Source organism: Triticum aestivum, chromosome 2D (genome assembly GCF_018294505.1).
Source record: "Triticum aestivum cultivar Chinese Spring chromosome 2D, IWGSC CS RefSeq v2.1, whole genome shotgun sequence".
Lineage (NCBI taxonomy): Eukaryota > Viridiplantae > Streptophyta > Magnoliopsida > Poales > Poaceae > Triticum > Triticum aestivum.
The window spans coordinates 154,471,084-154,543,172 of record NC_057799.1 but is presented as its reverse complement, the minus strand read 5'-3'; the positions used below and the strand labels follow the sequence as shown (position 1 = coordinate 154,543,172).

Genomic DNA, 72,089 nt, shown 5'->3' with positions numbered 1-72,089 from the left:
TCAACACCATAGCCTCTCCGATGATGTGTGAGTAGTTTACCTCAGACCTTTGGGTCCATAGTTATTAGCTAGATGGCTTCTTCTCTCTTTTTGGATCTCAATACAATGTTCTCCCCCTCTCTCGTGGAGATCTATTCGATGTAATCTTCTTTTGCGGTGTGTTTGTTGAGACCGATGAATTGTGGGTTTATGATCAAGTTTATCTATGAACAATATTTGAATCTTCTCTGAATTCTTTTATGTATGATTGGTTATCTTTGCAAGTCTCTTCGAATTATCAGTTTGGTTTGGCCTACTAGATTGATCTTTTTTGCAATGGGATAAGTGCTTAGCTTTGGGTTCAATCTTGTGGTGTCCTTTCCCAGTGACAGGAGGGGCAGCAAGGCACGTATTGTATTGTTGCCATCGAGGATAACAAGATGGGGTTTATATCATATTGCATGAATTTATCCCTCTACATCATGTCATCTTACTTAAAGCGTTACTCTGTTCTTATGAACTTAATACTCTAGATGCATGCCGGATAGCGGTCGATGTGTGGAGTAATAGTAGTAGATGCAGGCAGGAGTCGGTCTACTTGTCTCGGACGTGATGCCTATATACATGATCATACCTAGATATTCTCATAACTATGCTCAATTCTGTCAATTGCTCAACAGTAATTTTTTCACCCACTGTAATACTTATGCTCTTGAGAGAAGCCACTAGTGAAACCTATGGCCCCCGGGTCTATTTTCCATCATATTAATCTCCCATCAACAAGTTATTTCTAGCGTCATCTTTATTTTGCTTTCTTTACTTTGCATCTTTATCATAAAAATCCCAAAAATATTATCTTATCATATCTTTCAGATCTCACTCTCGTAAGTGACCGTTAAGGGATTGACAACCCCTTTATTCCGTTGGTTGTGAGGATTTATTTGTTTGTGTAGGTGCGAGGGACTCGTGCGTGGCCTCCTACTGGATTGATACCTTGGTTCTCAAAAAGTGAGGGAAATACTTACGCTACTTTGCTGCATCACCCTTTCCTCTTCAAGGGAAAACCAACGCAGTGCTCAAGAGGTAGCAGTACCGCTCTAAAGAGCGGTAGTACCGCTCCTGTAGCTAGCCGGTGTTTGAGGGCGGTATTTTCGCACCAGAAGCAGCGGTAGTACCGCTACCAGATACTGGTACTACCGGCCAATGGTACGGGTACAAGCAAGCGCGGTAGAACCGCTCGTGCAAGACCGGAAGTACCGCTGGGACTACACAACCTAGTGGAAGAGCGGTAGAACCGTTCTGACCACCGGTTGTACTGCCAAGATGCATCAGCCCATGCACAAAGAGATCAAACTTGTGTACATTTGGAAAAGATGGCTTGGGATGAGAAGGCTTAGGATGGAAGCAAGACACTGTATTATGATGACGAAGCCCCCAAGAGTGCAAGAAGCAAACAATAAAAGCCACTCCTTGGAGAATTCAAGCATCTAGGAGAACCGAAGGAGCAAGGCAAAAGGAAACACACAACAAAGAAAACACCCTTGCGCAAGGGCTGTGGCCGGAGCCACCTATGTTTGAGTCAAATGGTATGGCGCCGCGAAGAATTATCCTTGGGCCCATGACCAAAACTCGTCTCTGAAGCACAAGTACCATCAACAATGGCTAATGTGAAAGAGTTGATCAATTTATGCATAATGGGGGAGGGAGAGTTCATTGAGAGAACAGCACTCCCCCTATGTCCATGCCTACACCTAAACAAGACATCAAGATGAGTATGGTGGGGTGTGCAAGGGTTCAAGCTACATTGCTCGAATCAATGATATTTAGCTCATGCCTTAACTCGCGAAATCTTGCTTCATCCAAGGGCTTCGTGAAGATATCTGCAAGGTTATCATGAGTGTTGACATAGTTGAGCTCGATCTCCCCTCGCCTAATATGATCCCGGATGAAGTGATATCGAATCTCAATATGCTTTGTCTTGAAGTGTTGCACCAGATTGAGAGAAATCTTGATGGCACTTTCATTGTCACACCAAAGAGGCACTTTGTCACAAATGACACCGTAATCCTTTAAAGTTTGCCTCATCCATAGAAGTTGTGCACAACAACTACTGACACAACTTTGCTTCTTAGAAGACCAACTCACCAAAGAGCAACCAATGAATTGGCACCCTCCGGAAGTTGACTTCCTATCCACTTTGGCTCTCGCCCAATCGGCGTCCAAATAGCCTACAAGGTTGAAGTTTTCTCCTCTTGGGTACCATAAGCCAAAGTTTGGGGTATGAGCCAAATATCGAAAGATTCGCTTGACCGCCACAAAGTGGCTTTCCTTAGGTGTGGCTTGAAACCGTGCACAAATTCCCACACTCAACATGATATCCGGTCTAGATGCACAAAGGTAAAGCAAGGAGCCAATCATGGAGCGATATACCTTTTGATCCACCACTTTACCATTGGGATCTATGTCAAGTTGGCATTTGACGGGCATTGGAGTGGAAGTCGGCTTGACATCACTTAGCTTGAATCTCTTGAGCATGTCTTGAGTGTATTTGGCTTCGTTGATGAAGGTTCCTTCTCTTCGTTGCTTGACTTCGAACCCGAGAAAGAACTTCAACTCTCCCATCATGGAAATCTTGAACTTTGAGGTCATGAGAGCGGCAAATTCCTCATTGAGAGCTTTGTTAGGAGAACCAAAGATAATATCATCAACATATATTTGGCACACAAACAACTCCCCTTTGACCTTCTTAGTAAAAAGAGTGGGGTCGATTTTCCAAATTTCAAACCCATGATCTTGCAACAACTCGGTAAGGTGGTCATACCACGCACGTGGGGCTTGTTTAAGGCCATAGAGTGCCTTATCGAGTTGGTACACATGATCGGGAAAATAGGGATCCTCGAACCCGGGGGGTTATTTGACATACACCAACTCATTAATAGGACCATTAAGAAAAGCACTCTTCACATCCATTTGTTGCAACTTGAAATTATGATGAGAAGCATAAGCAATCAACAAACAAATAGATTCAAGGTGAGCAACGGGAGCAAAGGTTTCACCGTAGTCAATACCCTTGACTTGGGAGTAGCCTTGTGCTACCAAGCGAGCCTTGTTGCGGACAATAATTCCATGAGCATCTTGCTTGTTCTTGAATATCCACTTGGTTCCAATGACATTATGGTTCCCCGTTGGCCTTGGCACCAATCTCCACACCTTGTTGTGCTCGAAGTTGTTGAGTTCTTCATGCATGGCATTAAGCCAATCCGGGTCTTCGAGCGCCTCATAGACCTGTTGGGGTTCAACACAAGAGACAAACGCGTGATGTTCCCAATAGTTTGCCAATTGTCTACAAGTGCTTACCCCCTTTCATTTGCTTCCAAGCACATTCGTCATGAGATGACCCTTGGTAGAGAGCTTGGGTGCAATCTTGGCAGCACGACGCTCCAATTCCTCCTCAGGAGTGAGTTGAGGAGCGGTTACTTTATCATCTTGAGCGTCGTCTTGAGCTTGTTCTTGAGCTTGAGCTTGCTCTTGATCTTGAACTTGCTCGGAGGAGAGAACTTGACCTTGGGCATCACTTGGTGGTTCAACACCATCTCGAGGTTGATCTTGTCCTTGGTCTTGTTTCATGAGGTGGAGGGCCTTCACTTTGTTCTTCGGAAGCGTGTGGGCCTTGGGTTGGTGATGGTTCCACTTGAGTGGAACATTGTCCTTCTCCTTCAGCCACAAGGGGTTCCTCAATGGGTAAGATAAAACCAACACCCATTCTTCTTATGGCTTGGGGAGGAATTTCATCACCTATATCACAAGTGCCACTTTGCTCCACTTGGGAGCCGTTATTCTCATCAAACTCCACGTTACACGTCTCCTCAATAAGTCCCGTGGACTTATTGAGGACACGGTAAGCATGAGAGCTTGTAGCATAACCAACAAAAATGCCTTCTTGAGATCTAGCCTCAAATTTAGACAAACGAACACCTTTCTTGAGAATGAAACACTTACACCCGAACACCCGAAAGTACTTGAGATTGGGCTTGTTACCGGTGAGTATCTCACATGGAGTTTTGTTCAAGACTTTGCGGAGATAGAGCCGATTGGATGCATGACACGCGGTGTTGATGGCTTCGGCCCAAAAGTTGTATGGAGACTTGAACTCCGCCATCATGGTCCTTGCCACATCCATCAACGTCCGGTTCTTCCACTCCGCTACACCATTTTGTTGAGGGGTGTATGGTGCGGAATATTGATGCTTGATCCCCTCTAAGAAACTCATCCAAGGTGTAGTTCTTCAACTCGGTGCCATTGTCACTTCTTATCTTCAAGATCTTTGCATTGTGTTGGCGTTGAGCTTCATTTGCAAAATCAATGATGGTTTGTTGGGTCTCACTTTTCCTCTTGAAGAAGTATAACCAAGTGTATCCTGAATAATCATCCACAATCACCAAGCAATACTTTCTACCCCCAAGACTATCAAAAGATGGAGGCCCAAAGAGATACAAGTGAAGGAGCTCCAAAGGCCTCTTCGAGTAAATGATAGTCGTGGGAGGGTGAGCCTTCTCATGTAGTGTAGCGACCCGACCTCAGACGGTCAAGTCTCTGTGCTTAAGTGTCATCCCTGGATCGGTATGCTGACACACACAATACTCGAGGATTTATAACAGAGGTAAATCACATGTATGAAATAACGTAAATACTATTACCTCAATCCAAATAGCGGAAGTAACAAGGTTGTGGATTCCCATCAACACCAACGGCAAAGTTGAGTGTAGAAATCGTAACCCTAACGTATCACTTACTCGTCGTAAGAATCCTGCAACATGAGACGTTGCAGCCACAAAGGGTCAGTACATTGAATGTACTGGCGAATTCACACCATAGGACAATTATGAATAATAGGTATCACTACATGCATATATGGCTGGTGGAAAAGCTCTATGGTTATAATGTTTTTTGCGAAAAGCCAATTTTCCCTACTGCAAAGGAATATATTTTATTTAACTACAAAGTTGGTTGAAAACATTGAGAATGGTAAACCCCATCTCAATCCCAATTAAAAGTAATTAACAACCCGACAAATTAATTATATAGAGTGATGAGATCAACATGATAATCCAAGAACCAGATACTCAAGATGTCCATAACCGGGGACACGACTAACCATGATTAGTTTGTACACTCTGCAGAGGTTTGCGCACTTTTCCCCACAAGACTCGATCTCCTCCGTTGGATTTCTCGCACTACATGGTGTTTGAGAAACGGATGACCAAGACACAGTCTTTCAGAAGTGTTAGCACCTTTCGATGGGTAGACAGTACCACCTACATCCCCTACATCTGCTAGTCTACCACTATAAGAGGTCACACAACTTAATCAACTATGCTAGAGCCCATAATAGCTTGTGGCTGCACACGGAAGTTTCTAGCATGAATAATCTTATGATCCCTTTGAGCCTGGGTGGCAGTCCATAGGAGAATCACACGGTACCCGGGGATTTCCAAAAAATACAGGCAATCACTGGATACCCTAGGTGCCTCAATCAACCCAGATGTGTATTAAAGTTGCCACCTTAAGTTGAACCATTAATTAACAGTCTCACATCTGTCATGGATACACTCAAACCCAATCCACGTCTACGAGCATAGCATGGCAATATAAGCATAACGTAATAGTAACTCCCAAGGTTTGAATGCAGGGCAATAGGTTCCTACCTCATCAACTACTTCCCAATACCCACATGTTATCAATCCTACTCATTCAATGTTTGAGGGTGAAACTAATGCATAAAAACTGGGTATGAAAGGGATATGATCAAAGTGTGAACTTGACTGTACTGTTGATGAAGATGATTCGCACTCATAAATCTTGATAGTTATATTCGTCACACTCCAGTCAATCTATCGTAAGCAAGCAATAGTAACCACACATAAGCAATCACTCAAAAGATCGAAAAGAACGAAGAAGACAATTCGGAAAACATCAAAACCAAATAACTCTTGCAACATAAAACAATTTCTAACAGTACCAAAATTATGTGAATTTGGCCTTATCAGAAAGTTTAGGTCAAGAGCTTTAATTTGCAAAAAGAATCAACTCGAACGGAGTTATAAAACTCAAGTTATGAACATAAGAAGTTTGAATACAAATCTATTTGAAATCAAATTTTTAAAACTTTCAAAAACATGTTTAAGTTGATTTACTGGATAGAGGGGAACAAGACGAAGAAGTAGGCGTTGGTTTCGTTGGATTTGGACAAACGGTGTAAAAGTTGTGACCGTTTGAAAACCATGGACTAAACTGTAAAAGAAATAACTACTAACACGTCCCTGACTGAAAATAAAAGAAAAAGAAAAAAATCTATCCAGCGAACGCTCACTAACAGAACCTAACGAATGAAAATCGTTCGCTACCGATCTAAACGAACGAATGTTCGCTATTTAATAAAACCTAAAAAAAACAGATCTAGTCTAGGTTTTAAAAAAAACTTTAAAAGAAACAAACCGGATCGGACCGGGGTCGGGTTTATACCGGTCGACAGCAGTTTTCGTCGAAGAAACGGCGACGGCGGTCACTCCGGCGAGGCCGGGCGGCGGCGCATGCAGGCAGAGGCGAGGGCGGCGTGGGCTGCGCGGCGACGACGCGAAGCAGCGGCGTTGGGGGCGGCGCGAAGGCGACGGCTGCGGCGCAGGGAGGCGAGGAGACGGCGGCGGCAGCGGTGACGCGATGCGGCTCGAGGCAGCGGCAAAAACGGAATCCAGGGGATCCCGGGGCACGCTTTATAGGAGGGCGGGGCGGCTCCGAGGCGTGGAGGAGGGGGCAAGGCGCGAGGTGGCGAGGTCGGGCACGGCGGCGGCGGTGCGTGCTCGCTCGGGACTCCGTCCCGAGCTGGAAGACGAGCGAGGCGCGGCGTCGGGCCGGCTGGGCCGTGGCCTGGCGATTTGCTGGGCCGGCCCAGTTCGGTCCAAAAGGAGTCTTTTTTAAAACATTTTGTTTTTTCTTTAACAGACAACAACCATAAAATAAAACAACAAATATTTAAAATGATATATAGCATATTATATATCAAAATTTCCAGAGAAAGATCCTCTAGAACATGAACATTTTTATAAAATCCAATAAAATCCACAAAAATTTAAATAAAGCAAATAGTGCTACTGCTCTAATAAAATTCAATAAAAATCATTTTAAAAAATACCAAAATTAATTCAAATTTATTTCTCTCCAATTTTCTGATGTAGGGAATCATTTTACCCTAATTTCCATATATTTTATTTTTGGAGAAAAATAATTTGAATAAAATCCAAATAACTCCAAATTGAAAATAATTTCAAAATAACTTTGAATTTAATTCTTTTAAAACTTCCAACTCATATTTCATATATTTTGAAGAAGTCATATTATCTTCTCTCGTGAAAATCATTGAGTTGCTTAAAGTTTCTGAATTTGAAATATTTTCAAATGAAATTCAAATGTTTTCAAAAACCCTTGTCATTTAAATAAATGGAAGAAGTCATGCCATCTTCTCTCCATGGTTTTGTGATGAAAAGTATTTGAATTCATGGAGAGCATAAATGCAAAACATGAAAGTTTGGGAAAGTCCTTTTATTCCCTCTCATTTAACTTTCAAAAAGTTTCAAATTTCACTCACTTTCAGTCAATCAATCACAGAACAACCAAACAAGCAATAAAATCTATCTATTTAATATAACATTCCAAAATTTAGAATTTTGGGATGTTACAAACCTACCACCCTTAAAATGAATCTCATCCTCGAGATTCGGAGAGGCTAGCAAGAAATAGGTTAGGTTTGGGGTCTTCTCAAAATCCATCGATCATCACAGGGGGGGGGGTCTGGGTGCTACCACCCTTAGAAACATGGTTACTGTTCCATCAAAACTCATATACTCCATCCTTATCTTTGACAGTGTCAGTCTTCCCAAATCTCGGGAAATTCCATCTCTGGGCTCTTCCGATAGTGCCATAACCTTTACCGCAATTCTTTTGTCCCTTTTCTTGGTAAGGTTCTTCCATGATTGGGTCTTCTTAGCTAACGGGTCTGGCGCCCATACTAAACAACTACCGATATCTCATGGTGGTCAACAATTATGGTTTCTCCTGCAGGAAATGGGTCTAGGTTGAACCTCACCGTATAATCTACGGTTGGCAGCTGCTGTCGTGTACAAGGGGAAGAAAAAAATACCTATACCATTCTAAGGTTTAAACAAGGTTTTGATCGTCATCTCTCTACCATAGGCAAGTCACTCAGATTTACCATCCCATATAGCAAGGCGAATAATAAGAGTAAGTCAGTATGGTGATCAATCCATCTGCACCCAAATCATTACCCTGTATATGGTTTAGCGAATCTCGCATTCTAACACTCGGTCATCCTCACAAGCATTGCAGAATTTCTCTTGTCGACGAACCAAGTTCGGATAATCCATTGATTCTGCAAGCCAGACAAAACATCTACCGTTCCTTCACAACTCTCAGGTTTTGCGTAAACTCCTATAAAATCATCTATCGATAAAATCGTAACTTCTTCCAGGGTTTTCCTTCAGCAAGCTTATGCTTGCTTCTTGGTAGGTCCTGGGGCCTGTGGGTTATGGCCCATCTCATCACTTGCAAACCTTGAACTCATCATCGGGGCAACTGATCATTATTCCAACATCCAGCTTCCTAGCATGCTTAAATCCATCCAATTGTACGGTCCTTCTTCCTTCTATTGGTTCCAAACTAAGGCGTGATTACTCAGACTCATCATGGAGTTATAATCGTTCCATAATACCAACATCATATGTCCTTTATATCCAATAGTATTTCATCCCTTCATATTCCTGGGGTATCCAACATATCGAGATAAAACTCATACTTATGAAGTCCACCCCGTGGAACATCATTATCCTTTCCAGGGGTCAAGTGTCCTCACAGTTACTACCACCCTTAAAATGCACAAACTCACCCATAGACCATATTTCTCATTCCTCGAAAATGGTCAAAATCTTTCTTCATAGAGTAACAACTCATAAAATCTAATCAATACTAACGATGCTAACTTTATTGATCCTCAAATTACTACAATCTCCTGCATATCCATTACATGCCTCAACTCATCATCTCAATACTGAAAACGAAATGTTCCCACTACTACTATACTCCTTTTTCGTCACAACTATTTAGCATGAGTCTCTTTCTCATTGGGACAATCTCTGGCAAAGTGCCCTGCTTTATTACAGCTGAAACATATTACTTCTGACAAGTCTCGTGGTTTCCTTATGTCTACATAGCCTCTTTGGGTCCTCGGCTTCCTTTTTGGGTAACTGCTGAGGTAGTGCCCTGACTCCTTGCATCTATAACAGGTGATATGACTCAGATCCTTCCTGGAATCCAATCTACTTCTCTTTCTGGACTTTTCCGTTCCAATCAGGGCTTCTATTTCCTGTGGGTCATACTCTACTTCCTCTGTCGGGAATTCTACTAGATCCCCATTCAAACAATTCTGGGAGATGTGTCCTTCTTCTCCACATGAATAGCAGACTTGGTGCAGGGTTTAATTGGTTCTTCTTTGGGTGTGTCCTCCACCTCTTCCTTCATCACAGGTTCTTCTAAAATTTCCATGAGGGCTCCTTTCATTGCTTCTTTCTTCTGCTGGATGGTTCTTTGTACCATGGGGTAAATGTGACACTGAGCAGGGTAGTGGGTAGTCCCTTCACACAAGAAACATGTTATCTGCTTAGTTGGGCATTCTTCAGCTAGGTGACTTCCTTCACAATTAGGGCATTCATCCTTGTGTTCCTTATGGTTGTGTCCTATTTCTCCACAAAGCTTGCATGCACAGGGTTTCTTCATATCCTTTCCATAAGGCTTCAATTTCTGGGACACAAACCGAGACTTTTGCAGAGTCAACTTAAATTCTTTCCAAGTGGTTACTCCTTGCCATCCATTGATGGTTTGGTACATCCTCCACCAAGTAGCAGCACCTCTTTCAAAACACTTAAGAGCATGCTGGGTCATATCCTTTCCAGCTATAGGGTTATTCTCCATGTGATCCTCCATGTTCTAAATCCATCAGTCTGTCTCCAATTGACTTATCGGTCCAGAAAATACAAGCTCATCTCCATTCATCCTCTAATGGGTCCATGGGTTTGGGGTGAGATAAGAGAGATAGAGAGAGATACACACAAGGCAAACAATGGTTTTTGAAAAGACAGATTTTATTTTGTGGCTGTCGGGAAAACAGCAAACAAATGACAGCTCACAAACGTCGCATCTAACGTAAGTGTATAACAGGGGTTTGGTCTTCTAAAGGTCAATAAATCTTCAATGTCGCCAAACTCTTCAAGTATTGTTCATGCCTCCAGTGGCTTCTTCTGATCGTGCTTGACCTTCTCAAGTTCTTTTGCCAGATCATCTCTGTTGTCGCAAAGTCTATCGTGACGTCCTTTAATATTTCTGGAGTTGCGTTCCAGACTTCTGGGTTTCATCAACCTCGACATGAACCATGATCCTACTGTCCTTCAGTTCCTGACGAATCTTTGATGTCTCAAGGTTTTGCTCCTCTAGCTTGGCTACTTTCAGCTTATGGGTCCTGAGTTCTTCACGAAACGCTTCCTTATCAAATACTACTTCTTGTAGGTCCATCTTAACTTCTTGATGTAACACTCCAGATCCTGGTGATACACCGGCTAAGATTAAAACTTCATCTTGCTGATAGGTGCTCCATCAGCCTTTTACCATCCCATCCTTCCATCCATATGCATGCTTAACTCAGCACGGTGACAATAGCATAAGCGGGCGATAACATCATGGATAGCCGTGTTTCTGCTCTTGTCATTTCCATGAGCTATCTCTCCATAGTTGATATCTCCTGCCTTAGGGTTTTCCTTGACAGAACTTTGAGTTTTTAACTCTCCATGCTCCGGTCTTTCTCCGATACACCTTGATCTCGAGTATTGACAACTTCCATAGTCTGCCAAGTTCCATAAGGGTAGCCTTCCTAGGTCATAAAAATCTGGGAATTCTTCAGAGCCTTCAAATTCTCCTAGTCTTCGGAGTCTTCAACCGTTGTAGTTTCCATTATTTAGATGCACGGTAAAATCTCCTTCATTCCGAAGTGGTCGTGGTTGTCTGATATCTTGTACTTCTTGGAGTGGTCTCATCAGTCGAATCTTCGTGTGGTCAAAAAGGGGAAAGGGGGTATGGTCTCACTAAAAGGGAATATTTGAATAAGAATAGAAGAGAGGTAAAAGATCTTTTTGAAAGAGAAAGTTCTAGAGAAAATCTTTCCTATGGGCTTGCCAGTTTCTAGGGTCACGTCCTACAGTCAACATGTGCTCTGATACCATCTTGTAGCGACCCGACCTCAGACGGTCAAGTCTCTGTGCTTAAGTGTCATCCCTGGATCGGTATGCTGACACACACAGTACTCGAGGATTTATAACAGAGGTAAATCACATGTATAAAGTAACGTAAATACTATTACCTCAATCCAAATAGCGGAAGTAACAACAAGGTTGTGGATTCCCATCAACACCAACGGCAAAGTTGAGTGTAGAAATCGTAACCCTAACGTATCACTTACTCGTCGTAAGAATCCTGCAACATGAGACGTTGCAGCCACAAAGGGTCAGTACATTGAATGTACTGGCAAATTCACACCATAGGATAATGATGAATAATAGCTATCACTACATGCATATATGGCTGGTGGAAAAGCTCTATGGTTATAATGTTTTTGCGAAAAGCCAATTTTTCCCTACTGCAAAGGAATATATTTTATTTAACTACAAAGTTTGTTGAAAACATTGAGAATGGTAAACCCCATCTCAATCCCAATTAAAAGTAATTAACAACCCAACAAATTAATTATATAGAGTGATGAGATCAACATGATAATCCAAGAACCAGATACTCAAGATGTCCATAACCGGGGACACGGCTAATCATGATTAGTTTGTACACTCTGCAGAGGTTTGCGCACTTTTCCCCACAAGACTCGATCTCCTCCGTTGGATTTCTCGCACTACATGGTGTTTGAGAAACGGATGACCGAGACACAGTCTTTCAGAAGCGTTAGCACCTTACGATGGGTAGACAGTACCCCTACACCCTACATCTGCTAGTCTACCACTGTAAGAGTTCACACGACTTAATCAACTATGCTAGAGCCCATAATAGCTTGTGGCTGCACACGGAAGTTTCTAGCATGAATAATCTCATGATCCCTTTGAGCCTGGGTGGCAGTCCATAGGAGAATCACACGGTACCCCGGGATTTCCAAAAAATACAGGCAATCACTGGATACCCCAGGTGCCTCAATCCACCCAGATGTGTATTAAAGTTGCCACCTTAAGTTGAACCATTAATTAACAATCTCACATCTGTCATGGATACACTCAAACCCAATCCACGTCTACGAGCATAGCATGGCAATATAAGCATAACGTAATAGTAACTCCCAAGGTTTGAATGCAGGGCAATAGGTTCCTACCTCATCAACTACTTCCCAATACCCACATGTTATCAATCCTACTCATGCAATGTTTGAGGGTGAAACTAATGCATAAAACTGGGTATGAAAGGGATATGATCAAAGTGTGAACTTGCCTGTACTGTTGATGAAGATGATTCGCACTCAAAACTCTTGATAGTTCTACTCGTCACACTCCGGTCAATCTATCGTAAGCAAGCAATAGTAACCACACATAAGCAATCACTCAAAAGATCGAAAGAACGAAGAAGACAATTCGGAAAACATCAAAACCAAAATAACTCTTGCAACATAAAACAATTTCTAACAGTACCAAAATTATGTGAATTTGGCCTTATCAGAAAGTTTAGGTCAAGAGCTTTAATTTGCAAAAAGAATCAACTCGAACGGAGTTATAAAACTCAAGTTATGAACAGAAGAAGTTTGAATACAAATCTGTTTGAAATCAAATTTTAAAACTTTCAAAAACATGTTTAAGTTGTTTTACTGGATAGAGGGGATCAAGACGAAGAAGTAGGCGTTGGTTTCGTTGGATTTGGACAAACGGTGTAAAAGTTGTGACCATTTGAAAACCAAGGACTAAACTGTAAAAGAAATAACTATTAACAGGTCCCTGACTGAAAATAAAAGAAAAGGAAAAGAAAATCTATCGAGCGAACGCTCGCTAACAGAACCTAATGAACGAAAATCGTTCGCTACCGATCTAAACGAACGAATGTTTGCTATTTAATAAAACCTAGAAAAAAACAGATCTAGTCTAGGTTTTTTTTTTAAACCAAACTTTAAAAGAAAAAAACCGAATCGGACCGGGGTCGGGTTTATACCGGTCGGCAGCAGTTTTCTCGAAGAACCGGCGACGGCGGTCACTCCGGCGAGGCCGGGCGGCGGCGCGTGCAGGCAGAGGCGAGGGCGGCGTGGGCGGTGCGGCGACGGCGCGAAGCAGCGGCGTTGGGGGCGGCGCGAAGGCGACGGCTGCGGCGCGGGGAGGCGAGGAGACGACGGCGGCGGCGGATCTCATCGGGGCGGCGGCGGTGATGCGATGCGGCTCGAGGCGGCAGCAAAAACGGAATTCAGGGGGTCCCGGGGCGCGCTTTATAGGAGGGCGGGGCGGCTCCGAGGCGTGGAGGAGGGGGCAAGGCGCGAGGTGGCGAGGTCGGGCACGGCGGCGGCGATGCGCAGTCGCTCCGGACTCCGTCCCGAGCTGGAAGACGAGCGAGGCGCGGCGTCGGGCCAGCTGGGCCGTGGCCTGGTGATTTGCTGGGCCGACCCAGTTCGGTCCAAAAGGAGTTTTTTTAAAACATTTTTTTTAACAGACAACAACCATAAAATAAAACAACAAATATTTAAAATGATATATAGCATATTATATATCAAAAATTTCAGAAAAAGATCCTCTACAACATGAACATTTTTATAAAATCCAATAAAATCCACAAAAATTTAAATAAAGCAAATAGTGCTACTGCTCTAATAAAATTCAATAAAAATCATTTTAAAAAATACCAAAATTAATTCAAATTTATTTCTCTCCAATTTTCTGATGTAGGGAATCATTTTACCCTAATTTCCATATATTTTATTTTTGGAGAAAAATATTTTGAATAAAATCCAAATAACTCCAAATTGAAAATAATTTCAAAATAACTTTGAATTTAATTCTTTTAAAACTTCCAACTCATATTTCATATATTTTGAAGAAGTCATATTATCTTCTCTCGTGAAAATCATTGAGTTGCTTAAAGTTTCTGAATTTGGAATATTTTCAAATGAAATTCAAATGTTTTCAAAAACCCTTGTCATTTAAATAAATGGAAGAAGTCATGTCATCTTCTCTCCAGGGTTTTGTGATGAAAAGTATTTGAATTCATGGAGAGCATAAATGCAAAAAATGAAAGTTTGGGAAAGTCCTTTTATTCCCTCTCATTTAACTTTCAAAAAGTTTCAAATTTCACTCACTTCCGGTCAATCAATCACACAACAACCAAACAAGCAATCAAATCTATCTATTTAATATAACATTCCAAAATTTAGAATTTTGGGATGTTACATGTAGCTTTGTTTGATACAAGCACTGCAAGCACGATCTTTGGCTAAACTAACATTTGTTAGTCCATGGACATGGTCCACCTTGAGAAGATTTTGCAAAGATCTCATATTGACATGGGCTAAACGGCGATGCCAAAGCCATCCCACGTCAACTTTAGCCATTAGGCATGTCGCAGTCTTAGTGGGTCGCTCCGAAAAGTTAATCACATAAAGACCGTTCTTTACATGCCCAACAAAGGCTACTTTAAGAGTCTTGCTCCACAAGAGGGCCACAGTATCAATATCAAAGAAAGTAGCAAAGCCCATGAGTGCAAGTTGATGAACAGAAAGTAAATTGTATGCAAGGGACTCAACAAGCATGACTTTCTCGATCGTGAGATCACGAGAAATGACTACCTTGCCAAGACCCAATACCTTAGAAGATGAGGCATCACACCACTCGACATTGGTGGGCATAGATGGAATCTTGTGCACGTCCACCACCAAGCCCTTGCTTCCGGTCATATGATTAGTGGCTCCACTATCAAGCAACCATGATCCCCCACCGGAAGCAAACACCTACAAGAGATCAATGCTTGGTTTTAGGTACCCATTTTGTAATGGGTCCTTTGATGTTAGTAACAAGGGTCTTAGGAACCCAAATAAACCATTCATTGTACTCATAAGGAGAACCAACAAATTTGGCATAGACATGCCCATCACTAGCACGGCACAACACATAAGAAGGGTTAAAGTCGTCGGCTTTGTTGGAATAAGTGGCATTGCCCTTCTTGACACCACCACCCTTCACATTGTTCTTATTCTCCTTGGAAGCACCCTCTCCCTCCTTCACAAAAGTTTGCTTGAGAGGAGGAGGTCGTTTGGCCTTGTCATTCTTCTTCTTGTTCTTGGACATGGGTGCGAACCCAATTCCCTCCTTGGCCACGACTTCCTTTTGATTGCTTATGAGAGTGAGATCTGATAGAGATGATAAGATAATATTTTTGGTATTTTTATGTTAAAGACTAAAAGTAAAGAAAGCAAGGTAAATGGTAGTAGAAATAGCTTGTTGACTGGAGATTAATATGATGGAAAATAGACCCAGGGGCCATAGGTTTCACTAGTGGCTTCTCTCAAGATAGCATAAGTATTACGGTGGGTAAACGAATTACTGTCGAGCAATTGATAGAATTGAGCATAGTTATGAGAATATCTAGGTATGATCATGTATATAGGCATCACGTCCGTGACAAGTAGACCGACTCCTGCCTGCATCTACTACTATTACTCCACACATCGACCGCTATCCAGCATGCATCTAGAGTATTAAGTTCATAAGAACAGAGTAACGCTTTAAGCAAGATGACATGATGTAGAGGGATAAACTCATGCAATATGATATAAACCCCATCTTTTTATCCTCGATGACAACAATACTATACGTGCCTTGCTGCCCCTGCTGTCACTGAGAAAGGACACCGCAAGATTGGACCCAAAGCTAAGCACTTCTCCCATTGCAAGAAAGATCAATCTAGTAGGCCAAACCAAACTGATAATTCGAAGAGACTTGCAAAGATAACCAATCATACATAAAAGAATTCAGAGGAGATTCAAATATTGTTTATAGATAATCTTGATCATAAACCCACAATTCATCGGATCTCGACAAACACACCGCAAAAGAAGAGTTACATCAAATAGATCTCCAAGAGAATCGAGGAGAACTTTGTATTGAGATCCAAAGAGAGAGAAGAAGCCATCTAGCTAATAACTATGGACCCGAAGGTCTGAGGCAAACTACTCACACATCATCGGAGAGGCTATGGTGTTGATGTAGAAGCCCTCCGTGATCAATGCCCCCTCCGGCGGAGCGCCGGAAAAGGCCCCAAGATGGGATCTCATGGGTACAGAAGGTTGCAGCGGTGGAAATAGGGTTTTGGCTCCTTGTCTGATGGTTTGGGGCACGTAGGTATATATAGGAGGAAGAAGTATGTCGGTGGAGCTATGAGGGGCCCACGAGGGTGGAGGGCGCACCCCCTGCCTCGTGGCCTCCTCGTTCGTTTCTTGACGTCCACTCCAAGTCCTCTGGATCATGTTTGTTTCAAAAATCACGTTCCCGAAGGTTTCATTCCGTTTGGACTCCATTTGATATTCCTTTCCTTCGAAACACTGAAATAGGCAAAAAACAGCAATTCGGGATGGGCCTCCGGTTAATAGGTTAGTCCCAAAAATAATATAAAAGTGTATAATAAAGCCCATTAAACATCCAAAATAGAATATATAATAGCATGGAACAATCAAAAATTATAGATACGTTGGAGACGTATCAAGCATCCCCAAGCTTAATTCTTGCTCGTCCTCGAGTAGGTAAATGATAAAAACAGAATTTTTGATGTGGAATGCTACTTAGCATAATTTTAAATGTAATTCTCTTATTTGTGGTATGAATATTCAGATCCGAAAGATTCAAGATAAAAGTTTAATATTGACATAAAAGTAATAATACTTCAAGCATACTAATAAAGAAATCATGTCTTCTCAAAATAACATGGCCAAAGAAAGCTATCCCTACAAAATCATATAGTCTGGCTATGCTCTATCTTCACCACACAAAATATTTAAATCATGCACAACCCCGATGACAAGCCAAGCAATTGTTTCATACTTTTGGTGTTCTCAAACTTTCTCAATCTTCACGCAATACATGAGCGTGAGCCATGGATATAGCACTATATGTGGAATAGACTGGTGGTTGTGGAGAAGACAAAAAGGGAAGATAGTCTCACATCAACTAGGCGTATCAACGGGCTATGGAGATGCCCATTAATAGATATCAATGTGAGTGAGTAGGGATTGCCATGCAACGGATGCACTAGAGCTATAAGTGTATGAAAGCTCAATAATGAAAACTAAGTGGGTGTGCATCCAACTTGCTTGCTCACGAAGACCTAGGGCAATTTGAGGAAGCCCATCATTGGAATATACAAGCCAAGTTCTATAATGAAAAATTCCCACTAGTATATGAAAGTGACAAAACAAGAGACTCTCTATCGTAAAGATCATGGTGCTACTTTGAAGCACAAGTGTGGAAGAGGGATAGTAGCATTGTCCCTTCTCTCTTTTCTCTCGTTTTTTTGGGCCTTTTCTCTCTTTTTTTATGGCCTCTTTTTTTTATTTAGTCCGGAGTCTCATCCCGACTTCTGGGGGAATCATAGTCTCCATCATCCTTTCCTCACTTGGGACAATGCTCTGATAATGATGATCATCACACTTTTATTCACTTACAACTCAAGTATTACAACTCAATACTTAGAACAAAATATGACTCTATATGAATGCCTCCGGCGGTGTACCGGGATATGCAATGAATCAAGAGTGACATGTATAAATATAATGAACGGTGGCTTTGCCACAAATATGATGTCAACTACATGATCATGCAAAGCAATATGACAATGATGGAACGTGTCATAGCAAACGGAACGGTGGTAAGTTGCATGGCAATATATCTCGGAATGGCTATGGAAATGCCATGATAGGTAGGTATGGTGGCTGTTTTGAGGAAGGTATATGGTGGGTGTATGATACCGGCGAAAAGTGCGCGGTATTAGAGAGGCTAGCAATGGTGGAAGGATAAGAGTGCATATAATCCATGGACCCAACATTAGTCATAAAGAACTCATATACTTGTTGCAAAAATCTGTTAGTTATCAAAACAAAGTATTACGCGCATGCTCCTAGGGGGATAGATTGGTAGGAAAAAAACATCGCTCGTCCCCGACCGCCACTCATAAGGAAGACAATCACTAAATAAATCATGCTCCGACTTCATCACATAACGGTTCACCATACGTGCATGCTACGGGAATCACAAACTTTAACACAAGTATTTCTCAAATTCATGACCACTCAACTAGCATGACTCTAATATCACCGTCTTCATATCTCAAAACAATTATCAAGTATCAAACTTCTCTTAGTATTCAACGCACTTATAAGAAAGTTTTTACTAATCTTGGATGCCTATCATATTAAGGCTAATTTCACAATTAATGCAGATTACCATGCTGTTTTGTAGGACTCTCAAAATGATATAAGTGAAGCATAAGAGAACAATAGTTTCTATAAAACAAGCCACTGTCGTGCTCTAAAAGATATAAGTGAAGCACTAGAGCAAAAACTATATAGCTCAAAAGATATAAGTGAAGCACATAGAGTATTCTAATAAATTCCGAATCATGTGTGTCTCTCTCAAAAGTGTATTCAGCGAGGATGATTGTGGTAAAATAAAAGCAAAGACTCAAATCATACAATACGGTCCAAGCAAAACACTTATCATGTGGTGAATAAAAATATAGCTCCAAGTAAAGTTACCGATGGACGAAGACGAAAGAGGGGATGCCTTCCGGGGCATCCCCAAGCTTTGGCTTTTTGGTGTCCTTAGATTTACCTTGGGGTGCCTTGGGCATCCCCAAGCTTAGGCTCTTGCCACTCCTTGTTCCATAATCCATCAAATCTTTACCCAAAACTTGAAAACTTCACAACACAAAACTTAACAGAAAATCTCGTGAGCTCCGTTAGCGAAAGAAAACAAAACACCACTTCAAGGTACTGTAATGAACTCATTCTTTATTTATATTGGTGTTAAAATTATTGTATTCCAACTTCTCTATGGTTTATAAACTATTTTACTAGCAATAGACTCATCAAAATAAGCAAACAACACACGAAAAACAGAATCTGTCAAAAATAGAACAGTCTATAGTAATCTGTAACTAACGCAAACTTCTGGAACTCTTAAAATTCTACCAAAATAGGACAACCTAAATAATTTGTTTATTGATCTGCTGCAATTGGAATCAGTATTATATCACGTTCTTGTAATTTTTAACAATTGTTTTCGTGAACATAAAGTTTCTGGAATTTTCAGCAAGATCAAATAACTATTATCCAAGAAGATCCTATAGGTTTCACTTGGCACAAACACTAACTAAAACACAAAAACCAATCTAACCAAAGGCTAGATAAAAGATTTATTCCTAAACAGAACCAAAAGCAAAAAAAACTAAAAATAAAATTTGGTTGCCTCCCAACGAGCGCTATCGTTTAACGCCCTTAGCTAGGCAAAAGAAACAAGGATAGATCTAGGTATTGCCATCTTTAGTTTTAGGAAAGAAAAGAGCAAACTTGTTATCTATGGAATTAATCTTTCTGTTTTGATAAAGCACATGGCTATTAATGGTAGAAGAAAGATTAAGCACGATACGGAAATTTGCATCTAAGCTAGCCTTCATCTCTTTGATAGTTTCGTTTTGATAGGAAAGCAAAAGAGAGGTAGATTCGACCTTCTCATTCATGGGGTGCCCAAATATGGTTTTCATCTTTTCATAGGTATCTACGACATCCCCTTCAAGAAAACCTTCTTCAAAAATAGAGTCTAAGACATGCTTAAACGACGAAGGTAAGGCAACATAAAAGCTTTTTAAGTATATTTCAATTTGATATTGGGGCACAAAGCTAGCCCGGGTTCTCAGTAACCTATCCCAAGCATCTTTCAAATACTCATCAAGTAAATAACAAAATATTCCAGGATCATCTTCATCGAAATTATTCAGATTCTCATTGACAACCCCGGTAGGTTTTTCCATAACATCGTTATTTATGAGCTTAGAGAGGACGGAAGGGCTATCCAAGGCATTGAAACCTAGGAAAGAACCCCTAGCCCCTTTGTATTTGGCCAATGCAAAGGAAAGGCGAGCAAAACGAGAGGGCGAATAAAATGGCAAGGGTGAAGTGGGGGAGAGGAAAACGAGAGGCAAATGGCAAATAATGTAATGCGAGGGATAAGAGTTTGTGATGGGTACTTGGTATGTATTGACTTGTGCGTAGACTCCCTGGCAACGGCGCCAGAAATCCTTCTTGCTACCTCTTGAGCACTGCATTGGTTTTCCCTTGAAGAGGAAAGGGTGATGCAGTAAAGTAGCGTAAGTATTTCCCTCAGTTTTTGAGAACCAAGGTATCAATCCAGTAGGAGACCACGCTCGAGTCCCACGCACCTACACAAACAAATAAGAACCTCGCAACCAACGCAATAAAGGGGTTGTCAATCCCTTCACGGTCACTTACGAGAGTGAGATCTGATAGAGATGATAAGATAATATTTTTGGTATTTTTATGATAAAGACTAAAAGTAAAGAAAGCAAGGTAAACGGTAATAAAAATAGCTTGTTGACTGGAGATTAATATGATGGAAAATAGACTCGGGGGCCATAGGTTTCACTAGTGGCTTCTCTCAAGATTGCATACGTATTACGGTGGGTAAACGAATTACTGTCGAGCAATTGATAGAATTGAGCATAGTTATGAGAATATCTAGGTATGATCATGTATATAGGCATCACGCCCGTGACAAGTAGACCGACTCCTGCATGCATCTACTACTATTACTCCACACATCAACCGCTATCCAGCATGCATCTAGAGTATTAAGTTCATAAGAACAGAGTAACGCTTTAAGCAAGATGACATGATGTAGAGGGATAAACTCATGCAATATGATATAAACCCCATCTTTTTATCCTCGATGGCAACAATACTATACATGCCTTGCTGCCCCTGCTGTCACTGGGAAAGGACACCGCAAGATTGGACCCAAAGCTAAGCACTTCTCCCATTGCAAGAAAGATCAATCTAGTAGGCCAAACCAAACTGATAATTCGAAGAGACTTGCAAAGATAACCAATCATACATAAAAGAATTCAGAGGAGATTCAAATATTGTTCATAGATAATCTTGATCATAAACCCACAATTCATCGGATCTCGACAAACACACCGCAAAAGAAGAGTTGCATCAAATAGATCTCCAAGAGAATCGAGGAGAACTTTGTATTGAGATCCAAAGAGAGAGAAGAAGCCATCTAGCTAATAACTATGGACCCAAAGGTCTGAGGCAAACTACTCACACATCATCGGAGAGGCTATGGTGTTGATGTAGAAGCCCTCCGTGATCAATGCCCCCTCCAGCGGAGCGCCGGAAAAGGCCCCAAGATGGGATCTCATGGGTACAGAAGGTTGTGGCGGTGGAAATAGGGTTTTGGCTCCTTGTCTGATGGTTTGGAGGTACGTAGGTATATATAGGAGGAAGAAGTAGGTCGGTGGAGCTACGAGGGGCCCACGAGGGTGGAGGGCGCGCCCAGGGGGGTAGGCGCGCCCCCTGCCTCGTGGCCTCCTCGTTCGTTTCTTGACGTCCACTCCAAGTCCTCTGGATCATGTTTGTTCTGAAAATCACGTTCCCGAAGGTTTCATTCCGTTTGGACTCCGTTTGATATTCCTTTCCTTCGAAACACTGAAATAGGCAAAAAACAGCAATTCGGGCTGGGCCTCCGATTAATAGGTTAGTCCCAAAAATAATATAAAAGTGTATAATAAAGCCCATTAAACATCCAAAATAGAATATATAATAGCATGGAACAATCAAAAATTATAGATACGTTGGAGATGTATCACTCCACAAGATGCACATGCTCACAACATGTGTTAGTAGCATTTGCATTATCAATTAAAACCATATGAGGAAAAGTGGCCTTTTTCCTTAGTTAGCTTCACTTGGAGTTGATCATTGGACTCTTTGAGGCTAGCATGAGCACCCTTCAAGGCTTTGTGAGCCTCGTCAAGTATATCAAACTCCTCCTTGAGTCTAGCAAGATCAACCCCAAGTTTGGCCTTCTCGGAATTGAGCACACGAGATACAACAAGTGCATGATCAAGATCTTTCTTTAATTTAGCATGCTCATCGTTGTGTGACTCCTCAAGAGCCAAACGATGACCACGCTCTTCTTCAAGAGCATTAGAGAGATCCGATATCTCATCGGCATAGTCACGACTATGCCCCTCCATCTTAGAGATGGTGTATTCGTGAGCCTTGATCATGTCATTGGCTTCACCAAGTTGTTCCAAGAGAGCAACAAAGTGCTTCTTGGATTTGCCCTTGAGCTTACTCATAAAAGACTCAAATTCATTTTCTTCTTCATTAGACCCCTCACTTTCATCAATGCAATCCATCAAAGAGGGATTAGTAGTGATGGTAGTTTTGATGTTGGGGGTTACCTTGTTGATGGCTTTGGCCATGAGGAACTTGGCGGTGATGTTCTCGTTGGGTGAATCGAAGAGAGACACCTGTGGAGTTGTTGCAATGGCGACGGAGGCCATGGCAACCGTCTCACAATCTTCATCATCATCATCATCCTCATTGTACTCTTCTTGTGCCACCAACCCCTTGGGAGGAGTCTTCTTGGTGAAGTTTCTCTTGTTGGGGAAGGACTTGGCCTTGTCTTTTTGGATGAGCTTGCCACCATTGTCTTCCCTCTTCTCATATGGGCATTCCGCAACAAAGTTGCTCACATTGCCACAATTATAGCAAGTCCTTACACGTTGCTTGCCCTTCGTGCCACTTGAGTTGTTCTTGTTGAAGTTGGGCCTTGTGTTCTTCTTGCTCCAAAATTGCCTTAAAGCGAGAGCCATGTGCTCATGATAATCATACTTTGTATCTTCAGGGTTGCTCTCCTCTTCTTCCTCTTCGTCCTCTTCTTCCACACTCGCCTTGGCCTTCAGAGCAAGGTTGGGCTTCTTTGCTCTTTGAGAACGCAACACGGCATTGTCGGCGGTCTTGTCCAAGATACTCATTGCCACAAACTCATCCAACACTTCACTTGAGGACAAGGTGTGGAAGTCTAGCCTCTGACAGATGACGGATGACATGGCCTTATGGTAAGGCATCATGGATTTGAGAAACTTCCGTTTCATCCAATTTTCATTTGTATCCTTGCTCCCATGATCTCGGAGTGAGACCGCGAGAGTGGTTAATCTCCGGTAAAGCTCACGAGATTCTTCACCTTCATTCATTGCAAATTCATCGGCTTCATCTTGCACCACTTCATAGTTGGAGCGTTGAATGCTTGCGCTTCCCTTGTAAAGGGAAACAACATGGTGCCAATCTTCCTTTGCCACGGTGAAAGGTCGGAGATGCACAATATCTTCGGATGGGATTGCATCTTGGATGATGAAGAGAGCATTCTTGTTGAATTGATGATCCGCGGCTTCTCGAGGGGTGAAGTTGCTTGGGTCATGTGGATAGAAACTTGCTCAATGATTCTCCAAAGATTAGTATTGACATGATTTAAATGATCGTACGTTTAAAACGATAGACCCAAGAGTCAAAATCCTCATTTTTCACAATCTTAGGAGGAGAGTCAGCATGATTTAAATGTGTGGAGGGAACCGGTCCTCCATAAGTAAGAGGTGGTTCAACATGGGCATAGGTGTCGTTTCCACTTTTACCACTTGACAAAGGAACTTTCTCACTAGTAGCTTCCCCCTTGTCGGAGTTAGCATCCGTCACCTTGTTAGTGGGATCGACCACTTCCAAAGGTGCGGTGGATAATTTAAGACCATCAAGAAAGTTCTTAAGCATTCCTTTGACCTCGGCCGTCATGGAGGTTTTCAATGTGTCCAAAGCCACATTGAACTCCTCACGTGAGACCGAGGTTCCCCCATCGGCCGTAGACGAGGACGGAATCACACTGGGGTGCTCCTCCCACCGTCTACGGTGTCAACCATACTCTTCGGACGACAAAGTCCTTAAAAAAGAGACGAGGCTCTAATACCAATTGAAAGGATCGATATAGTTGACTAGAGGGGGGTGAATAGGCAACTAACAATTTTTAGCTTTTCTTTACCAATTTAAACTTTGCATCAAAGTAGGTTGTCTAGATATGCAACTAGGCGATCAACCTATATGATGCAACAACAACGAGCACACAAGCAAGCAAGAGATGCAACACAATATAAGCTAGCACAAGTAAAGGTACAAGATAACCAAGAGTGGAGCCGGTGAAGACGAGAATGTGCTATCGAAGTTCCTTCCTTTTGAGGGGAAGTACGTCTCCGTTGGAGCGGTGTGGAGGCACAATGCTCCCCAAGAAGCCATTAGGGCCACCATATTCTCCTCACGCCCTCACACAATGCGAGATGCCATGATTCCACTATTGGTGCCCTTGAAGGCGGCAACCGGACCTTTACAAACAAGGTTGAGGCTCTCTCCACAACTTAATTGGAGGCTCCCAACGAAACCCCGGAGCTTCACCACAATGGAATGTGGCTCCGAAGTGACCTCTTCCGTCTAGGGTGCCCAAGCCCCCAAGAGTAATAAAATACACACAAGAAGGTATGGGGGAATCAAGTTTCCTTTGGTGAGGGTGTAGATCTAGGTCTCCTCCTTCAATCCATAGCAAATCAACGAGTTTGAGTGGCTAGAGAGAGAGATCGGGCAAGAAAGCTTCAAAGGCATTAATGGAGGAGAGAGAGAGAGGCAAGAGGTGAGTGGGAGGTGGGAGAAGCACCTCCTTAAATAGGGTCCCCTCAGATCCAACCGTTATGCGCAGAAACCCATAGGAGCGGTACTTCCGCAAAGATCACCGGTACAACCGGTGAATGCGGGGAACCCCTGCTAGGACACCAGGGCGGTACTTCCGGTGGGGCAACCGGTAGTACTGGTATATCGAAATAAGCCGAAACTACCATTCCACCACCGCTCGACTACCGCTTCACAATCAGAAGGTCTTCACCCTAGACCGATAGTTAGAGCGGTGGTTGGGCCGGAGCTACCGCTGGACCAGCAATAACTGGGCGGTGGAGTTCCAGGCGGTTCTACCGCCCTGAACACTGTTGGGGAACGTAGTAATTTCAAAAAAAATCCTACGCACACGCAAGATCATGGTGATGCATAGCAACGAGAGGGGAGAGTGTTGTCCACGTACCCTCGTAGACCGAAAGCGGAAGCGTTAGCACAACGCGGTTGATGTAGTCGTACGTCTTCACGATCCGACCGATCCAAGTACCGAACGCACGGCACCTCCGAGTTCAGCACACGTTCAGCTCAATGACGTCCCTCGAACTCCGATCCAGCCGAGTGTTGAGGGAGAGTTTCGTCAGCACGACGGCGTGGTGACGATGATGATAATGCTACCGACGCAGGGCTTCACCTAAGCACCGCTACGACATTATCGAGGTGGAATATGGTGGAGGGGGGCACCGCACACGGCTAAGAGATCAAGAGATCAATTGTTGTGTCTATGGGGTGCCCCTGCCCCCGTATATAAAGGAGCAAGGGGGAGGTGCGGCCGGCCAGGAGGAGGCGCGCCAGGAGGAGTCCTACTCCCACCGGGAGTAGGACTCCCTCCCTTTTCCTTGTTGGATTAGGAGAGGAGAGGGAAGGAGAGAGGGGGAAAGGAAGGGGGGGCGCCGCTCCCCCTCCTTGTCCAATTCGGACTTGGGGGGGAGGGGCGCGCGGCTGCCCCTTGGCCGCCTCTCCTCTTCCACCAATTGGGCCCATGAGGCCCAATAGCCTCCGGGGGAGTTCCGGTAACCCCCCGGTACTCCGGTAATCCATTAAGGAATGCAGTTTTGTTTATCCATTTGCCAGATTTCATAAAATGCGGCAATTGCTAACATGATTCGGACAGAATTAAGCATAGATAAGAATGAGAAACTCTCATCGTAGTCAACACCTTGAACTTGTCGAAAACCTTTTGCGACAATTCTAGCTTTGTAGATAGTAATAGTACTATCAGCGTCTGTCTTCCTCTTGAAGATCCATTTAATCTCAATGGCTCGCCGATCATTGGGCAAGTCAATCAAAGTCCATACTTTGTTCTCATACATGGATCCCATCTCAGATTTCATGGCCTCAAACCATTTCGCGGAATCTGGGCTCATCATCGCTTCCTCATAGTTCATAGGTTCGTCATGGTCAAGTAACATGACCTCCATAACAGGATTACCGTACCACTCTGGTGCGGATCATGCTCTGGTCGACCTACGAGGTTCGGTAGTAACTTGATCTAAAGTTACATGATCGTCATCATTAGCTTCCTCACTGATTGGTGTAGTAGTCACAGGAACAGATTTCTGTGATGAACTACTTTCCAATAAGGGAGCAGGTACAGTTACCTCATCAAGTTCTACTTTCCTCCCACTCACTTCTTTCGAGAGAAACTCCTTCTCTAGAAAGGATCCATTCTCAGCAACGAATATCTTGCCTTCGGATCTGTGATAGAAGGTGTACCCAACATTTTCTTTTGGGTATCCTATGAAGACGCACTTCTCCGATTTTGGTTTGAGCTTATCAGGTTGAAACTTTTTCACATAAGCATTGCAACCTCAAACTTTAAGAAACAACAGCTTAGGTTTCTTGCCAAACCATAGTTCATACGGTGTCGTCTCAACGGATTTAGATGGTGCCCTATTTAACGTGAATGCAGCTGTCTCTAATGCATAACCCCAAAACGATAGTGTTAGATCGGTAAGAGACATCATAGATCGCACCATATCTAATAAAGTACGGTTATGACGTTCGGACACACCATTACACTGTGGTGTTCCAGGTGGCGTGAGTAGTGAAACTATTTCACATTGTTTTAACTGAAGGCCAAACTCGTAACTCAAATATTTTACCTCTGCGATCATATCGTAGAAACTTTTATTTTCTTGTTACGATGATTCTCCACTTCACTCTGAAATTCTTTGAACTTTTCAAATGTTTCAAACTTGTGTTTCATCAAGTAGATATACCCATATCTGCTCAAATCATCTGTGAAGGTCAGAAAATAACGATACTTGCCGTGAGCCTTAACACTCATCGGACCACATACATCAGTATGTATTATTTCCAATAAATCAGTTTCTCGCTCCATTGTTCCGGAGAACGGAGTCTTAGTCATCTTGCCCATGAGGCATGGTTCGCAAGCATCAAGTGATTCATAATCAAGTGATTCCAAATTCCCATCAGCATGGAGTTTCTTCATGCGCTTTACACCAATATGACCTAAACGGCAGTGCCACAAATAAGTTGCACTATCATTATTAACTTTGCATCTTTTGGCTTCAATATTATGAATATGTGTATTACTACGATCGAGATCCAACAAACCATTTTCATTGGGTGTATGACCATAGAAGGTTTTATTCATGTAACAGAACAACAATTGTTCTCTAACTTAAATGAATAACTATATTGCAATAAACATGATCAAATCATATTTATGCTCAACGCAAACACCAAATAACACTTATTTAGGTTCAACACTAATCAAGAAAGTATAGGGAGTGTGCGATGATGATCATGTCAACCTTGGAACCACTTCCAACACACATCGTCACTTCACCCTTAACTTGTCTCTGTTCATTCTGTAACTCCTGTTTTGAGTTACTAATTTTTAGCAACCGAACAAGTATCAAATACCCAGGGGCTACTATAAACACTAGTAAGGTACACATCAATAACATGTATATCAAATATAGCTTGTTCACTTTGCCATCCTTCTTATCCGCCAAATACTTGGGGTGGTTCCGCTTCTAGTGACTAGTCCCTTTGCAGTAGAAGCACTTAGTCTCAGGCTTAGGTCCAGACTTGGGCTTCTTCACTTGAGCAGCAACTTGCTTGCCGTTCTTATTGAAGTTCCCCTTCTTCCCTTTGTCCTTTCTCTTGAAACTAGTGGTCTTGTCAACCATCAACACTTGATGTTCTTCTTGATTTCTACCTTCGCCGATTTTTAGCATCGCGAAGAGCTTGGGAATTGTTTTCGTCATCCCTTGCATATTATAGTTCATCACGAAGTTCTACTAACTTGGTGATGGTGACTAGAGAATTCTGTCAATCACTATTTTATCTGGAAGATTAACTCCCACTTGATTCAAGCGATTGTAGTACCCAGACAATCTAAGCACATGCTCACTGCTTGAGCTATTCTCCTCCATCTTTTAGCTATAGAACTTGTTGGAGACTTCATATCTCTCAACTCGGGTATTTGCTTGAAATATTAACTTCAACTCCTGGAACATCTCATATGGTCCATGACGTTCAAAACGTCTCTGAAGTCCTGATTCTAAGCCGTTAAGCATGGTGCACTAAACTATCAAGTAGTCATCATATTGAGCTAGCCAAACGTTCATAACGTCTGCATCTGCTCCTGCAATAGGTCTGTCACCTAGCGGTGCATCAAGGACATAATTCTTCTGTGCAGCAATGAGGATAATCCTCAGATCATGGATCCAATCCGCATCATTGCTACTAACATCTTTCAACTCAGTTTGCTCTAGGAACATATCAAAATAAAACAGGGGAGCTAAACGCGAGCTATTGATCTACAACATAGATATGCTAATACTACCAGGACTAAGTTCATGATAAATTAAAGTTCAATTAATCATATTACTTAAGAACTCCCACTTAGATAGACATCCCTCTAATCCTCTAAGTGATCACGTGATCCAAATCAACTAAACCATGTCCGATCATCATGTGAGATGGAGTAGTTTCAATGGTGAACATCACTATGTTGATCATATCTACTATATGATTCACGCTCGACCTTTCGGTCTCAGTGTTCCGAGGGCATATCTGCATGTGCTAGGCTCGTCAAGTTTAACCTGAGTATTCTGCGTGTGCAAAACTAGCTTGCACCCGTTGTAGATGGACGTAGAGCTTATCACACCCGATCATCACGTGGTGTCTGGGCACGACGAACTTTGGCAACGGTGCATACTCAGGGAGAACACTTTTTATCTTGAAATTTAGTGAGAGATCATCTTATAATGCTACCGTCAATCAAAGCAAGATAAGATGCATAAAAGATAAACATCACATGCAATCAATATAAGTGATATGATATGGCCATCATCATCTTGTGCTTGTGATCTCCATCTCCGAAGCACCGTCATGATCACCATCGTCACCGGTGTGACACCTTGATCTCCATCGTAGCATCGTTGTCGTCTCGCCAAACTTATGCTTCTACGACTATCGCTATCGCTTAGTGATAAAGTAAAGCATTACAGGGCGATTGCATTGCATACAATAAAGCGACAACCATATGGCTCCTGCCAGTTGCCGATAACTAGGTTACAAAACATGATCATCTCATACAATAAAATTTAGCATCATGTCTTGACCATATCACATCACAACATGCCCTGCAAAAACAAGTTAGACGTCCTCTACTTTGTTGTTGCAAATTTTACGTGGCTGCTACGGGCTTAGCAAGAACCGTTCTTACCTACGCATCAAAACCACAACGATAGTTCAGCAAGTTGGTGTTGTTTTAACCATCGCAAGGACCGGGCGTAGCCACACTCGGTTCAACTAAAGTTGGAGAAACTGACACCCGCCAGCCACCTGTGTGCAAAGCACGTCGGTAGAACCAGTCTCGCGTAAGCGTACGCGTAATGTCGGTCTGGGCCGCTTCATCCAACAATACCGCCGAACCAAAGTATGACATGCTGGTAAGCAGTATGACTTATAGCGCCCACAACTCACTTGTGTTTTACTCGTGCATATGACATCTACGCATATAACCAGGCTCTGATACCACTGTTGGGGAACATAGTAATTTCAAAAAAATTCCTACGCACACGCAAGATCATGGTGATGCATAGCAACGAGAGGGGAGAGTGTTGTCCACGTACCCTTGTAGACCGAAAGCGGAAGCGTTAGCACAACGCGGTTGATGTAGTCGTACGTCTTCATGATCCGACCGATCCAAGTACCGAACGCACGACACCTCTGAGTTCAGCACACGTTCAGCTCGATGACGTCCCTCGAACTCCGATCCAGCCGAGTGTTGAGGGAGAGTTTCGTCAGCACGACGGCGTGGTGACGATGATGATGATGCTACCGACGCAGGGCTTCGCCTAAGCACCGCTACGATATTATCGAGGTGGAATATGGTGGAGGGGGGCACCGCACACGGCTAAGAGATCAAGAGATCAATTGTTGTGTCTATGGGGTGCCCCCTGCCCCCATATATAAAGGAGCAAGGGGGGAGGTGCGGCCGACCAGGAGGAGGCACGCCAGGAGGAGTCCTACTCCACCGGGAGTAGGACTCCCTCCCTTTTCCTTGTTGGATTAGGAGAGGAGAGGGAAGGAGAGACGGGGAAAGGAAAGGGGGGGGCGCCGGTCCCCCTCCTTGTCCAATTCGGACTTGGGGGTGGAGGAGCGCGCGGCTGCCCCTTGGCCGCCTCTCCTCTTCCACCAATTGGGCCCATGAGGCCCAATAGCCTCCGGGGGGTTCCGGTAACCCCCCCGTACTCTGGTATATATCCGATAACCCCCGGAACCATTCCGGTGTCCGAATATAGTCATCCAATATATCAATCTTCATGTCTCGACCATTTCGAGACTCCTCGTTATGTCCGTGATCACATCCGGGACTCCGAACAACCTTCGGTACATCAAAACTCATAAACTCATAATATAACTGTCATCGAAACTCTAAGCGTGCGGACCCTACGGATTCGAGAACTATGTAGACATGACCGAGACACGTCTCCGGTCCATAACCAATAGCGGAACCTGGATGCTCATATTGGCTCCCACATATTCTACGAAGATCTTTATCGGTCAGACCGCATGACAACATACGTTGTTCCCTTTGTCATCGGTAAGTTACTTGCCCGAGATTCGATCGTCGGTATCTGAATACCTAGTTCAATCCTGTTACCGGCAAGTCTCTTTACTCGTTCCGTAATACATCATCCCGCAACCAACTCATTAGTTGCAATGCTTGCAAGGCTTATAGTGATGTGCATTACCGAGTGGGCCTAGAGATACCTCTCCGACAATCGGAGTGTCAAATCCTAATCTCGAAATACGCCAACCCAACAAGTACCTTCGGAGACACCTGTAGAACACCTTTATATTCACCCAGTTACGTTGTGACATTTGGTAGCACACAAAGTGTTCCTCCGGTAAATGGGAGTTGCATAATCTCATAGTCATAGGAACATGTATAAGTCATGAAGAAAGCAATAGCAACATACTAACGATCGAGTGCTAAGCCAACAGAATGGATCAAGTCAATCACATCATTCTCCTAATGATGTGATCCCGTTAATCAAATAACAACTCTTTGTCTATGGCTAGGAAACTTAACCATCTTTGATTCAACGAGCTAGTCAAGTAGAGGCATACTAGTGACACTATGTTTGTCTATGTATTCACACATGTACTAAGTTTCCGGTTAATACAATTCTAGCATGAATAATAAACATTTATCATGATGTAAGGAAATAAATAATAACTTTATTATTGCCTCTAGGGCATATTTCCTTCAAACACTGGTAGTACCGGTTAGTCAAGACAAACTGGAACTTCCGTTCCACCACCGGTCTACCACCGTACCCGGTACAAAAGGGTGTCACCCCTGAGCGGTACTTGGAGCGGTGGTTTGACCGGAGCTGCATGCCAGCGGTACAAACTGCTCAACAGAGCGGTACTACCGCCATGATCAAAAACTGCACAGTCACAGAGGACTTTTGGGAACCACTCTCTCCTCGAACGGAGGGTATATGGTGGGTGCAAAGAATGTGTACGTGTAGTGATTCACCCAATACCTTCTGATGTGGATTCCCTCTTAATAGTACGGATATCCTATGACCAAAGGAATAAACACGTCGGAAACTCCGTCTTCGATCTTTTTCGCATAGAGGGAAGGCCTAACCGTCTTGCGCCACACAATGTGTACCTGAGAAAACTAGGACGCACGATTAGTCCACACGTGTGTTGTCATCATCACCAAAACCCTAAGGCAGAAGATGCCCTTACACTCGGTGTGACCGATCGCTCATTTCAGTGAGACCGAAATGTTACAAAGGGAAACAGAGAGTTTGCAGGGCCATCTCGGCGAGACCGAGATCCGTATCGGTGTGGCCGAAGTGTCTAGGGTTTTTGGCAGTGGTTATGTCAAATAAACTCGGTGGCGCCAGATAGAACAGCTCGGTGGGGCCGAGTTTGACTTTGAATTTTTGACATATTTGGAAATGAGAAAGTGGTTGAGGGCTTTGGAGCAATATCACTAAGCACTTTGAGCAAGTAGATCATTAAGCAACACCCCATCCCCTTTAATAGTATTGGCTTTACCATGGACTCAATGTGATCTTGGATCACTAAAATATAAATGAAGAGTCTTGAGCTTTTGCCAACATGTTCCTGACACCTTGAAGGGGTTCCATATCTCTTGTCCTTTCCACACCATTGTTGAACTTATCTGAAATACACTAGATAAAAGTATTAGTCCAACAAGAGATATATTAACATTAATTACCAAAATCACCGAGGAAGCACTTGTGCTTTCAGGTTTGCTATTGCGGTGGTCAAGTTGTTTGGACTGGAGTACTTGAGAAAACCAATTGTCGAAGACACCGTATGGTTCATGGCACTGCCAAAAAAGCAAGAAGGTGCCTAAGTATGCTCGGTTCCCTGGATTGCATGCACCGGCAATGGACGGATTACCTGTATGCTTCACAAGGGCAATATTTAGGTCATTGCAAGAAGTCCACCATCATTCTTTAAACAGTTGCATCACATGACCTTTGGATTTGACACTCTTTCTTCGAGATGCCCAAGTCTCACAATTACATCAACATGATGCAGCAGTCTCCATTATTTGTAAGGTTGCGTGCGGGAGAAGCTCTTCCATGCAACATGGACTATTATCTTTGTAATATATCTTTCATTCGTAGGCTACCTTCTTCAAGAACAACTCTGATCTAAGGGGTGAGAAAAGATATCACTTTGCCCAAAGACAAGAAGGGCTATAAAGGATGTGGAGAGGGAGTTTGTAGTGATCCAACTCCGTTTTGTAGTTGTTTGACCTGCAAAATATGGGATCTAGAGACGTTGTGGGAGGTGATGACATCTTGTATGATCATGCACAACATGATTGTGAAGGATGCGGGTGACAGAGTTCGTCATTGGAATTTCAGCGCATGGGTGATCCTATCCAACTTATAGACCAGAATCCTGCGATGTTTGGGGATTTTATCAAAATGTATCAACAGATTCGCCATCGAACAACCTATGAGTTGTTTAGGAATAATCTGTTTGAGCATTTGTGGGCGCTTTAAGGAGATAACTAAAAAATGTGTTTGAATTGGTTGATTCAGATTTTAACTACTCCCTTCGTTCCTTTATATAAGGTGTATTTGTTTTTTGATAAAATTTCAAATGTAAGGTGCATTTCTTCTAATTCCTCACAATTCTCTTATTAGCCCTCTAAAAATAGGAAAGTATCACTCTCCTTATTGTCTATATTTCTACTTATAGCAGAAAAAGGAAAGTATATCTCTCTTGATTGCATGCATCTCTTATTTTTTTAGACTAATTGATTGATTTACTTGCCACTAACCAACAGATTTTTTAAGGTAATTTTGTCCTAACTCCTCTATGATTGTGTGCCCTCGTCATCGAGCCAAAAATAACACACCTTATATAAAGGAACAGAGGAAGAAAACATCATATTTGTAATATTTATCTTTAATTATTTGCACAATATGCATAGACCATTGATGATTTTATTTTTAATTATTTAAGTGTCCCGAATATATTAGAAAAACAGAGGCGAACATTTAACTAATATGGTTGGACGGCCGTGGCCTCCGTCCTTGTCCACAGACATGTCCGAACATGTATGGGATATTTGGGGTGTCCGTTCTGACGAAAGGCGCCGGAGATGCCCTAGGCCATTCCGCCGTTCGCCTCTATCAACCGTAAAACGTATTACCAAAGCCGCTTTCCCGCATGCTTTGGAAATAGTCACCCATGTGTTAGCTTCCGAAAATAGCGACAAACGCAGGGGCCCAGCCCGAAGTTTGACCGCCCAACTTCTCCTGCAAGAATGGATCGCGAGACCCCAGAAAACTGAGGAAAGTAGACCGAGCCCCAAACGAAATCGAATCGAGAGGAGAGAAGAAAGAGAGAGGAGCACGCGCCGCCGCCAGGCCAATCACATCGCCATGGCCGCCTCCTGCCGCCGCGCGTCCCAGATGCTGGGCTCCGCCGCCTCCCGCCTCCTCCATTCGCGTGCCTACGCGGCCGCCGCCGCCGCGCCCTCTCCGGCGGTGTTCGTCGACAAGAGCACCCGCGTGATCTGCCAGGGCATCACCGGGAAGAACGGCACCTTCCACACCGAGCAGGCCATCGAGTACGGCACCAATATGGTATGTCCCCGCGCGGCCTCCCTTCTCGATGTATTGCTCGATCCGTTCATTTCGTCCTCTAGTGCGGCTCTAGGGTTTGAGATTGAGAGATACAGTCGACAATGCACGATCTCGTGGGTGGGTGGCTGTCGATCTCCATTTTCCGCCTTTTAGGGTTTCGTCTCTTCTCGATGTGTTGCGCCAGGGGTATTCTTCGCTTTGCAGCCAGGGCTTCGGTATTTTATTATGACTCATCAGACAGCAAAACATAGAGAACACGGTTTTTATGGGTTCCTAGATGTTTTGTAAATCTAGGGCCTGCTCGATCTAAACTTAGGAAGAGTTTGAGGAACAATTTCCATGATGCACGCCCTATATTTTCAAGCTGCTATGGAAAATCGAACCTAAATCTTATGTATTGTAATGCTAGAATTCTTCAATAAGTGGGCTGGAGACATCGAGTCATATTTTACTTTTGATATTATTGGTAGCAATTTGGGCAGGGTTTCCCACACAATAAAAATGCCGGTGCATATGAGGAACAAAACTGTCATGTGGATGGTAAGAATTATGTATGCATTCCGAGAGCCTCATCTGGGCAGGTTGCTGGTTCTAATTCCATTACTACATTCTTGACCAGGAGCTCACAGTTAACTGTCGCATACTGGGTGTAACAGTGACATACTGACACTATATGCTAAATTATTAGTTGTCTTATGAATGCATCTGCAAAGATACCTTTGTACCGTCAAATCAAGGCACTGGCATGTTTCTGTAAGGTTGTTTGGACTTCTCTTAAGCCTTAAGATATATAGATATGTAGCTTGATTTTTAAAATATAAGCAATCAACTAATTATTATGTCTCTTCTATGGTTTTCATCAAATGATGCCCTTTTAACTTAAGTACTTCGCATTGAACAGGTAGGTGGAGTTACTCCCAAGAAAGGTGGAACTGAGCACCTAGGCCTTCCAGTTTTCAACTCGGTAGCAGAAGCTAAGGCTGAGACAAAGGCCAATGCATCTGTTATATATGTTCCACCACCATTTGCTGCCGCTGCAATAATGGAGGCATTGGAAGCAGAGCTTGACCTTGTTGTCTGCATTACTGAAGGGATACCTCAGCATGACATGGTATGATATTTTTAACAATAAAGTACATCACTAAGCACATTGTTTGCTGTTTATCTGAGCATAATAATATTTGTGATGCCATTTGTTTTCCTTTGGCTATAGCTGTCCATGCAAGCTGAGTTTTCTTAATACAGAAACACTAGAAATTTTTGCTTGTGATCAGTGTCACTAAATGCATATAGTAGCTATATGCAGATAGGCACACATTGAATGGGTTTAGGTTTTACTTCTACTTCATGTGTAATTTTGTCCTGACCCATTTGGCAGTCAATTTATTGATATTAAGTGCAGTGTTAATAAACAATACCACATCATAGTTATGTGTTGTCTTTCTCACAGTTTAGATAATTTCTTTTAGTTTTCTCTTGCTTTGTTAAGACTTAGTGAAGTCATCAGAAGGCTCCCTTTCTTAATTCCAGGTGAAAGTGAAAGCTGCTCTGAACAGGCAATCAAAAACCAGATTGATCGGGCCAAACTGCCCTGGTATCATTAAGCCTGGTGAATGTAAGATTGGAATCATGCCAGGTTACATCCACAAACCAGGACGCATTGGGATTGTATCTCGTTCTGGTACCTTGACATATGAAGCGGTATGCCCATTATTGTAGACTTGCTTTAACCATTAAATGCATTTGCCTGAACTGTATTTCTTTCTTATCGATAGGTGTTTCAAACAACAGCCGTAGGCTTGGGGCAGTCAACTTGTGTGGGCATGGGTGGTGACCCCTTTAACGGCACTAATTTTGTTGACTGCCTTGAAAAGTTTGTTGATGATCCTCAGACAGAAGGTACACTAATTCTTGCTGGGCCTCTACATTATTCAGAAAAGCTATTGTTATTCTTTCATTTATTTGTCAGATTTCCCAATTTTCCCTTTATTGGTACTAGGTCACCAGCATGCTTAGTTTGCAGACTCTATTTGAATTCATTGTGGCTCCGATGTGTTGATAGGACAAATAAGTAGACCTTCATCTTTACTCCTGAAGTAGTGAAGTTATGTACCTTTGTATATGCCCACATGAGGGCATCCCACCAATTGTTTGCTCTGGGCCTTGCTGGTACCTTTGAAGGAAATTAGTAATATAACAGAAAGAAGCTCCCTGATTTGTGACTTCTTTGTGCCTTTGATCCCTTGTATAGTAATTAATGCATATGAATGTCCTGTTACATTCTTTGATACTGTGTCTTTCAGTTATGTTCTCATCTGTTAATGCTGTTATATCCCTCTTAAGTATTATTCTCATTGGTAAAATTGGTATGTGCCTTTTAGGTATTGTTCTCATTGGAGAAATTGGCGGTACTGCTGAGGAGGATGCTGCAGCCTTTATCCGGGTGAGAGTTTTGTTGGGATAGCTGTTTCCTTGTTGCATGTCCTGCTTCTTAGCATCCTTGCATATATTTCTAAATAGTCGTCCCTCTGTCCCAAAATAAGTGTCGCTGACTTATTTTGGGACGGAGGGAGTAGCATGCTTCTTTATGTCCTGTATTGCAGTTCAAGCTTGGTGGCAATTAGAAAGCCATACTTTTGTAGCATGCATTGTACTATGAATGTTCATTTATATGATCATGATCTTGCCATAAAAGATGCATTGATAAGTCTTAAAAGCCCTTCTGACATAACCTTTAGATAATGCATGTTTGTAATTTAATATGCTTATTAGGCAAGCTCAAAATTTGTCTGGTTTAAGAGTTGGTATGCTTGCATACTTCTAAGCTTCAAGCCATCTCTGCCCTGTCCAGGCCTAGCTTGAGATTATATGGCCACGAGTCTGAAGCTTTAGAAGTTAAAATATTCCGCACATTTCCTGAACAAGCCATTTTGGGGCTATATAGGTCATTTTATCATGTGACCAAACCCTTTATCACTAGCAAAAGAAGATAATTCAGTTTCAGTAAAGTACAAGTAGTCCACCCCACTGTTATTAGTTTTCATGGTCATTTGACATAATGACATGTGAAAACTTAGATTATATCTGGCCTGATTTACAAGTTAAAATCGTGTCCTGATGCTTTCTTAGTGTTGTGAAGTGATGCATGATAAATAGGCACTGCTGATATTCCATGTTATAATATAGCTCGTGTCTACTTGCTAGAACTCTTTTTTTTTCTTTTGATTAGATACATGCTTTAAGTAACATTCTGATCAACTAATCTAACTTAATGCAAATGATTCAGGAGAGCAAAACAGAAAAGCCTGTCGTTGCATTCATAGCTGGACTTACTGCACCCCCAGGCCGTCGCATGGGTCACGCTGGAGGTATTGACATAACAACAAGTTCACTATTTATTTCCTTTGTCAATTGTATAATCTTTGGTCTTATTAAGTTGAACTATGCTCCTGTCTTGGTATTTGGAGAAAAGATACCGGCAGTTTTATGTTAGCAGATTGTTCATTAGTTATCTGTAGTTTTCTAATACTCTCCCTTGTCAATGGTAGTTCAAATTCTTCAGGAAGAACAGGTCATGTATTTGTATTATTCAGTTGTGCAATAATCGACAGATAACAAAATATAAATGCCCCCTCCATCTGGAAATACATGTCGGAGAAATGGATAAAAATGAATGTATCTATAGAACTAAAATACGTCTAGATACATTCATTTCTCCGGCAAGTATTTCTGGACGGAGGAGTACCTAAGAAGTTTTCAGAGAAAGTTTCACCCTGGTGGGTGTAGTATTAAATCATAACTCTAATGGTTGTTTAGTTTATTCTTGGTTACCAGTACAGAGTATGAACACTTGTACAGTTTAATAGGTAAAGTAACAAAACAGTATTTTGGACCTGGTTTATGCTCTACTTCATAGCTTTATCAGACCCAGTTGCCCCCTTTGCCATCTATTTTTTCATGGGGCCAAATACTTTGTTCGCCGAGTAATGAGCAATGTTTGCCTCTGTTCTTTTACTAAAATGATTGGCAATTATGTATGGATTTTGTGTGTTTTGGAACTGTTTCACCCACACTGTTTGTATGGTGACAATCTGGTTTATTTTCTCAAACTTTTTTGCTGTGATTCTCAATATAATTAAATCATGAAAACAAAATTGCTGCATTTCTTTGATTATTTGCAATGGCATTCAACTTTTATGTGTGCTAATCTATGGATATATTTCACGTATGATGCAGCAATTGTGTCAGGGGGGAAGGGTACCGCCCAAGACAAGATCAAGGCACTCAGGGATGCTGGGGTTACTGTTGTCGAGTCACCAGCTAAGATCGGTTCAACCATGTTCGAACTTTTCAAGCAGCGCGGAATGGTAGAGTAGAGAGAAGGAATGGTACAGTAGAAAAGAAAACATTGGGAAACTTCTTTTTGTTGCTCGTTGGTTAATAGCGAGCAATACGTCGGTAGGGCCCCATCGCTGGTCGCTGAGTTGAGCTACTCAGTCCCTTTTTTCCTTTTCCTTTCCCCGTCTTAAGTGTGAGACTGGCCTTTACATGTGCTCATTTCAAATGTTCAATAAGACAAATTCTCGACATGCTATTGCTTGGAGTTGGAATTCATGGGGTACCTATGCTCTTTCAAGTTTTTCTTAATGGCAATCTTCAAATCTGGCTGTATTTTCTCTCTGAACGTTAAACATTTTCCTTTGAGCTTGAGCTTGTTTTTTCAACTATACCAAGACGGCTGTGCACTGCAATACGTGATATATACTTTGCTTAGTATTTGAAATTGCCACTAAGATCAATGATATTATACTTTACTTGTCGGAAAAAAAAATGAATGTATCTAGATGCATTTTAGTTCTAAATATATCCACTTTTATCCATTTTTGCGACAAGTAATTCTGGACGGACGGGTGGACTACACCCTTTTTGTCGCGGCCTATGATCTATCTCCATAACATGTGTCTCATTCGCACGGTAATTCTTTTGTTTGCTAGCGTAGCATCCCGCTTGATCCAACAAATTATTCTTTGTAGTTGAGAATGCTTGCTAATGGTGCAATCATAAGAATATGAGAAATGGAGTTGCAGCATGTTAGCCTAGACTCCACCTTGGAAAATGAGGATTCGTGTTTTCTCCTCCTTCCCTCAATCACTAGGGCAAACTCTCTCCTCCAAGCTTCGCCGATGAGCCTGTGGATTTGTCTCCCCTCCGCCGCTTCGGTGGTTGGTGACTAGAGAGGAATCCTAGTGCCTTCTGTCCAGCTAGTAGTTTTGCTAGATTTTTTTTTTAGTTTCTCGTAGGTGTGATGCTTGGGTGAATGACTGCTCTTCTTCGAGTTTGTCTTTCAGGCTCCGGCCCTTCTCGAATTTGTTGATCGACATAGTCGACGGAGCTCCGACGTAAATTTTCACTATTTTCTTGGGTGGCGAGGTTAAGGTTTCTTGTCGTGTGTGTGCAACACCTTGGATAGCAAGGTTAGGGTTTCTCGGCGTGCGTGTGCAACAACGTTTTTTTTTTGCAGGAAACTGTCGATCTATTCATCTTCAATCACGGCAGTGCAACGGACACCAGAAATAAAAAAATTACATCCAAATTCATAGACCACCTGACGACGACTACAAGCACTGAAGTGAGCCGAAGGCGCGCCGCCGTCATCGCCCCTCCCTCATCTGAGACGGGCACAACTTGTTGTAGTAGACAGTCGGGAAGTCGTCGTCCTAAGGTCCCATAGGACCAACGCCCCCAGCAACCGCCGCCAATGAAGAGAATTTTAGACCAGAAGGATCCAACCTGAAGACACATGAACAAAGACGAACAAAGATCGGATCCGAGCGGATCCACCGACCAAATCTCGCGAGATCCGCCGAAGACACACCTTCACACGCCCTCCGACGATGCTAGACACACCATTGGGACGGGGGCTAGGCGGGGAGAATCTTATTCCATCTTCAAGAAGCCATCGCCGTCTCGTCTTTTTGAGCAGGACACAAACCCTAACAAAACTTGAAGAAGCACCTGAAAACGGAGTCCTCCCGCTGGCAAGGGTCAGGATCCACCACGCACCCATGGCCCTAAGGCCACGGGAGACGTGGAAGATCGACGGCGCCGCCGACGGGAGGCAAAAACCCTAGCCGCCTTTTCTTGGAAGAGGGACAAAGGGAGGAGACGCACAAGCCTTGACCTTGATATCAGTTGCTTTAGATCTATTAAAATGTTTAGTGGTGAAGATTGTGGCTCCAATGCGCTGGTCCTTATGAGCACGTACCCTTTAATGATAAAGATTATGGCTCCAAGGCCTGGTTCTTATGGGCACGTGCCCGAAGACTTCCCGGATGTCATCGATAAGGTTAAGTCGGCTTCGATAGGGGGGGGGGGGAGGGGCAAAGACAAAGGCGCGTCGACAACTCTTTCTGGCGGCGGCGGTAGTGGTCGTTTGGTGATTTAGAGACCTCAATGTTATTTTTAGTATGTTTGAGGTGTTCTGTACTTCTGGTGAACTTTTATAATAGATTTAAATCTTTTCCAAAAAAAGCAAACAACATAAAAATTGACACAACTCCATTTATTGGGAGAAATAAAAAGTTCGCCTTACAATAATACCTTGTCCCCTCCAGAAAAACTTGTTCTGCCCACGTGACAAAAGACCCTTTGTTTCAAATGGCTCCGGTTATTTCACTTATGGTAAAAATAAGTTAATCGCCTAGCTCGGGCGACACGGGGAACCTAGCGCCACCGCCACAAAGCTCTCCTCTCCCCACTCCCCCGCATCGCCACCGCTGGAGGGGCCGCCGGCGAAGCCCGCACGTGCCCCAGGGAGGGTGGCGGCGGGGCGTTTTCTCCTCTTTCACGGCGTAGCGCGCGCGCGGCGGCTGCATCTTCCCGGAGGCGCGGCCGGCCGGTGGGGTTGCGGGGACGGCGTTTGCGCGGGGAGCGGCTGGATCCTAGCCGGGCTTGGCCGGATCTGGCTTCTCCGCCCTCGGTGGATGAGACGGAGTGGCGCGCGACGCGTCGGCGGGCGGGTGCTCGGCGGCTCCATGGCGGGGTTGTCGACGCCGGCGAGCGGCTGCGGCGGGCGGCGTGCGTCGACGACGTGGTGCTTAGCGGCTCCATGGTGGAGCTGTGAGCTCTGGCGGGCATCGTGGGCTGGCATCCGGGGCGGCGGCCCCGGGAAGGTGGTTGACGTGTCGGCGTCTGTGGAGTTCGCGCGGGCGACGCAGCTGCCGTGGTGTGCTGGTGGTGGGAGGCTCGTCCTGCCTGTCTAGGCAGCTCGGCGACGGCGGTTCTTCGGCGGGTCACAGCTCCGGCGGCTCGGGCTGTGGCATCGGCGTTCTGCGCGGTCATTGGACCACCAGATCTGACTGGCGGGAGGATGCGGGGTGGCAGTCTGCCCTTCCCTGCCCGGAGGACGTGCATCAGTCTACGTGCTGGTGGTTTGCCGTGGTTGACTTGACAGCAAGGCGTGGTGGTGGTCCCTGCACGGTCATGGCGCTGTGGTTGTGCAGGGGTGCGCGGGTCAGTGGAGTTGCTTGCGTGAGAGTGGTGGTGTCGATGATCCGAGCGAAAGCTTCACCAGTTCTTGCTGGCCGGCGACGGCGGCGTCCGTGGTCATCACTTTCTTCCTTGGAGGCGTTGTCGAGGTGATTTGGACTTCCTTCGCTCTTGGGTCAAGATCTTCGGGCGAAAGTCATGATCCTGGTTGGATCAGGCGGCGGCGTCGTCTTCAACGTCGTATTCCCTCTTGGGGGCGCCGTCTTGAAGATGTTGGTCCCATTTGTGATTCCTGCAGGCTGGATGTGCACTACATTGCGGTCGGCAGGTGCTCGACCGGCAATGAGGTGGTGTGGCGTTGCGACGTGTGTGGCAACGACGATGGTGGCGAGGAGAGCCGGGTCGTGACTTGTCCTTCTGATGCCGAAGGTCCGGTGCGCCAATGGGTGTGCCTATGTTGGCTTCTGGCTGTGACAGAGAAGTCAGAGCTGCGGGCGGCGGGGCCACTGCGGCAACGATGACTCCATGAGGGCGATTTTCAACGAGCGGTGCTCTTCAGGTGTTGCGCTAGACTATGTCAATGAGAGGCTTGTAACTTCCTCCTGTGATGCTCGTCGGCAAAATCGAAGCTGCCATGTCCTCAACGCTGCGGTCGAGTGTTTGGCGTTGCTTTGTTGTTCGGTGCTACCTCTCGACAGTTGTCATTGGTTGTGTCGTGATTTTGTTGGTGGCTAGGTCGTCCATGTGTGCCCCTTATGGGGTTTGTAATTTATGTTTTCGTCCGGTTTTCCTCTTAATTAACCGGACAACTCTCTTCTTCTTAATCAATGAAAATAGCAAATCTTTTGCCTTGTTTCATAAAAAAATGTTAATCCTAACCCTTCAGAATAAATTATTTTGAGCCTATAAATACAAACTATTTTGGACTTCAATTTTACAGTTAAGCCACGTATAAGCTGAAAAAATGGTCGTTAGATATCTCCTAGCTAGAGAGGGCAGTCTTTTTCTGTCCTTCGTCTCATCAATACTACACTAGCTAATTGAAACGCCAACTTACGCATACATTACACGATATCGCCCAAAAATGATGCGCATCATCCTAATATCGCCCTCCCTAAAATGCTGGGCATCAGACTAATATCGTGCTGACGTAGCAACTTTATGCGATGAGACGCAGGTTTGGCTACATCCAAGAGATCGTTGCTCTGGTTTTAGATTGTGGATACATCTTTTGAAGCGACCTGTATCTGTATCCGTAAGTCAGTGCAGTTAAAATTTGTTACTCCTGTTTTTTTTTTTTGTAAAAGAAAAATTAGAACCGCCCTCAAGGCATTTTATTCATTTTGGCGGACTAAGTCTGATTGTACAATGTCAACCAGAACATCAGGAATTACTGGAAAATCAATTGTACTAGTGTGGATCACCAAAGACTCTTTGGCAGCAACGTTAGCATCACGACCAGTCCATCGAATCTCGAATCCCTGCAAGTTCGGAAGATAGGTGCGCATCTCCTTGAGAAGATATTTCCCCCACCGAGCGATCATCTCGGTGCCAAGCACCAAAGACTGCCCGGCCACAAATCTCGAGGGTAAGATCTCAGCGGCCCTAAACGGCCAATAAGCCGGTAAAGCCATCAGGGTTGAGACTTGAGACATCCACGGGCATCGAGGGCAGAATGTGTATACAAGCGCTTGTAGAAGTATGTTTGAAGTGGCATTATTGAGTGCAGTGTCCACTGATTAAGCCCTCCTAATACCGTTAGGCTAACGAACTACTACGTGAACACGTACTACGCCGGTCGTCGCCGTTTGCCGATCACGGCGCGACGGCGACGGCGGAGACCATGCTGTCGACGCCGCAGACGTTGCGGCCGCGGCAGAGCTTGTAGTACCCGCCCTCCCCCCACTGCTCCCCCCACGAGTTCTTGATGAGCCAGTAGGGCCGGTAGCCGAGCCGCAGCGCCGAGAAGCCGCGCGCGCCGTAGCCGACGAGGAGCACGCCGTGGTTCACCAGCGCCCGCGGGCAGATGAGCGGGCAGGACACGCCGCCCACGTACGTCTGCATGAACGCCGCGTTCAGGCCCACCGCCAGGGGCCCGCCGCGGACGATCGCCGCCCGCATCTGGTCCTCGTCGAGCGGCACGGCGGTGAAGTTGGCCACGCGGACGGCCACCTTGCTCCTGTCGAACCGGCACGGCCCCTGCGCCCCCGTGTAGGGGTACGCCGCCTGCTCCATCAGCCCGCCGGAGCCCATCAGGTACTTGTACGCGTTCGTCATCAGCCCGCCGGAGCAGCCGCTGTTGCACTCGGTCTTCGCCACCGCGTCGCACTTGCACATTTCCACAAGCAGATCAACAATCAGATTATCTTATCTAAGCATATGAATTGGGAGGGCGATTGAATTGAGCTGATGATGTCGCACCGTGTGGTCGCAGTCGACCAGCTGCTGCTCGCTGAGGTTGAGGAGCTTCCCCGTGGCGACGAAGTTGGCGCCCTCCACGGCGCCGGTCGTGCTGAACGCCCAGCACGAGCCGCACACGCCCTAAAACCAAAAAACACATGCATGCAAGCTCTCCATGTAAAGACATCACAAGCTTCCTAGCGGAGTGAACTGCATCGCGCGCGTACCTGCATCTTGACATCGGTGACGGCGCCCTTGTCGCGCCAGTCGAAGCTGGCGGGCAGCGCGGCGACCTCCTTCTCCGTGGCCGGCGCCGCAGCCGGCATCGCCCGCACGCTGCGCAGGACGTCGCCGGCGCCGGCGAGGCCGGTGAGGCGCGCCTCGAACTCCTCCTGGGTGAGGTCGGAGAAGGGCGTGACGCCGTGGCGCGCGCCCGGGTCGAGCGCCTTGTGGGCGGCTGCGCGGGCCACGTTGGCCGCGAACACGCGCAGCCGGCACGCGTACTCTTCGGGGCCCGAGTACTCCTTGCCGTGCCGCCGCACGAACGCCGCGAACTGCGCCTCCGGGAGCAGACCGGGACGTCCAGCGCCGTGGCCGCCGTCCGTCACCTGCTGGATGACGTCTTCAGCGGACACGCCGGCGTGGCGCCGTGGTGGCGCCACGTTGACGAGCGCTAGAAGGAGGAGGAGGAGGAGCTGGGCAGCCATGGTACGTATGGAAACCTTGCTCGGTAGTCAGTCCTGCACCGGAGGCGTCGTCAAATATAGGCGACGAGGAGCACTGCGAGGTGGCAGCCATGCAGGAGGAAGGGGAGGACGCATGTCCCTCCTCCAAAGTCCAAACGGCGGTGCGGGTGGGCGTGGCGGCACACGTATGTCAATCGGTGCCCGTGTTCTCATCTCCCGACCTGCTGTTCTCGACTGCCCAGCGTCTTACTCTGAGCTGTGACGTCATTAGTCAATCTCCTTTTTAAAGATCAAATTATGATACCGGATGCCGTGGTGATTCGCAGAAGTTCATCAAGCCAAAAATACTCTAGTTCATGCATGAAATATATCTTACAAGCCCAGAAGTTGTGAAATGGTCTCTTTCATGACAGGAAGCTGGATACACAACTTGTTCTCAAGTCAAATATACCATGTAAACAGTCCAGTCCCATTTTCCATTCGATTTCGTTACTCGCGACACTTTTTTCAGACTAAATACAACACATGGTACATTTCAGTTGTTTCGATTTGGCTTCACCTAACAACAGAAGAGCTATCTTCTAGAGAACTTTGACAAAAGATACACAACAAAGAAGCATAACAGAGCAAATAGGACAACATGGACAATATGATTGGAGCCCTGCTGGATGATGCTTTTGTTCATCCTTCGCATGTTATTCTTCACTCCAGCCTGAGCTTTCGTAAGGGTCAGTTGCTGTTCATAAACAGAGGGTAACAAAAAATCAGTGCACAGCACACATATATTTATTAGTAGTGTAGATAAAATGGATCTTCTTGGTCATATATACACAGTAATTGACTCAGCAGACATAGATGTACATCTAAAAATGGTATATAAATGGTAGGAAAGCACAAGTGCACATGGAAAACAATAAACATGTTATAAACATTCAGGAAAAAACATAAATAACCAAGGATTCCACAAAAGAATCATGATAGAACAGCAACAATACCAGTTGGTTGAGGAAATCATTCTGGAACTTGGCCTCGGAGTTTATCTCTTGGGCGACCTGGAAAAGCGACCACGTCAAACAACAAATAAGTTTCTGAAATGTGAAGAAAAGACCAGCATCAACAGCTTAAGTAGAACAAATAATTGATCAGAACATGGCAGTTCTCTATCATCAAAGTACTAAATTCATTGCTTGTTAAAAGTTGAAATTGTATAAATTAAAAACCTAGACGTAATATCATCTCAATGCTTGCAAGATTAATTTTACGGGAACAAAAGTAGCAGTAATGATGTCAACCAGCCATCAACAAATTCACACCAACTCATAAGACTGTTTATAGGCCTAAAATCAGAAAACCAATGGAGTTAATTCCATGCGAAGGTTAACACGTGGCAGTATATCAGAGAAGGTATGGATCAATGAGCATCACACAAGAAGTTAACCATAAACAATAATAATGGACTAGGGAGGTGACGATGAGAAACAAAGAAGTAGATATGGGTCTGTTTGGTTTGCTGCCAACACTAGCCCTGCCAAAAATTGGCTACCTATTAAACTTTGGTTGCCAATGGGTGCACCCCTTCATCTCACAGATTTTTGCCAAATAGTTGGCCAAATGAGGGTGAGGAATTCCTTGGCCAAAAAAATTGGCAAGACAACATTTGGTAAGGCTAGTGCGGGCATCAACCAAACACACCCATAATAAGACAGATGGAATGCCGCAAAGAAAGGTATGACGTGTATGAAGGCGGTGTCTAGAGCATGTACAATGCTAAGCGCTTATATAGACGCTTAGGGAGGAAAAATAAAAAACAGAAAATCTAAGCGCTCACTCTTCCAATGGTAGGCACTAACAAGAGGCGCTAAATTCGGATCTAATACAAGGCCCAGCACTATCGTCCGTGAAAGAAAAAGGTAAGCCCTCGAAGCATCGTTTGGCGTCTACGCGGCGCCCGACGCCAGGAATTGACGAGCGAACCGTCGATTGGCCAGGAAGTATTTCCTAGCGCCCCCTCTTAGCGTCTCCCATTGGAGATGCCCTTAAGATGTACTGGGCCCATGATGACTGAGCAAGAGACTTAAAGTGGGTATGAACTTAATTAAACGAGGTTATACATTGCATTTCCATACAACCCAAATCCATTAACATCAGACCAACTATGGAATTTCTTGCCGTGAGACTGATATAAACAAAATTTGGTACCAATTCCTCACTAAGTAAATAAACTACTTACATGTGGCGTCGACTCATACAATCAATCTCCCGTATTAACCTGAGATGGTTCTAATCTAATTTACATCTACTCCGAGTTCATCTTGGTTTAAAGACAATAAAATCATCTTAAACGAACTCTTACAGGCCGCACAGCCACCAAAAATTAAATCATGGATGGAATTACGGTAAAAAAATAAATTGAGAACGAAGTATGTCTTGGAACGTCACATAAAACATCTGCAGCGCATGCTTAACCGCACACACAACATAAGTTTCTAACGTCAAAATTGCGGCAATTAGTAAGACCTCAACTGAGCATACCTAACAGAAATCATGAACCAGCTTTAGAACAAAGGAGACAAGGAGATGGAAGTCTTACGCCTTTCAACATGCGAACCCTCGAGTGCAGCCCATCGATCTCCTCGTCAAGATCGCCATGCACCGGGTCGATCCGCAGCTGGATCTCGTCCGAGCTCGGCGCGTTCCTGCGATCCCCGAAGGAGCCCCCAAATTCGTCAAGGGCTCTGAACTAATTTCGCGGGAGAAATAGATCGATTCGAACAGCAGAGGGTGCGAATTGGGCCAAATGATATCGGGGATCGGACGGGGCGTACCTGGATCGAAGCGGCCCGGAGCCGTACATCGGGTTGGCCATCCCGCGCGTAGGCGGAGCAGGAGACGTCCGGCTCGTTCGCACGTGAGTTCAGTCGGGCCTAGTCTGGATTCAGGAGGGATGGGGCGGTGGCGCACGGGAGGGATGGGGCGGTGGCGCACGGGAGGTACGGGGAGGAGAACGGCGACGGCACGGCGGGTGGAGAACGGAGGGGAGGGTGGGAGAGATGACGCTGCGGCGGACAGGGGAGGGGATGAGATCAAGGGACGAGACAGCAGGCTGACGGGGTTGGAAAACGAGGTTAACCAGTTTTCTTCCGCGACACCTCATCGCGATTGTTTCAGCCGCTTGATCCGCTGCTGGGGACATCTGGAGCGTCCAATGAGGGGTAGTGCTATTCCATGGTTTAGCCACAACTTTCCTCCGTTTTCCTTTCATCTTCCGTAGAAGAAAAACGCGTGTTACTACTCTATGTTACAATCTCAATAGTGGGTAGTAACATAAGTATGGTAACATGCAAAGCTTCATTTATTACGTTATAGACTCATATTGCATTGGGACATGTGATGTTACAGTAACTAGCTAAGTTACTAGTACTACATCTCTCCTCATTAACTCATTGCCACATAAGCAAAATTGCTGAGTTGGACTCGATGTTACCACCGAAGTTACTCCCACTGTGGCTAGTCTAATGACAAGTGGACGCACGCCTCGCCGCCAATGAAAACATCATGTCCTATCGAAAGTTGGATTTAATGAGATATGTTCAACGCCAAAGGGTCTACGAGTTTTTCATCGTCAGTGAAGATGGGGCAACGACGTTGATTGAAATAATCGTTCCTCGATTTTTCACTATGTTGATGTCCATTCTTGGCATGATGTGGACGAGTCAGAAGATAGTAGTGTTGGTGTCATGCAGAATGATAGCGTTATAATGTGCTTTTTGTTCTCCAATCTTATCTCCGTTCGATGAAGCTCAGACAGATACGACTCTGTCGGGGAACTTATGAGATTTGTCTTCCTCTCCTTGTTCTGGTCAAAGTAAGGATTATCTTATGCCCCTTCTTGGTGTCTGGGATGACGATATTCCACTTCGCATTTGTCGGCATCTTCTGGTTTACATCGATGACTTCCTGACTGCTGCATCTACAAGCTACTGGGTTGCAACAAGGTTGCTCCGGTGAGGTGGTGGCCTATTGGGAAAATGAGCTTTGCTCAAGCTGCACCCGTGGGTGCAGAGCGAAGACTACACAGGTTTTTTGAAGGACTTGCATGTGGATTCTTATTCATGTAATGAAACTCTTATAAGACTAGCTTATTTAATATATGGTCTTCGGCCTTTTAAAAATAATGCTTTGACCCATGATGGACATAGGGTATAACCGTCCTCCCAACTATTCGACCAATGCATAACTCCTCCGTACAACTTCTTGTCTGAAAATATGTACCTAGATTTTCTTGCCCATGTTTCCTTTGTGTTTTAGTATCCAAAATGTTTTCTTTGTGTTTTTACATCAAAATACTCCTTATTGCAAGATGATCATCATAATATCTTTTACAAGAGTATCAAGAATATCTACGGCTGGATCTCCATCCACCCCGCACACACCTTACTTCTAGCAAGTTTGGCTAAATCATATGCAATACAAGTAGTCTCTTTAGAGTGTGTTTGGTTGAGGAACCAAGTGGAACGGAATGGAATGGTTCCATTCCACTGGAACAGGTCCGTTCCATTCCTGTGTTTGGTACAAACAGAAAAGTGAAACGGGTCGGTTCCGTTCTTGTGTTTGGTTAGAGAGATGGAATGAAAAATGGAACCACATAAAATTCAAAATTTTGGCAGCATTTCATTTGTATTCCGAAGAAAAACAACATAACAGTATATATATTGACAAGAATCACACATATATGACATCAATCAAACACAAATTTCAACAGAAGGTACCAACTTCATCCATCACACCCAAAAGCAACCAAGTGCACTACATCTATACATGCCAAGTTATCATACTCAGTCATACAACAATATCGAAATATTGGCTTCTTTGCTGCGTCGTTCATGTGGCCAATAATAAGCCAGAGAAATAATGATTAACTACTAGTAGCTCTTTTCGAGCAATGAATTGAAATACATAGAAGAATATCATCACAGATAAAACAATATGTTGGTCGTATGTACTCCCAGCTCTTACCAATATGAGAGCTTATTTCTTCTAGAAGCTAAGCTAATTAATCAGCTAGTCTAATCACCCACTTAATAACAATTTACACCACATAGCTTTAGAGGGAGAAGCAGCCCATGCCAGAGCCGGAGTGGAGCGCCACGAACGGGAGCACGGCGTCGGGCGACGTCGCGGGCGCTGGAGCATACGCCTTGTCGGCGGCCCCTACGCCGCGCGTTGTATCTCCGGCGCGCGGACGGCCGGGGCAGGTTCTCCGGCACGACGTTCTCCAGCGAGTTGGCGTGCCACGGCGGGCACTGCCTCCAGTCACATTTTGACCATGATTTTAACTAATATAATTTATAAGTTATACGTAGCAAAAAAACATTGAAAACTACAATACGAAACCAAGAATATAATTTTTTGCGACATGCATTAACATTTTGCTAGTCAAATATGTGGATAAACTTTGACCCAAAAAATGATAATGACTAATTTTTCGACAAAGGGTGGATTTTATTAGCTCAACGGAGCATCAAGAGGATACAAACACAATGAGCACACACCCGGCCTCTTCATAGTTAGGATGCGCACAGCCAACACCAACACACACACACACACACAATAAACATGCCCACAAATAGCAAAGTCGTATAAGACCAAAGCTATGCAAGGTGACAATAAAAACAACCACAAAGCGAGCCAGATCCGCTATCGGCAAATTATAACAATGATCATATCCGCACCCACTATCTCATTGCACCACACGAACGATAATGTTCTCCAACAGCAACGCCTTTAGGAAGGGAGCGACACTCTAGTGTCGTCGTCACCGGATCCAACCAACGAAAGCCAGAATCTAGGTTTTCACCCTGAAGAACTAGCCGAGTGAAAGAACATGTGGTGCCCCCATGTTTGGTTTTGGTAATTGATGACAGTCTCTATGGACTAATGGTTGCCTTGAGTTATATTCGTAGGATTTGTCCATAGGCATTTCTTGAAGTCCATTTGTTGGTTCCAAGGAGTTTATGTGTTGACTAAGGTGCTATTCAAGGAATTATCCAAAGATGGTCATAGAGAAGACATGATACAAGGTTGATCAAGACTAAGTCAAAGAGTGAATCAAGTTGATCAACACACAAAGCATACAAGATGTACCGAGAGGGATCAAGTGATCCCATGGTATGTCTTATGCGGGGTTAGATATGTTGCCATGGGCTTGCGTCAAGAGGAAGATCTCATACAACCCATGAACGATGACATCAAGGTTGCGGTGCGCAAGTTCAAGTGGAGCATCACACTGAGATCATGCTTGAAGTTTGTCGTCCATTGTGGTGACAATGGACTTGTGAAGATGTGCCGAAGAGTGACTCACCCATAGTGTAGTATGGGGAAGCAATCAAGTAGTCTTCATCGAGCCAACGCAATCAAGAAAGGTGGTCCAACTTGAGGAAGTCAAGATCATCATCATCTAGCTCAAGTGGACTTTGTGCAAGGCAAAGGTTTGCCCTTGATAAATTTTCTATTTTACCGGTCTCATGGTGGTAGTTGTGAGACCGGGTTATAGGATCGATTGCCATACTATCAATGGGGGCACTCAAGTAAGTAGCTTGATCGTATCGTTCGTAGAGAGCTCAAACCATTGCATCCTTGCATCATCTTTCTCAGTTCTTTTTTGGTGTTTCTCTTTGTGAGTTTTAGAGCTTATGGTCATCTTCATGACAAGCTTGAGTTCATCGAAAACGGAGTTCATATGCATCTTCGATGATGTTTTCGACGTTGGAGTTTATGTCGGTTCCTTACTGATGGAGGTTTCACATCTCTATATCATAGGCATACCCCCCTGTCACTTCTTACTATAAGAGTTCGGAGCTCAATTCGGAGCTCATTTGCAAAAGTTATAGCAGTTCTGGATTTCCTGCTTCCATCTGTTTGCTTGGGCTATTTTGAAGCTCACTAGCGGTAGTACCGCCCTGGGTAGCGGTAGTACCGCTTGCATGGTACTTCCGCGGTTCCAGTGCCGCGGGTACTACCGCTTGTTTTCGAAGGAAATATGCCCTAGAGGCAATAAAAAAAGTTGTTATTTATATTTCCTTATATCATGATAAATGTTTATTATTCATGCTAGAATTTTATTAACCGAAAACTTGATACATGTGTGAATACATAGACAAAACACAGTGTCCCTAGTAAGCCTCTACTAGACTAGCTCGTTAATCAAAGATGGTTAAGTTTCCTAACCATAGACATGAGTTGTCATTTGATGAACGGGATCACATCATTAGGAGAATGATGTGATGGACAAGACCCATCCGTTAGCTTAGCATAATGATCATTAAGTTTTATTGCTATTGCTTTCTTCATGACTTATACATATTCCTTTGACTATGAGATTATGCAACTCCCGAATACCGGAGGAATACCTTATGTGCTACCAAACGTCACAACGTAACTGAGTGATTATAAAGATGCTCTACAGGTATCTCTGAAGGTGTTTGTTGGGTTGGCATAGATCGAGATTAGGATTTGTCACTCTGAGTATCGGAGAGGTATCTCTGGGACCTCTCGGTAATGCACATCATGATGAGCCTTGTAGGCAATGTGAATAATGAGTTAGTTGCGGGATGATGCATTACGGAATGAGTAAAGAGACTTGCCGGTAACGAGATTGAACTAGGTATGAAGATACCGACGATTGAATCTCAGGCAAGTAACATACCGATGACAAAGGGAATGACGTATGTTGTCATTACGGCTTGACCGATAAAGATCTTCGTAGAATATGTAGGAACCATTATGAGCATCCATGTTCCGCTATTGGTTATTGACCAGAGAGGTGTCTCGGTCATGTCTACATAGTTCTCGAACCTGTAGGGTCCGCACGCTTAACGTTCGATGACAATTTGTATTATATGAGTTATGTGATTTGGTGACCGAATGTTGTTCAGAGCCCCGGATGAGATCACAGACATGGCAAGGAGTCTCGAAATGGTCGAGAGGTAAAAATTGATATATTGGATGATAGTATTCAGACACCGGAAGTGTTTCAGAATGTATCGGGTACATACACTACAAAAAAAGACACATCCGTGACATTTTGGGCCGAACGAAATTTTGTTTGTCATACTTATGACACTTCTATGACAATAATTGTGACAAAACCCGGTATCATCATAGATGTGGTGGGGTCCTACTTCTATGACAAAAAATCATGACAGAAAATGGGCTTTTCGTCCTGGGCGGGCCGGAGACGCAGCTGCATGACATTCTTTCGGCCGTCCATGACGGCAAAAACCGTGGTAGAAGCGAGGGCGAGGAAAATATCGGGGTGTTCCCGGTCACGGTGGGTGGTTGGGGCCGAGCGATGCGCGTTTCTCTCGTACACGCATGCGCGTGGGTGCGAGGCGTTGGGCTCTAACTGAACCCGAGCGAGGCGTTGGCTCTAACTGAACCCGAGTGATTGCACTGCAGGCTACGCGTTACTGAACCCGAGCGATCGATTGATGGCTGTTAACTGAACCCGATCGAGCGATTCCTTCGCTACTGCTGCTAACTGAAGCCAATCGATGCTGCCTCTGGATGAAAAGTGAGCGTTGCTGGGGGGTTTGGATGAACAGTTCCCGGTGGGGGTGGATGAACAGGACCCCGTGGTGTTGCCTCTAGATGAACAGGACCCCGATCGATCGAGCCAGTTGGGGCTGGATGAACAGGACCCCGTGGAGGCAGGATGAACAGGACCACCCCGTGGAGGGCAGAATGAACAGTAGACGGTGGAGGGCTGGATGAACAGTAGCCCGTGGAGGGGTGGTTGAACAGGAGCCCGTGGAGAGGGCTGGTTGAACAGTAGCCGGTGGAGTAGCGCGTGGTGGAGGCTGGACGAACAGGAGCCCGTGGATGAACAGTCGCAGGTGGAGGCTGGAGGAGGTCGACAGTGGATGAACAGTAGCCCGTGGAGGCTGGAGGGGGTCGACGGTGGAGATGAACAGTGTCCCGTGGAGTCCCGTTTTGCGGTACGCCACACCCCTCCCGATGAATAGGACCCCCTTTTCGACCGTAGCGCTCCAACACAAGTCCGTTTCCTCCGTTTTGCGGTACGCCACACCCCTCCCGATCAACAGGACCCCTGTTTCGACCGTAGGAGGTCTGTTTCCTCTGTGTTGCGGTACGCCAGACCCCTCCCGATGAACAGGATCCCGTTTCAAACGTGGCCGGTCGAACACAAGGCCGTTTCCTCCGTTCTGCGGTACGCCAGGCCTCATTTCCATCGGCTGTTCCGTCCAAACCCTCCCGATGAACACGACGACGCATTTCGTTCTGACCCAGCCGGTTGGCTCCCCATGAACACGACGACGACGCTGTTTCTCCGTTCCGACCCAGCCATGTACACGAGCCCTGGCCGTACGTATGCGCGAGTAGGCGTTCGAGATCCTGCCCATATGTACGTACGTGGCCGTATTTTCTTTCTTGCACACTGGCCGATGTACGTACGTGTACATGCTACGTGCGCGCCTCTACTACGACACGTGCGCGCCTCTACATCGACCAGTATGTACGTACACGTTCGCGACCAGAATGACAATGCTACGTATGCTTCGACCAGGTGGGTCCCGACTGTCAGGCACTTCCTTGCCTGCGAAGATGTAGCTGGTGGGTCCCAGCAGTCAGGGGGCGAATCGTTTTTTTTTGCCCGGACGCACTTCCTTGCGTGCGAAGATGTAACTGGTGGGTCCCCGCAGTCAGGGGAAACTTTTTTTCGCGAAATACAGTGGCCCGTCCGGTGGGTCCCCGCTGTCAGGTGGAGGAATAATTATTTTGCGCGTAATAAGGAGGCACTTCCTTGCTGCGGCTGTGGACCCAGCTGTCAGCCTCTCCATGTACAGTCCACGTCCGATGGAAGCCGTTCCTTGACCACGTTGACCACGCCGCGCCGAGAGCACTAGGGCGGTGGACGACGGCGAGGCCTAGGAAGGGGATAACGCGGAGCCGGGGAAGGCGCGACAGTGGAAGCCCGCGTGGAGAGGAGTACGAGGGTTCACTGGTTCGGCTGCGGTGTGAGGCTGCCGTCGCCGCAGGGCCCGGCCAGCGGTGGGAATAGTAGGGGGCGGTGAGTTCTCCGCGGCAGCACAGCCGGCCACGGGAGGTAGGAGCATGCGGCACGACCGGCGCTGCTTTGGGCGGCTGGAGGAACAAGACCAGAGGTTGAAGAAGCACTACGGCCGTTGGATGGACATCATACGGTCACTGGAGCTAGAATCGTGCATATTGACTAAGTTGACAAAGCCCTCCATCCCCGTCAACTTAGTAGGCCCACAAGTCAGCCTGCCACTATACTGGGTCCCAGCTAGCAAGGGGAGTATTCATTTTTTGTGCGTAATAAGGACGCACTTCATTGCGTGCGAAGATATAGCTGGTGGGTCCGAGCTGTCAGCGGCGGTAACGTTTTTTTCGCGAAATACAGAGGCCCTTTCTGTGGGTCCCAGATGTCAGGTGGAGCAATTATTATTTTGCGCGTAATAAGGAGGCATTTCCTTGCATGCGGCCGTGGACCCAGTTGTCAGCCTCTCCACGTACAGTCCACTTCAGATGCATGTCGGTCGTTGACCAGGCCGCGCCGGGAGCACCAGGGCGGTGGACGACGGCGAAGCCTAGGAAGGGAACGACACGGAGGCAGGGAAGACTCGGCAGTTGTTTTCCACGCGGAGGGGAGTACGACTATATGAGGGTTTACTGGTTCTTCTGCCGTCGCCGGAGAATAACAACAGGTGTGGGTGAGTAGAGGGATGGCTAGGCCAGCGATGGGAGTACGGTGGGGCGGTGAAGCCCGCGCGGCGGCACAGCTGGCCGCGGGGAGGAGGGAGCAGGCAGTCCCGCCGGCGCTTGTTTGAGCGGCTGGAGCAGGAAGAGCAGAGATTGAAGAAGCACGACGGCCGTTGGATGGACATCCAACAGTCACTGCTTGTGCGTCAACCTTTTTTTAGGAAAGCCTCAAATCTGTAGAAAACAGCATACAACCCATCTGCCATTATTTCTAATAATTTACAGTCCATTTGCTAATTCTGAAGGTTTTTTTGGAGCCCATATTCTTTTTGTTAGCATTACAGCCCATATTATGGCCATAGTTAATTTTTTTTATGAAATGTTGCATATTTCGGTGCGGATCGAACTGTTTTTAATCCCGAAATTTCGAGTCACATTCAAACTGATTTTAAAAATAAATGTATATCAATATAAAATCCAACAAATTGTCCACGCATAAAAATTAATGCAATTTAAAATCTTGAAATGAAAAAAAGAAATTTGAAAGTAATTGCCGGTTTGATGTGTTTTAAAATGTACAACCCATTTCTCATTACTGATAGGCCATTTTCTCGTCCAGCTGAATGAAGCTCTCCTCGTCTTGAAAGATTTGCAGCCCAATAGGGCTGACAAAGCGACTTACTTGGCAAATCACAAAAAAACTGGGCTAGCCATTTTCAGAAAGAAAAAAAACTACTGGGCTGGTCTGTGGTAAACATAAAAGAGAAGGCTGTCTAGACATGCCAGAGTGCCCCGCACAGCCCAGTTGACACCCTGCTTCCGTCTCAAAAACAAATTAGATAAATGCCACAACAAATATGGCGATTCATAAAAATGCCACTGCAATTTCCAAACTTTGAAAAATACCACTGCAATTTTTGCAAACTTTGGAAAACGCCACTGCAATTTGCAAACTTTGAAAAACGCCACTCCAGACTTCGAAAAATGCCACTAGGGATGGCATGAAATGGCATTTTTCAAAGTTTGGAAATTGCAATGGCATTTCTTAGAAACACCAGATTTGGAGTGGCATTTATCAAATTAACCCAAAACAAAAATAACTGGGCGAGCTGCTGGGTCCCTGATGTCAGCCGCTTATTGTGCAACTCTCTCGTTTATTGACTACGTTGACAATGGCATGGGACCCAGATGCCAGAAATCCATTACAAGGAGCCATTTTTTTATTGGATTGAAATAAGGAGGCACTTTGCTTGTGTACTGCCATGACCTTGGCGGGTCCCTGCTGTCATCCTCTCCACGTACAATCATCTCCTGGTTGTGTACGCGTCAACTTGGTAGGCCCACAAGTCAGCCTCTAAACCCGTGGAGGACAAATACAACCCATTTAAAAAATAACAGCCCATTCCATATGTTCAAACAGAAAGTTCAACATTCAGAGCAAAGTAACAGGTCTGATCCACATATAGAGTACTGAACTTCCACGTTGACAACCACCATAGCCAAGTTAACTATCTACTTCCACTAATACTCTAGTAGCGTGCAAGTACTAACTTACTCTTAGCAAACTAGACGATGCCGGCCGCCATCTGTGGTACACGCTAAACGCCGGCACCGGCATCCTCCGCCTCGCCTCGGACTTGCCAGAGGTGCGATAGGGCGCGTTGCTCACTTGACGAGCTGGTAGTAAAAATTGGCGTCGCGAACGCGTGCGTGCCCGACAGCCTCCAGGGCTATTAGCCGGGCGCCGGCCTCAACGTAGTCGGCCCACGTGCGGGCGCTCTGCTCGCGACTCAGAGCGTCCGTGCGCTGCTGCTCCATGTCCCGCTGGCGGCGCAAATCGGCGATACGCTGCTCATCCGCCAAGCGGTCGCGCTCGAACAACTCCTGCTCCTCCGCCAGGCGGTCGCGCTCCAACAAGTCCTCGATCTCCGCATTGCCATCTAAAGACCGATAGAATGCCTCCTCCCTCCGTCTGCCTTCCGGTGAAAAACCGAACACAAGTTCCGGCGGTGACCGCCTCCGGCCGCGCCTATCGCGGACGGGCGGGGGCATGGCGGACGTGGCGAGAGTGAGGATAAGTGGCGAGCAACGTCGGGCCGGTGGGGGCTTATGAGGATAGGGCGAGTTGGGTCACTGTGCCACCATAGAAGGCCGAGAAACAGTACTTATAAGCGGAAGGTAGCGCGACGGTCATCGGAATTCAATGCATAATGAAGCAGGCATGGCTTAGCGCGCCAGCTTGCCGTGGAAAACTAGAGAAACTGAAATTCTGACTGTGCCGTCCCGTCCCGTCCGTGCTGGGTCGCACGCCGGCCTTATGGTCAAATGAGTGCACTCGAATCATCTCCCTCCTTGTCAATAATGATTCCACGGATTTAAAAGGCCCGCAACAATTAAAGCGCATATTTTTCGCATCAGTTAGCTGCCTTAATTACGGCCGGCTGCATTGGGCACTCAAAATCGCTCGCAACCAGTACGTGGAGCAGCATGCAACGAGTCGCAGCCGGGGGCATTAATTGATGAACTTTAGCTGGGAGATAAGGCATTTGCGAACGTTTTTGCTAGCAGTTTCTTCAGATTCGCATGGCATTTTCTTCAGAGCAGCTTGTCAGTTTCTTCAGAGGTAGGCATTTCTATTCAAAAAACTGCCACTTCGGATCTTGCGTCGCAACTAAAACAGCCAGGAGCGCATTAGTAGGCTAGCTAGTGATCGATCGGTAACTTGTAAACACTGAGCGAACAGATATAAGGAACCGTTAATGCATCTCAATGATTCACAGATCATATACAAATATGTAGCTCCAAAAGCAAAGATCAGCCACAACTAAAACCAACTAGTACGATTCCCATACATAAGATCAACATGTTAATGCATCTCAATGATTCACAGATCATATACAAATATGTAGCTCCAAAAGCAAAGATCTAGAAAAAACATATGTTCTTCCTACTAACATGGATGCTTCTCTTGACCAACATTCAGTACAGACTGAATGACAAATTTGTTTGTGAAGTCTACAATTCCTCTTGCAAACGTAAGTGGTTTCACCAACAGCTGGAACCATGAGAATGAACCACACATGATGGAGGAACATCCACTGCAATATGATTTGGTCTTCTCTTGATCACACGGCGAGACTATTTTCGGAATACAAACTTTAACTTAGGCAAAATGATGCCCATTGTATAATCAGACCAAAGCAATGAAGCACCTAGTGTTGGCCAATAAATAGTATAGTACTACTTTTCTGCAGTCCATGAAGTGACTATCCAATCTTTCTGTGTCTATTTTCAAATGGCACTGCATGCAGTGACTATACTATTCTCTTATGCAGTTCAACCAAAATTGCGGTCACTTTGTGTGTTCGCTAAATAGCAACGGGCAGACATCTCTGTCTGCGCAAATATCAAGCAACTAGTAAACATGTACCCCACCTTGTATTTTCGGTTTAAACATGTCTCTTCCGCTTAGATCTGTCATGTTTTGCACTGGACAATTTGATACAGTCATGTTTTGCCCTGGACAATTTCATACTGAATTGATTTGCTTGTTCAGAGCAGAAATATAGCGCCTATTCTTCATCAGACCAAGGATATCCATGTTCGCAGTGATGGAAGAGGTGAAATCGATACAACCGAAATTGAGCATCCAGTCATTGAATCATGTCCTGCACCTCCAATGTAGGTCCACCCTGCCAATAAATTCACATACAAACCACTAGTATTACTATCTAATGACAGTACAAAAAGAGTAGCAAGATAGTAGCAAACCATGTACCTTCTTAATGAACAGCTCATAGTGCCACCAATTGGATATAAGGTTTGGGAGAAAACATGCTCCTAATGTTGAACCAGTTGGACTTTTTGTGTAGTTCCACTAAACTCGAGCATCCCTGTTTGCATAGATATTGAAAGTGTGATTACTATAAAAGTGGCACTAGTTGAAGCATAGACTCACAAATATAAGCATTCCAATTTCTTAATGGGAAAAGGTAGCAAGACTATTTCTAACCACCTTTTTGAAGGAATAAATAAGGCAACAGAGGCTAATGTCAGAAAGGCATATATAGTTCTTTCTGAAAGAATGATCGATTCCTGACCTTTCCTCTTCTTTTAAGCATATTTTGTGCAGTTCAACTAAAATAAAACTACATCACCGCCTTGACAATTCAGTGACACTGTACAAAAGGAAATGACTTAACATTACATCATGATGTCAGGTATGTAGTCAACAGGCATTAGAGACAAACGTACAGACCTCCTCCGATAACATAATGAACATTAATTTTAACAAAGGTGTGACTAGCTTTACCGGGATAATTTGAGTGAACTCTACACCCTCTGTTCCTTAATATAAGAGGTTTTTGCAGTTCAGTTTAAAGTACCCAAACGTCTACTAGTATTTAGAAAAACAGGTAGTAGTTTTCTTGAGCACATATCTGGGAAAGCTTGCCACCCTTTATTTATGTCCATACGCTAATGCAACACCATTCGAAATTTCGAATACTACAAATATACACTAATCCAGTGCTAGTGCAACAGTAGAGTAGTTATTTTATTACAGGGTACAGTATAATGGTTTTACTGAACATATTTCAATAAACTCTGGCACTGGAAGATTTCTATAAGAATTAACAATACAAAATGTAAAGGTAACACGTTTCAGCATTGGTATACTAGCTGTGCATGAGCATTAAACCAAATACAAAATTCTGAAGGTAACTAGCATTATTAACTAATGACAGTATAAAAAAATTGCAAACCATGTACCTCCAAGGTAAATATCATTTTGAACTCGGGGGACCTTAAAAATTGCTATCCCAATCTTGATAATCGATCAAACATAAAAACTTGATCGAACGAATCAAGAGAACAACCGGAGGAGGAGGTGCCCACTCTTAACCTTTCCTCTTGTCTTCATAATTTTTTGTGCAGTTTAACCAAAATAAAATGACATCAGCGCCTTGGCATTTTGGTGACACTGTACAAAAAAATTAACTTATCTCATGAAAGTGAGGTATGTAATCTATAAGCATTAACAGTGCAAAAATCTAAAGGTAGTAACAAGTTTCATCGTTGGTATACTGGTTGTGCAACATCATTAGAATGCCTTAGTTGAAAAATCTTTAATACATCCACAATCAACAGCTAACCCTGAAATAATCCAGTGACATTAAATGGCATTGCTTAAATTTATCGGTGGCATTAGACTGAGTGCGGCATTAGTTAAATGTGGCATCACTTTAGCAGTAGCATTCCTTGACTTGACTGTTGGCGTTATACTAACAGCAAAAAAGTTAGACTAAGAGCATGTGAGGCCCATTCGGACAGTGGGCGCACCAGTACGATGTACCTCCACGGACGCATAGAGTGGTGAGGGAGGTATGGTTGCCCAGAGCAACAAATATCCAGGCAGCATATGTGGATTACGTCCCATTTTTGTTATGTTTAGCCACCTTTTTCCTATGTGAGGACAACAAACCGATCGACCTGGTCATTCTCTATTGCGTTGTCATGCCTTTCTACCCTTCTTCAACCAAGAGACACGAGACTCGTTCCTTAGCTACTGATTTTCCCCTTCTCAACCTAGATGCGGGTTCGATGCCTACTCTCTTGGACAGTACAGTCTCCCTTCCTTTCCTTATTCAACCCAGACATGGATTAGTCTGCATGAAGTAGGGTTTCCTTTAATAGTGCAAATTAAGGTTTTCGTCTGCGTGACCAGCAGAGCAGAGGATAGCAAATTGGGAAGATGGTGGAGTGGAAAAAGATCCACATGCAGCGACATGGCAGATGGGGCAATAGAACAAGGGTATGGTTCGAAAAGAGGTAGCATACCTGAGGGTCGGCGGGAAGTGGCTTCGCTCGTGGTCATCGTCCTCCACACGCACTACGACAGCGAGCTTGGGGACGGAGACCATCCCGCGAGGGCACTAGGTCTGAGAGGACGACCTTGTCGTCAGTGCGTGACCTCGCTCGCCGACGATGAGTGCGTCAACACTGCACGTCCTTTTCTTTCCCGGCAGATCTGTGACCACCGGTGAGGAGGGAGAGAGAGGCCGTCTTTTTTAGATCTGGAGAGAGGGTGATAGTGTGAGAAGCAAGTGGGCAGCCCTTAGCAAGAAAGCTCTGAAGCTCCAGCCTATATATCTTTTTTATACTACTACTACTAGAGGTGGAGTAGTGGTAGAGTAGTTTATATTTTCTCTGCAAACAGTACCAGTTAGTCGTGCTTCAAAACTGAACGGCACGCCATTAAAAAAATAAAGTCGAGAAATAATGCGGCACCTCGGGCCAACGCGGCCAGATCGCATTTTGCACGAGAAATTACACATGATGTTTCGTTGACATGTGGTCCCGTTCCAACATGTCAGTGAGACGACGGCGAGTCCTTTTGTACAATTTCCGAAAGGACGTGTAGGCCGGGGCGCCTCTTCGTGTACCGTGGCAAATTGGCAACCGTCCACCGACTCTTCGCCTTTCCCTCTCGATTTGGAACTGCTGTCGCACGCTCTTCCTCCCTCCTCCATTTGCCTTCACCCTTCCTTCTGCCGTTGTTCGATCGTCTTCTCCATGGAGGGAACAAGCCGGAAACGACCCCGTTATTCTTGCCCCGATCTGAAAGATGACATGGCGGGGGAACTCATTGATCGGTGCGACGTCATCACCTCGGCTAGCATGGCAGGTTCGTTCAAGCCCATTCTCGACTCAACTAATAACATCATTACAAGGAACCCAAGGGTCCAGGAGCGGTTTGATCTCCCTTATCTTCTTCGTTATAAGCCTGTTCGCATGGGCGCGGACGACGGAGGCCTCGCCTTGTGCAAGTTGATGCCGCTTGATAATGATACGTGTGATGTCAAGATGCCATCGCTTAAGGGTAAGTCCTGGGCTGGCACAAATGGAGATTGGGTTGTTTATATTGGGTACAATTGCGAGTGGGAACTTGTGAATGTGTACACTCGTCAGCGGATTCCACTTCCAAAAATCTCCGAGTGCCCTGAGGTTGAGCACACAGATGATCTACGTACGTTCAAATACGATCATGGTGACTGTCGTCTACTGAAGATAGCAATTTGTCGAGTTCCCAACCGCTCTTGGAATTACAAGAACTATCAAGTTGTTGCTATCTTCGACAAGCTTGTTGCCGTCCTTCGTGGTTCGACTGGATGGATATTGCTCAAAAATCAGTTTCTATACACGGATGTGTACTGTGATGCAATTGAATACGAGGATCTTGTGTTTGCTGCCACCACTCGTGGCACTGTTTTTGCATGGGATCCTCGTAGTTTCGGTACGTTTGTCTTCCACCGTAATTATAATTGTTTCATCCACATGCATGCGGGTTAGCAAGTTTCCCTTTACTAATTAACCTTCTTCTTGTGTTTCCAAGGTCCTGTGAACATTCCACCACCTATACTTGAAAAAATTTATAAGCAAGGGGGAGATGACGATGGTGATGATCACGAGCATGAGGAGGAGCAGAACTTATATACTCAGTGGCGCCTGGCAACTAATTCCGATGGATCACCTCTTCTTGTCTGTATACAGTGCACTCAGACTATTACTACTGAGGAAGCAGGTGTTGTCTCCCATGGTCACCCTCTCCTGACCTATTCCAACACCCGTTGCATGGTATTCAGGATGGATACTAGTGTGCTAGCGCAAACACCTTCTCCTTGGTTCAGTATTGATAGTCTTGGAACAAACTCGCTCTTCCTTGGACCAAACTATCCAATGATGGTGAAAGGCGATCCAGCTGCTGTTGACACAACGTTACTACCATTTATGAGAAGCAACTGTATCTATACCTCAAACATTTCAGTGGTTCCCTACCCTGGTCCTGATATATGCCGCTTCAGCCTGGATGATCAGTCCTGCGTTGCTCTCGATATTGACAATAGCTGGCCCTTCCCAGAGCACCTATGGTTCAAAGCAAGCGTTTCCAACGCTGAGGATTGGTTGAGTTGAAGTTCATTTCATTGCTTGTTATATGTTGTGTGATGAAAACTTTAGTATTTTCTAGAATGTTTTGTTGAAAATAATCTATAATCCAACATGTATCCTCGTTGTCGTTGTGTGTTGATGACTTGTTGTATTTAATGAATGGTACATTTCAGTTGCGAATGCATGTCATAGACTCAATTTATGAATGGTTTTCGAGTCACTTCTTGGAGTGTGAGTACCGTAGTAGTATAGCCAGCATCCGGTTAGTATATGAATTTGCCACATCACATAGAGCCAACCTAATATTGGAGTATGCTAGCCCTCCACCGGCGCGCCGCTTCAAATGGTGGAGGAAGTGAGAGGTCGCGTCACCTTGTGTCCAGATCTGAGATGCCACGTGTACCAGATGAATGACTCCAAGTTCGACCACCGTGATGTTAGGTGCGAGCCCAGGAACACTGTTGGAGAGACCCCCCTCATAATTTTCCTACATTGGCCATTTGATTCATAGGATAGAATGCTATAGGATTTTTTCCCTATGTAATCATCTTTTAATTGGCAATCTAGCATCCACTCCAACTTTTGTTTCACTTCCTTTGTTCCTACGAAGAGAGTACTTGCTCTAAATGATGTGCCACTGCAAGAGCCGCCTATATTTATTAACCATGCTCTAAAAAGGTGGACCAGCTTTGGCTATAGTAGTACTGTACTAGGTTAGTAGGTGACCTTGCGCTTGGCTCTTCTCCTCTTCCGGAAGTCGAACAATAATGACGGTACTACAGTTGTACTTCTGGCAATCTGACACCAAATGAACTGCTGCACGTCCACCGCTTGTAAGCAAAAGTTTCTCCTCGTGCTGCGAGCCACCGCGCACGCGTTGGCGAGGGAGAAGGCATAGTAAGCAAGCTTCTCGTCGTTCTGCGAGTTGACGGGACACATCAAAGTTATTTATTAGTACTCTCTTCAAAAAGGGCCGACCATGTCCATGGCTACCATCCCGTGCTCTGTCATTGAGTACATGCACTATTCACGTGCCATCGAGGAGAAAAAAAAATTGCGTAGTACTAGGTGCCATCGAAGTGCATGACTCACTTACGCACTACATATCTCCATTTTCTTGCATGACACGCTACCTTGATGCTAGATTTCCCGCGTGTCATGGAGGCATATAGTATGATTTTGTAAAATGGAGGCATATAGATGTCCCGCGTGTTGGCAAAAGGGTGAACAAAGCTCATGTCTTAAACGAAAGAGTGGAAGAACATAGATTCCCGACGACCGAGAAGGAGCAAGAAACCTCGGGGTGGAGCGTCTGCACTCATAATATTTTATATTATTCAGCGATATAAAATCAAGCAAATCTCTCCACGTTCGTATACCATTCTATAGTATGAGAATAACTTTGAACGTAAGCCATTGATTCACTCTATCCAATGTTCATTGACATGGCTCTTGGAGTAAACTTGCTCTTGGAGTAAACTCGCTCTTCCTTGGACAAAACTATCCAATGATGGTGAAAGCCGATCCAGCTGTTGTTGACACAATGTTACTACCATTTATGAGAAGCAACTGTATCTATACGTCGGACATTTCGGTGGTTACCTACCCTGGTCGTGATATAGTAGGCCGCTTCAGCCTAGATGATCAGTCCTGCGTTGGCCTCGAGATTTACAATAGCTGGCCCTTCCCAGAGAATCACTTGTGGTTAAAAGCAAGCATTTCCAACGCCGAGGATTGGTTGAGTTGAAGTTCATTTCATTGCTTGTTATTTGTTGTGTGATGAAAACTTTAGTATTTATAATCTATCCTCGTTGTTGTTGTGGGTTTATGACCTGTTGTATGTAATAAAATGATATGCCTGTGATAAACTTACTAAATTTATGAATACTATCGAGTCGCTTCTCTGAGTGGGTGCTGCGACGAGGCAAAAAAATATTTTCCGAATACATAATTGTATGTGCATTGCAACAGGTTATCGGATGAGGCCAATCAACAATAGTACACTATTTGTACTAGCTTCACATGCTGCACTATCTCTACGTCTACGTACGTAATACAACAATTTTTAAACTTGAGACCAACACTTTTTAAGCTAGCACAGACTCCAGGAAATTTGGCCACAGTGTGAGGTGGGCCATATGTTAATGTGTTCGCTGTACGTAACCAGCACCTCGAATCCTCGATACTACTACTATAAGTAGTACTAGGAGTAGTAGGGTGGCATGGGCCAGAACAAGCATTCACGTCCAGGAGTACGGCACACACCACCAGCACGACTTCCATCTGACACCATATTTCTTGGAGTCCGTGCTACAGCAATCTCTTCAACCTAGTCGTTTCTCTAACTCAGCCATCGCGCGGCGGGCGAGGTGGGGGTTTGCCGATAGTCGGTTTCCTCAACTACGGTCCCACTTGTAAGGCCAACTCCAACGCACGACCCCAAACGGACCTCTGTTTTGCCCGGATTCTGTCCGTTTGGGTAGGGCAATGGGGTCGTGTCCGGGCCATTTCTCGGATGCGGTGGTCGTGCGCCGAACGCGCGACCGCATCCCGGCCGCGTACATTTTTCTTTACAAACACATATCTTTTTTTCATCATTGATTTTTTGGTACATGGAAATATATCACCAAAATTTTGACTAGAAAATCAAGACCAAAGAAAACAAGAACCACAAGAATACATTTTAGAAGATATCCAACTTCCATAACTGCTCCTGTAAGTTGGATTAGTGCCTTCTCGATGCATTCATTATTGATCTGCGGAGGCTTGATCTTGCGTGCTTCTTTCTTCTTCGAGTGTAAAGAAGTAGACGTGTCTAGCCTCTATTCTATCAACAAGTGCACTAGTCTCATCTCTAGCCTCTATGCTAGCTAAAAGTGCTAGAACATCTACTAAATTGTGCTCTATCAATATATCATTGTACTCTTCTTCCCAATACCAAAACTTGCATCCATTCTACACAATAAAAATTTAAGTTAGCACAACTAGTCTAATCCGAGAGCACAACCGAAGATTTGGTCGAGTTCTTCCTCCTTTTGCCGACACATGGGACATCCAGCATCCAGGTCGTGTCATGCAAGAAAATAGAGTGGTAGGTGAAGCCACGTGATGTGCATCTTGGGTTAAACTGTAAATAGAATCTTACTACTCTTGAGTAACTCCAAAAGCGGCCACCAAAGATCTTTATTGGATTTGTTTTTCATCACCAGCACGTCGAGGTGAAAGATGTGCAGGTTCAGTGGGCTCTCTTGCGTTTTCACTGACATGTGGGACCGCATATGAGCAAACAGACGATGGGCTCCGCGCGTCTGCTGGCTGGCTGAGAAGAGAGATAGAGGAGGGCCGAGCACGGACTCCAGGAAATTTGTTCTACGTACTTGATATAGTGGAGTAACCAGCACCTCGATATAGTGGGGTGGCATGGGCCATAACTAGCATTCATGTCTAGCAGTATGGCACACACCACCCACACGAGTCCCATCCGACACCAATTTTCTTGGAGTCCGTGCTAGCTACAGCCATCTCTTCTCCCTCCTGTTTTCTCAGCCATCGCGCGGTGGGCAGGGTGGGGGTTTGCCGATAGTCGGTTTGCTCAACTGCGGTCCCACTTGTAAGTGAAAATGCAACACAGCACGCATTCCCCCTTGAGCGGCGTGCTGGACAAACCATGTGGGGGTGCGACGCGAACACGACATGCTTTTCCTTTTGAACTTGTAACTTGTAAAATTTGGTTCTGCTCCATGGGGCAACCGATAGATAGAAATAACGATTTTCCCTAGAGTAATGAGAAGTTTGGTTCTGGCACGGTTCATGCATGGAGTACGTAGGAAAATTATGAAGTTGATGCGAAAGGTAAGATAATTACTAGTAGTACCATATACTACTACATGGATTTGACGGAAAGATAAAGATACATACGGATCCATCAACGACATCCTCACGCCCTAGTGCACCGGGTCACCAACCGACGTGTGAGGAGCAGTGGCGTTGGCGGCAAGCTCAACGTGCTTCTAAACAATGCCGTCCAAGGTTGCCCTGCGGTCCAAGAAGGCCAGCGTCCTATCGTCCTCCTCTTGCATGTAGTAGTCCTTGTGGACGATTTGCGCGTAGACGTGGGTGATTATGTCGATGGTGTCTTGCTGCGCCAGGCGCTGCGCGGCAAGCGCGACCTCGAGGTGGACATTCTCCGGCGCGAGGGCGGGCAGTCGCAGGGCCACCAGTGCGTCGAAGAGGTTGTCACCATAGAGGCTATTGAGGGTGGCAGGCATCGCAGAGCCTGGGCGCGTGGGCTGGAGGCGTACGTCAAGGTCGTCCGTGAGCTTCTTGACGACGGTGAACTTGTCGAGGAAGCCGACGAGGACCTCATCGAACAAGGAGACGAAGCTGTCGTATAAGCGGCCCCTCGCCCTGGCGGCCTCAAGCACTACCTGGAGACATTCCTCAGTGTCAGGATGCAGGCCGGCGTCGTGGACCATCTGGCACAGCCGGCTGATGCTCGCGCTCATCGCCTCCATGGGTCTAGCTTCTAGTCAACAGACCTTGTGATTGGAGTGATCACTCTTGCCCTTAGGTGCGTAGGTGCGTAGGATTTCGTAGATTGGACTGGCGGGAGCCTTTATATGAGAAGTGCAGACTGCGTTGAATTCACGTGCGTGTTGGCCATCTACTCCTCGCCCCTCTACTGCACCTGCCTTTGGCTGTATGACAGGTTGGCCAGCCACCCGTTGGACCCACGTGTCATACACCCAAAGGCAGGTGCAGTAAGTCAATGAAGCTGTGTCCCCCTCCATGCCCGTGCATGCTTTCAATGACTTGAGACTACCAAACATCACATGCGGTGGTTAGTTCATTGCATGTAATCCTATTAAGTAGCAAAAAGCCATTAAGTTACCTCGCCGATAGGAATAAAACAATACACCATGAATTTATTTACAGAGGGAGTATAGCCAGCATCCGGTTAGTATATGAAGTTGCCACATCACATAGAGACAACCTAATATTGGAGTATGCTAGCCCTCCACCGGCACGCCGCTTCAAATGGCGGAGGAAGTGAGAGGTCGCGTCACCTTGTGTCCAAATCTGAGATGCCACGTGTACCAGATGAATGACTCCAAGTTCGACCACCGTGATGCTAGGTGCGAGCCAAGGAACACTGATGGAGAGACCCCCTCATAATTTTCCTACATTGGTCGTTTGATTCATAGGATAGAATGCTATAGGATTTTTTTCCTACGTAATCATGTTTTAATTGGCAATCTAGCATCCACTCCAACTTTTGTTTCACTTCCTTTGTTCCTACAAAGAGAGTACTTGCTCTAAATGATGTGCCGCTGCAAGAGCCGCCTATATTAATTAACCATGCTCTAAAAAGGTGGACCAGCTTTGGCTATAGTAGTACTGTACTAGGTTAGTAGGTGACCTTGCGCTTGGCTCTTCTCCTCTTCCGGAAGTCGAACAATAATTATCGTACTACAGTAATACTTTTGGTAATCTGACACCAAATAAACTGATGCACGTCCACCGCTTGTAAGCAAAAGTCTCTCCTCGTGCTGCGAGCCACCGTGCACGCGTTGGCGAGGGAGAAGGCGTAGTAAGCAAGCTTCTCGTCATTCTCTCATCGCTCTGTCATTGAGTACGTGCACTATTCACGTGCCATCGAGGAGAAAAAATATTGCGTAGTACTAGGTTCCATCGAAGTGCACGACTCACTTACGCACTGCATATCTCCATTTTCTTGCATGCAACGCCACCTTGATGCTAGATGTCCCGCGTGTCATGGAGGCATATAGTATGATTTTGTAAAATGGAGGCATATAGATGTCCCGCATGTCGGCAACAGGATGAACAAAGCTCATGTCTTAAACGAAAGAGTGGAAGAACATAGATTCCCGACGGCCGAGAAGGAGCTACAAACCTCGGGGTGGAGCGTGTGCACTCATAATATTTTATATTATTCAGCGATATAAAATCAACCAAATCTCTCCATGTTCCTATACCATTCTATAGAATGAGAATAACTTTGAACGTAAGCCATTGATCCACTCTATCCAATGGTCATAGTTGGAAAATCCAAACAAAACCAAGCATTGGATCAACTCTTTTTTCCAGATCAACTCTTTTAGCACTTAGATTGTTGCCGCCTGCCCACCTAGCCCACCTATATATCCGCTCACGTGTGATGACCACAGGAGCTATCCACTCAGATTGTATGTTAAAAAATAAAGGTCGATAACTAATGCGGCACCTCGGGCCAACGCAGCCAGATCGCATTTTGCACAAGAAATTTGAAGGAAATATGACCTAGAGGCAATAATAAAGTTATTATTTATTTCCTTATATCATGATAAATGTTTATTATTCATGCTAGAATTGTATTAACCGGAAACATGATACATGTGTGAATACATAGACAAACAGAGTGTCACTAGTATGCCTCTACTTGACTAGCTCGTTGATCAAAGATGGTTATGTTTCCTAGCCATAGACATGAGTTTTCATTTGATTAACGGGATCATATCATTAGGAGAATGATGTGATTGACTTGACCCATTCCGTTAGCTTAGCACACGATCGTTTAGTATTCTGCTATTGCTTTCTTCATGACTTATACATGTTCCTATGACTATGAGATTATGCAACTCCCGTTTACCGGAGGAACACTTTGTGTGCTACAAAACGTCACAACGTAACTGGGTGATTATAAAGGTGCTCTACAGGTGCTTCCAAAGGTACTTGTTGGGTTGGCGTATTTCGAGATTAGGATTTGTCACTCCGATTGTCGGAGAGGTATCTCTAGGCCCACTCAGTAATACACATCACTATAAGCCTTGCAAGCATTGTAACTAATGAGTTAGTTGCGGGATGATGTATTACGGAACGAGTAAAGAGACTTGCCGGTAACGAGATTGAACTAGGTATCGAGATACCGACGATCGAATCTTGGGCAAGTAACATACCGATGACAAAGGGAACAACGTATGTTGTTATGCGGTCTGACCGATAAAGATCTTCGTAGAATATGTGGGAGCCAATATGAGCATCCAGGTTCCGCTATTGGTTATTGACCAGAGAGGTGTCTCGGTCATGTCTACATAGTTCTCGAACCCGTAGGGTCCGCATGCTTAACTTTACGATGACAATTATATTATGAGTTTATATGTTTTGATGTACCGAAGGTTGTTCGGAGTCCCGGATGTGATCACGGACATAACGAGGAGTCTCAAAATGGTCGAGACATAAAGATTGATATATTGGAAGCCTATGTTTGGATATCGGAAGTGTTCCGGGTGAAATCGGGATTTTTCCGGAGTACTGGGAGGTTACCGGAACCCCCCGGTAACTTAATGGGCCTTAGTGGGCCTAGGTGGAAGAGAGGAGAGGAGGCCAGGGCAGGGCCGCATGCTCCTCCCCCCTAGTCCAAATAGGACAAGGAGAGGGGGGCGGCGCCTCCCCTTTCCTTCCTCCCCTCCACCTCTTCCCCCTCTCTCTCCTATTCCAACATGGAAAAGGGGGGAGTCCTACTCCCGGTAGGAGTAGGACTCCTCCTGGTGCGCCTCTCCCCTTTGGCCGGCCGAACCCCCCCTTGCTCCTTTATATACAAGGGCAGGGGGCACCTCTATACATACAATTGATCATTGATCTCTTAGCCGTGTGCGGTGCTCCCCTCCACCATATTACACCTCGATAATATCGTAGCGGTGCATAGGCGAAGCCCTGCGTCGGTAGAACATCATCATTGTCACCACGCCGTCGTGCTGACGAAACTCTCCCTCAACACTCGGCTAGATCGGAGTTCGAGGGACGTCATCGAGCTGAACGTGTGCTGAATTCGGAGGTGCCGTGCGTTCGGTACTTGATCGGTCGGATCGTGAAGACGTACGACTACATCAACCGCATTGTGTTAACGCTTCCGCTTTCGGTCTACGAGGGTACGTGGACAACACTCTCCCCTCTCGTTGCTATGCATCACCATGATCTTGCGTGTGCGTAGGAATTTTTTTGAAATTACTACGTTCCCCAACAAAATTACACACCAGGTTTCGTTGACATGTGGTCCCGTTCCAACATGTCAGTGAGAAGACGGCGAGTCCTTTTGTAAAATTTCCGAAAGGACGTGTAGGCCGGGGCGCCTCTTCGTGTACCATGGCAAACTGGCAACCGTCCATCGACTCTTCGCCTTTCCCTCTCGATTTGGAACTGCTGTCGCACGGTTGATCGTATTTGAACATACGTAGATCATCTGTGTGCTCAACCTCAGGGCACTCTACACCGTCGAGGCGTAGACGT

The 72,089-nt window shown here is 45.0% G+C and overlaps 3 protein-coding genes across 3 annotated transcripts; 1 reads left to right on the top strand and 2 right to left on the bottom strand.

Annotated features, from left to right (window-relative positions):
• The first annotated feature begins 34,225 nt into the window (after positions 1 to 34,225).
• On the top strand, positions 34,226 to 39,210 carry LOC123052304 (succinate--CoA ligase [ADP-forming] subunit alpha, mitochondrial). Its single transcript, XM_044475438.1, has 7 exons — positions 34,226 to 34,539; positions 35,441 to 35,650; positions 36,070 to 36,240; positions 36,315 to 36,438; positions 36,921 to 36,982; positions 37,826 to 37,907; positions 38,776 to 39,210. The coding sequence occupies exons 1-7, from the start codon at positions 34,336 to 34,338 to the stop codon at positions 38,913 to 38,915; spliced, it is 993 nt and encodes a 330-aa protein (XP_044331373.1). The 5' UTR covers positions 34,226 to 34,335; the 3' UTR covers positions 38,916 to 39,210.
• Positions 39,211 to 43,417: 4,207 nt separating this feature from the next.
• Positions 43,418 to 45,177, bottom strand: LOC123052302 (probable cysteine protease RD19D). Its single transcript, XM_044475435.1, has 3 exons — positions 44,655 to 45,177; positions 44,449 to 44,568; positions 43,418 to 44,355 (listed from the first exon to the last, which is right to left on the bottom strand). Exons 1-3 carry the CDS (start codon positions 45,132 to 45,134, stop codon positions 43,843 to 43,845), a joined length of 1,113 nt encoding a protein of 370 aa, XP_044331370.1. The 5' UTR covers positions 45,135 to 45,177; the 3' UTR covers positions 43,418 to 43,842.
• A 269-nt stretch (positions 45,178 to 45,446) lies between these two features.
• On the bottom strand, positions 45,447 to 48,219 carry LOC123052303 (bet1-like protein At4g14600). The gene is made up of 4 exons (XM_044475437.1): positions 47,939 to 48,219; positions 47,704 to 47,809; positions 46,109 to 46,165; positions 45,447 to 45,849 (listed from the first exon to the last, which is right to left on the bottom strand). The coding sequence occupies exons 1-4, from the start codon at positions 47,977 to 47,979 to the stop codon at positions 45,688 to 45,690; spliced, it is 366 nt and encodes a 121-aa protein (XP_044331372.1). The 5' UTR covers positions 47,980 to 48,219; the 3' UTR covers positions 45,447 to 45,687.
• Positions 48,220 to 72,089: the final 23,870 nt, after the last annotated feature.

Bases quoted from the DNA above. Each gene is read 5' to 3' on its own strand.
- LOC123052303 (XM_044475437.1), bottom strand. From the start codon at position 47,979: ATGGCCAACCCGATGTACGGCTCCGGGCCGCTTCGATCCAG. The intron at 46,166-47,703 runs GTAAGACTTCCA...TCGCTTTTCCAG, and splicing joins GGGTTCGCATGTTGAAAGGC to GTCGCCCAAGAGATAAACTC. The intron at 45,850-46,108 runs GTATTGTTGCTG...GTTTATGAACAG, and splicing joins ATGATTTCCTCAACCAACTG to CAACTGACCCTTACGAAAGC.
- LOC123052304 (XM_044475438.1), top strand. From the start codon at position 34,336: ATGGCCGCCTCCTGCCGCCGCGCGTCCCAGATGCTGGGCTCCGCCGCC. The intron at 35,651-36,069 runs GTATGATATTTT...TCTTAATTCCAG, and splicing joins GGATACCTCAGCATGACATG to GTGAAAGTGAAAGCTGCTCT. The intron at 37,908-38,775 runs GTATTGACATAA...CGTATGATGCAG, and splicing joins TCGCATGGGTCACGCTGGAG to CAATTGTGTCAGGGGGGAAG.
- LOC123052302 (XM_044475435.1), bottom strand. From the start codon at position 45,134: ATGGCTGCCCAGCTCCTCCTCCTCCTCCTTCTAGCGCTCGTCAACGTG. The intron at 44,569-44,654 runs GTACGCGCGCGA...TTTTGGTTTTAG, and splicing joins TCACCGATGTCAAGATGCAG to GGCGTGTGCGGCTCGTGCTG. The intron at 44,356-44,448 runs GTGCGACATCAT...GAAATGTGCAAG, and splicing joins TGGTCGACTGCGACCACACG to TGCGACGCGGTGGCGAAGAC.